The sequence below is a fragment of the Bufo bufo genome, chromosome 10, assembly GCF_905171765.1.
Source record: "Bufo bufo chromosome 10, aBufBuf1.1, whole genome shotgun sequence".
NCBI classification, from domain to species: domain Eukaryota; kingdom Metazoa; phylum Chordata; class Amphibia; order Anura; family Bufonidae; genus Bufo; species Bufo bufo.
In genome coordinates this window covers 100,853,083-100,925,171 of record NC_053398.1, presented here as the reverse complement: position 1 = coordinate 100,925,171, position 72,089 = coordinate 100,853,083, and positions in this window count along the sequence as shown.

Sequence of the window (72,089 nt, the reverse complement as noted above, 5' to 3'; positions counted from 1 at the left end):
TATTCCAAAAACGTAACCTAAATGCATTTTCCAGACACATATTTTTTAAAATATATTTTCATCATGTTTTAACATATAAAAAGGCATTTAGACATATATTTTGTAAAACATGTTTGTAAAATTGACTTGGAATGTGTATAAAAAAAGAAAAGAAATCGCTATAAAATAGATAAAGATTCTGAAAGGGACTGTCATTTTAATCTAGTTTTACCGTTTTAAAATAAATCAATAACAAAATATGTTAATAAAGTATTTTATTTTTTATAACATGTTTTTTATAACATGTTAAACACAATAATTAAGAATAAATAATTAAACTGTATTCTTTATTTATGCCAAGTGGATATATGCATGGAATTCAAAACTGGGCAGACAGTGAACAGTACATGAGTGTTAATTTTTTAGTGACTGCATGAACTGTAGGCCCATTGACAATTTACAAATTCTGATTTGGTAATGTAAATTGACAAGAACAGTAATGTACACGAAACAATCATACATCAAAGACTATGTTATATTATAATTTACACCAGATACGGGTTACAATAAAATCTTTGCTATGTGATTGATTAAGCAAATTTCCTCCGGCAGGGCGCAAATGTATGATGCCTTTTTTAACTCAAGGTTAGAGTTACAGTGAAATTTGTATTAAAGGGGTTCTCCGGCCCCGACTTGAAAAATTGCGCATCTTCTTTACATGAGGAGGGAAGGTTATTACATCAATACTTATCCTCCACAGCGCAGCCCTTCCTATGATTTTATTCACGGTCACGTGACCACTCCTGAAGCCTTTTGGAGGCTTCCGGTCCAACGCCATCTTCTTCTTCTCCAGCCTGAGCCAGGAGAAGAAACGTCATCACTGATATCACCGCCTCCTGCCGGCCTCCCTCGGTCCCGTCTCTTGCACACTACTGCGCATGCGCCGGGACCGCTGGCCATCTTCAGAGTGTACAGGCTTCTATGTGAAGCTGTACTGTCTCCTGCACAGCGCGATGTAAGCGCTGTGCAGGAGTGATAGCATAGCCATCAGCCATAGAGGCTGATGGCTATGCTGTGCATGTCACAGGGGGCACAGGATGGCACAAGAGGGGCGCTGGATGGTACAAGGGGGCACAGGATGGCACAAGATGGCACAAGAGGGGAGCTGGATGGCACAAGAGGAGTGCTGGATGGCACAAGGGGCGCTGGATGGCACAAGGGGCACTGGATGGCACAAGGGGGCACAGGATGGCATAAGGGGTGCTGGATGGCACAAGGGACATTGGATGGCACAAGGGGGCACAGTATAACACAAGGGGCGCTGGATGGCACAAGTGGCGCTGGATGGCACAAGGGGGTAATGGGTGGCAAACAAGGGAGCAAAGGATGGCACAAGGGGACACAGAATGGCACAAGAGGGGCGCTGTGGATGACACTGTTATTGGGCGATGTGGATGTCACTGTTATTGGGCGATGTGGACATCACTGTTATGGCGGTGCTGTGGATGACACTGTTATGGGGGCACTGTGGATGTCACTGTTATGGGGGCACTGTGGATGTCACTGTTATGGGGGCGCTGTGGATGTCACTGGTATGGGGGCATCTGTGGAGTTCACTGTTATGGCAGTGCTGTTGATGTCAATGTTATGGGGGCGCTGTGGATGTCAATATTATGGGGGATCTGTGGATGGCACTATTATGGGAATCTGTGGATGACACTGTTATGGGGGATCTGTGGATGGCATGGTTATGGGGGATCTGTGGATATCACTGTTATGGGGGCACTGTGGATGACACGCTATTATGGAGGATTTGTGAATGACACACTGTTATGGGGGTCTATGGATGGCACTGTTATGGGGGATCTGTGGATTACACTGTTATGGGGATCTGTGGATGTCACTGTTATGGGGGATCTGTGGATGACACTGTTATGGGGGATCTGTGGATGTGACTGTTATGGGGGATCTGTGGACGTCACTGTTATGGGGGCACCGTGAACGTCACTGTTCTGGGGGCACTGTGGAAGTCACTGTTATGGATGCTCAGTATAAGTGATAGGGCTTGTGCACAGAACCGTATCTGTTTTGCGGTCTGCAAGTCGCGGATCCACTAAATGAGGTTACTGTCCATGCATGATTCACATTTTTCTGCAGCCCCATTGAGTTCTATGGGTTTTCAATCTGCATTATGAGGACCAGAATAGGACATGTTTTATCTTTTGCAAAACTGACATATGGATGTGGAAAGCACATGGACGTCATCAGTGTGTTTTTTACATCCGTATGTCAGTTCCAGTAAAAACAGAACATGTCCTATTCTGGTCCTCAAAATGAGGACCTCAAATCCATAGAACTCAATGGGACTGCAAAAAATGTGGATCGCAAAATGGATAGTTGTTGTAAATGTGATGGTGCGGATTCCTTTTGCGGACATACACACATACATACACTTGGCTTTATATATATATATATATATATATATATATAGAGAGAGAGAGAGAGAGGAGACACAGATAGATACATAGATAGATAGAAGATATATATATATATATAGACAACGAGAGTTCAGGGCAGCACACCTAGTAGCAGATGAATGGGTGCCAGCGATGAAAACACCTTACCAAGGTGTGTAATACAAAAAAATGAAGGCACCGCAGCACATCCGTAGGTGAAAAAAATGTGGATCTTTATTCACCCTTGCGACGTTTCAGTCCACTTGCTGGGACTATTCTCAAGCTTGAGAATAGTCCCAGCAAGTGGACTGAAACGTCGCAAGGGTGAATAAAGATCCACATTTTTTTCACCTACGGATGTGCTGCAGTGCCTTCATTTTTTATATATATATATATATATATATATATATATATATTTGTAGTAGGAGCTGACCGAAGAACAGAGGAGGCATGCCTACGTACTGCCCTGAACTATCTGGCTGGAGTGTGCCCGGAGCCAGAGAAGAGGTAAGGCCTAAATATGTGGGCCACCCAAGGAGGAATAGATGAAAAAGGAGATGGGAGGGAGGGGCACAGGAACGAGCGCCCTCAACCTCCAGATCGCAGAGTATAAGTAGGAGATGTAGCTCCTCCCACAATTACAGGCTGTACACAGCCTTCACTATTTGTAGTAGGAGCTGAGCGAGGAACAGAGGAGGCATGCCTACGTACTGCCCTGAACTATCTGGCTGGAGTGTGCCAGGAGCCAGAGACGAGGTAAGGCCTAAATATGTGGGCAAAAATGAGGACGACTGGCACAGTGTAGGGTGCAACAGTTTATTGAGCCAAAGAAACCTATAAGCTAACGAACAAAAGGCTCTGGAAATTCAACCTGGGGATTAGGAATGTACCTTGCAACATGACGACCGCCAACAACCTATCTTGCGGATCACATGAGCCGGCACCTGATGTCTGGATGCTGCAGAAGCGGCCCCTATGCGGAAGGAGTGCCCGGAGATGGAACTGGGATTGTAACCCAAACCCGCCGCTAGTGTTCGAATGTCGGAGATGAAAAGGGGAGAAGAAAGGGACCTACCGTCTATCAGGAGCAACGGGCCGTCTAAGGCGGGAGACTGGAGTGAGGCTAAAAGTTCCTTGAGAACCTTGACGGGACACCAGCAATTGGACGTAGGGAAGATCTCTACCTCTGTGGGAGGACCTGCCTGGTTAGTTTTGGTAGAAGGGATGGACCGCGTGAAATGGTCACTATGCCACATGAGATGCCGCCTGAGCGGGGTTGAACGATTGACCGAGCCGCCGGTGAACTCCCCAGGCCTAAGAAACCCATAGAACCCAAGGTACATAGCCGCTTTGGTGGTGATGCTGGCCGAGTGCCCAAAAGGGAGACCGTCTAGGGCTACGGACAACTTGCGAAATAGCTCACCTGAAACTGGTTGCCTGCACACCTGAACCCCCGTGCTATCCTTCTGAATACCCCTGAGAGTGGCCTTAATGGCCTGATTAGCCAGGATGGATTTGGCTGAGGGGTCACTGAGCATCCGATGTGCTGGATACCTGCCAGATATAGCTTGATGGTATTGAATGATAGATGGCAGTGAGAATGGCAATGAGCTATAAATGATGGGCACTCTTATAACTGGTCCACAAAGTAAGCAAAGCGACACTATTTATTGATAACAGTATAGATATATACAAATAATGATTACCATACACAAATAAAATTGTATATCCTAAACAGAGCTAAACCCTAAAATAGGTATTAAAATATAATATATAAAATATCAAATAAAATATCAGTCCACTGATATAGCTAATAGATGAAAAAGTTGGAGGCCTGATGGTCCGGCCAAAAAGATTGATAGATAATGTATGGAACAAAGTCTATCCAGACTGCATAAGAACTAGCGGACTAACTGTTAATTACAGCAGTGACTGATACCGAGTGATTCTCCACAAATAAAATACAATTCAAAAATAATTATAATCCAACGTGTATAAGTGTAAATAACAAGTGCTGTCAAAAAAGTAAATCAATATTGATAGTAGAGTAGTGATAAAAAACAGTAGCATATAGTAGTGCAATTACGTGAAAATACCTGTAAAATAAATATATGACTATATATATATAACGGTGCTCAAATCATTGCAGTGTTGAATACCCGTGTAAAAATATATAAAGTGTCTCTGGAGACTCGGCAGTAATAGTAGACAGTTCGTCTCCCTGGTTGTTCTATTCCTAAAGCTCAGTCTTTCTGTAGTATTATAGCAGATCTCCTGGGAATCGGCTTTATACTTCGATATTAAATCCACACAATTCCTAGGAGTGCACTAAGTTTCACAAAGTTGCAATCCAGAAGGTATCTGGTTAAGCGAACTTTGAATTCAACGGCGGCAGTGCAGTATAGATACGGTAAGGTGATTATGCAGCAGTGGTATTTAGTTTGTTACTCACGTACAGTCCTGCTGTTCCCACCGTGGCGTCCCATGTGGTATAGATTCAGGGTAAGCTTACCTTTGGGCAGCAAGTTGAAAAGCTGCCTTACTGCTGAGTAGAAGTGCTGTGCAATCTGATCTTGCAATTTTGCAAATCCGGCTGTGAATAGGAGCGCTTGCTCTATCACGCTACAAGTTTACATTGGGTTTCCTTAATTGGAATAGGTGTTCCACCTGTCTTGATCAGCACAGGTGGTTCAATCTCACCCGTCGGTCGCTGCACTGTGTCCAAAAAGGCCGTAGTTCATTTATCCTTGAAAAGCCTTTATCCTTAGTCCAGCAAATAATATCAAACTATTATAGTTGAAAATTAGCCGGTTTTTTGTCAGGTCCAATTCCTCCACGTTAGACGCGTTTCTAAGGTTATCCTCCTTCTTCCCTATCCACTAAGGAAGAAGGAGGATAACCTTATAAAACTATGAAAGAGACAGGAAAATACAAAACCTGAGCGATTCAGGGAAATACATAAACCTGAGCGATTCAGGAAAATACATGACCTGAGTGATTCAGGGAAAATACGTAAATCCTGAGTGATTCGGGTAAATACATAAAACCTTAGCGATTCAGAGAAAACATGAAACCTGAGCGATTCAGGAAAGTACATAAAACCTGAGCGATTCAGAGAAAACATGAAACCTGAGCGATTCAGGAAAAACATAAAACCTGAGCGATTCAGGTGAATACATAAAACCTGAGCGATTCGGGAAAATACATAAAACCTGAGCGATTCAGGGAAATACATAAAACCTGAACGATTCAGGGAGACACGTAAAATCTGAGCGATTCGGGGAAATACATCAAACCTGAGCAGATTCAGGGAAATAAAACCTTGGTGAATCGTGGAAATACGTGAAAATTTGAGCTAATCAGGGAAATACATGAAACCTAAGATTGAGGAAAATACACCCTGAGATATTCAGGAGAAACACAACCTGAGTGCATCAGAAAAGACTCCCCCCCCCCCCCCCCCCCCCCCCCCGAAAAATTATATATTTTTTAATTTTTATTTTATTTTTTTGAGCGGTGGCCGAGTGACCGGGCGAGAGCGGAAAGGAAACAGGAATGAACATGGTATAGAAAGGATCGCAACCTACCCGAATCAACGGACAGCGCTGCCAACTCTCCGGCGATACTGAAGACCTAGGAATGGAGGCTTGTGATGAATGAAGGAAGGCTCTGAGCTGCGGAGGAGCGAAAAGCCGCCACTCTGAACCTGGCACCGTGGAGTGACCGGCAGGGGAGGGCTGGCAGCCTTAGTCCTGGGGGGCAAATCCAGTCAAGTGGCCCATTTTTTAGCCCCGCCCATTATTAAAAGCCCCTCCTACATTTAATAGGCCACTCCCAACACACACTGTACAGCTGACATTCTATAGTTCAGGCCTGTCTACACATCATACGAAGAGGGGAGGACCTGTCCCGGCTGCACTGCCTGCTTATATAACAAGCTACAGCCAGGAAGCTCCTCCGTTCTCCTCCCTCTCCTGATCCTGCTTAAGGCTTGTGGTTCCCCCCACCATCTGCCACCCGCCCGTGGCCTGCTGCCCCCTTTCGTCATCCTCACCCAGCTCTGAATCATCCTTCTGCAAATGGCAGGGGGAGGAGCCGGAGCATCTCCTCTCCTACATAGCACCACATACCTCTTACATCTAATGTCACCTTTGTTGTAGACGTTCTTTTTCCTCATCTTCTCCATTCAGACCAGACCGCCATGATGATTTTTCAGCCATCTCCCGTCTCTGCAGAGATTAACAAACAGACATTAGTTTCCTGCCACCCCCAATACTATACTGCAGAAACAGTACCCCTGGGAATACTACTACCACACAGATAGTGCCCCCAATACTGTACCCGCTGTGCCCCCAATACTATACTGCAGAAACAGTACCCCTGGGAATACTACTACCACACAGATAGTGCCCCCTTAAACAATTATTGGCACACAGTGCTCTAAAAAATAACTGCGCTCAGACACTAATAGTATAAAGATAATGTCCCCCAAAAATAATAGTGCTAAGCTGATACTGTGCTAGGGTGCCCCCAAAGTAACAGTGCCCCCCAAAATCCCACCAATAGAAATAATTCTCTGCCAGAGCTCACTTAGTAGTAATAATGCCCCTATGGTGCCCTAGTAATCATGTTCCTCATAGCCCCCCAGTAGTAGTAAAGCTCCCCATAATACCATAGTACTAATTCTCCCTATAATATGACAGTACATGAAATACCCCCGCTTAGTGCCCGCAGTTGAGCTAATGTCCCCATAATGTATGCCAGTATAAAATACCCCTATATAGTGCCCCAGTAAATGCACTCATACTGCTCCTCTCCCCCTTCCCCATAGTGTCCCCCATAATATGCCAGTAAAAAAATGCCCCTTAGTACCCCCAGCAGATGCCCCTATAGTGCTCCTCTCCCCCACAATGTGCCAGTAAAAAAATTCCCCTTCTTAGTGCCACCATATGCCCCAATAGTGCTCCACTCCCCCATAGTGCCCCCAAATAATGCCCCATAGTGCCGCTCTCCCTTATAGTGCCTGCCATAATGTGCCAGTAAAAAATGCCCCCTTAGTGCTACCAAATGCCATAGTGCCCCCCATAATGTTCCAATACAAAAGACCCCTTTAGAGCCCCCACTTCCCCATAGTGCCCCCAAATAATGCCCCTATAGTAACCCCAGATGCCCCATAGTGCTGCTCTCCCCTATAGTGCCCCCCCAGAATGTGCCAATAATTAAAAAAAAAGCCCCTTTAGAGCCCCCAGATACCCCCATAGTGCTCCTCTCCCCCATGGTGCCCCCCCATAATGTGCCAGCAAGAAATGCCCCCATAGTGCCAGCTCCCCCCCCCCCCATAGTACAAGCCCCCCATAGTGCCAAGCCCCCCATAGTGGCAGCCCCCCCATAGTGCCACTTCGCCCATAGTGCCAGCCCCCTTATAGTGCCAGCTCCCCCATAGTGCCAGCTCCCCCCATAGTGCCAGCTCCCCCCATAGTGCCAGCTCCTACCCCATAGTGCCAGGCTGCCAGCCCCCTTATAGTGCAAGCCCCCTTATAGTGTCAGCCCCCCCATAGTGTCAGCCCCCCCATAGTGCCAGCCCCCCCATAGTGCCAGCCCCCCCATATACTAGTGCCAGCTCCCCCTATAGTGCCCCCCCATAGTGCTAGCTCCCCCAAAGTGCCAGATTCCCCCCCATAGTGCCAAATCCCCCATAGTGCCAGAGCCCCCCCATAGTGCCAGCTCCTCCCCCATAGTGCCAGCCCCCCCATAGTGCCAGCTCCCCCATAGTGCCAGCTCCCCCTATAGTGCCAGCCCCCCATAGTTCCAGCTCCCCCATAGTTCCAGCCATCCCTATAGTGCCAGCTCCCCCTATAGTGCCCCCCCCATAGTGCTAGCTCCCCCAAAGTGCCAGATACCCCCCCCATAGTGTCAGATCCCCCCCATAGTGCCAGCCCCCCTTATAGTGCCAGATCCCCCCCATAGTGCCAGATCCCCCCCCCATAGTGCCAGCCCCCGCAAAGAAGAAAAAAAAAAACAACACTAATACTTACCTCCATCAGCAGCGATGCAGCCTCTTCTGGCCTGTGTCTCTGCTGTGTGCTGCCCGACTCAGGTGTCGCAATGATAATGACGTCATTGCTCTGCCTGAGCCGGCCTCTGATAGGCTGCAGGCATTAGTGCCTGCGGCCTATCAGAAGAACAGGGGAGGGACACGCCTCTCCCTCCCCTGCCCCACAGCACACAGCACGGCCGCAATGACATCCAGGGCCGCGCCGCCTGTGGTGATGATTGGCGGTGCAGCCCTGAAGAATGAAAAAAAAATTAAAAAAAAAAATAATAATTTTTTTTTTTTTTAAAGACGCGCGGCCCAGTGGCCGTTTATTTCGGGCGGCCTGGGGGGCAATTGCCTCCCTGCCCCCCGGCCCAGCCCGCCCCTGGTGACCGGACACGGAGGAGCCCTGCGACACAATTGAGGATGGATCGAAATTCCGGTGGCCTGAGGCCCTGCTTACATGAAAAAATAAGCTTGCGTTGGTACGAGACCCGGAGAGAGGTGCGATCCGGTGGCACTGGAATGAAGCGATGGAGAACCAGGATGTAGCCTGGGCGCCATGGCCAACTGCTGGATGACCCTGAACTGCCAGAATCAGGGCCCGAAGACGCGCTGCATGCAACAAGACCTGCGGGAAACAGGAATCTAGACATGCAGGACACGAACCGGGTAACCAGGAACCAGCCGAACCCTGCTGAAAAACCCCCGAGCGTTCCAGGCGGATACATGGAACCTGAGCGATTCAGGCAACATGGAGTCCTGAGCGAATCAGGCAATTACATACACCTTTTGTCAAGATGACGGACACCTGGGTGCGTCGGGCATTACCTTGAACCTGGGTGGACCTGGTCACTACCTACCCACTGAGAGAAAAAACAGAAGCCTGAGCGATTCAGGCCAATACCTAAACCTGAGGGATTCAGGGGAATACATAACCAGACTGTTCCAGGAAAAATATGCAACCTGGGAAACCACCGACCTGGAAGAGGCAGGAAAAAACAAAAGCCTGAGCGAATCAGGGAGAACATGGCACCTGAGCGATTCAGGGAATACATGACACCTGAGCGATTCCGGGAATACATGACACCTGAGCGATTCCGAGAATACATGACACCTGAGCGATTCGGAGAATACATGACACCTGAGCGATTCCGGGAATAGATGACACCTGAGCGATTCAGGGAAAAACGTGACACCTGAGCGATTCAGGGAAAACATGACACCTGAGCGATTCAGGGAATACATGACACTTGAGCAAATCAGGGAATACATGACACCTGAGCGATTCAGGGAATACATAACACCTTGCGATTCAGGGAATACATAACACCTGACTGAATCAGGGAATACATCAGGGAAAAACATAACCTGAGCGAATCAGGGAAATACATGATACCTGAAAATACATAAACATGAGCGATCCGGGGAACTACCTGAAACCTGAGCGAATCAGGGAACCTGGGCCTGGGTAAATGGTGGAGAACGTGAAAATTGGGCAAAGGCGGAGCCCCTGTGCGGCCTGAACAACAATATGCCGCCAGTGATGAATGCTATTTGAACCCCCTTTTTTTTTTTTTTCCGGCAGTGCAGGGGTTAAGGGCAGCAACTGACAGACAGACAACACCAGCTGCTGACCTGCAGTGGCTGGAGAACGTGAAGCATGCTGCATGAGCCACCTGTAACAGAGGTATTGGCTGTGTGCAGTTCCCAGCCCTGGTTCCCTCGGGATCCCTGGACCATCATGACCCCCGCACGATCCCCAGAGGGAGAGAGTTTCTTGCTGGTGTGGATATGTGGTTTATATGATTGCTCGCAGGACTGTCTGGCTGTGACGAATCTCTACCCTACTGTGAGTCCAGGCAGTGCCCAAGACCCTGTTGGTATCCAGGTTACTACTTTAGAAAAGTCCCGTTCTGATGCCTAGCCCAGCTAGCCTTGGTACGGTATAGTGGGTAAGGCTGCTGAACACCGCCCCCGTGACGGACGGGCCCGCCCGCCGGCCGCGACGTCTGAGCTGGCTGAGCGCCAGGGTACCTGGAGGGGAAGCCGTCTGGACACCGACCGGGACCCCGAGCGATGCCTGGAGGCCCTCCCGGTTGCAGAGCGTGTTCGGCCGAGGAACAGACGGGGCAGGGGGAGAAGCGCCTGGTGCTAGTGGGAGGCCGCTGAAGCACTTACCGCTGGCGCCGTGCTCTGCAGGAACAAAATGGAAGTCGCTGGAACCGGAAGTGGTGTCACGAATCTGCCGAGGTAAGAACCGAGCACAGGAAAGAGCGCCCTCAACCTCCAGATCGCAGAGTATAAGTAGGGGATGTAGCTCCTCCCACTATTATAGGCTGTACACAGCCTTCACTATATATATATATATATATATATATATATATATACAGTACAGACCAAAAGTTTGGACACACATTCTCATTCAAAGAGTTTTCTTTATTTTCATGACTATGAAAATTGTAGATTCACACTGAAGGCATCAAAACTATGAATTAACAAATGTGGAATTATATACATAACAAACAAGTGTGAAACAACTGAAAATATGTCATATTCTAGGTTCTTCAAAGTAGGCACCTTTTGCTTTGATTACAGCTTTGCACACTCTTGGCATTCTCTTGATGAGCTTCAAGAGGTAGTCCCCTGAAATGATTTTCACTTCACAGGTGTGCCCTGTCAGGTTTAATAAGTGGGATTTCTTGCCTTATAAATGGGGTTGGGACCATCAGTTGCGTTGAGGAGAAGTCAGGTGGATACACAGCTGATAGTCCTACTGAATAGACTGTTAGAATTTGTATTATGGCAAGAAAAAAGCAGCTAGGTAAAGAAAAACGAGTGGCCATCATTACTTTAAGAAATGAAGGTCAGTCAGTCAGCAGAAAAATTGGGAAAACGTTGAAAGTAAGGGCTATTTGACCATGAAGGAGAGTGATGGGGTGCTGCGCCAGATGACCTGGCCTCCACAGTCACCGGACCTGAACCCAATCGAGATGGTTTGGGGTGAGCTGGACCGCAGAGTGAAGGCAAAAGGGCCAACAAGTGCTAAGCATCTCTGGGAACTCCTTCAAGACTGTTGGAAGACCATTTCAGGGAACTACCTCTTGAAGCTCATCAAGAGAATGCCAAGAGTGTGCAAAGCAGTAATCAAAGCAAAAGGTGGCTACTTTGAAGAACCTAGAATATGACATATTTTCAGTTGTTTCACACTTGTTATGTATATAATTCCACATGTCTTAATTCATAGTTTTGATGCCTTCATAGTCATGAAAATAAAGAAAACTCTTTGAATGAGAAGGTGTGTCCAAACTTTTGGTCTGTACTGTATATACTTTTCAAAGGACGAGGCAGCACTTCCAGATTTCGGTGACAGGGTAAAGACCCCAAACTTTTTTCCCCAGCAACGTTTCGGCCTACTCAATGAGGCCTTTGTCAAGCTTGACAAAGGCCTCATTGAGTAGGCCGAAACGTTCCTGGGGAATAAAGTTTGGGGTCTTCACCCTGTCACTCGAAATCTGGAAGTGCTGCCTCGTCCTTTGAAAAGTACATATCGTGGAGGAGAAGCCGACCTCTGTGAGGAATTGCACCCAATGCACACTGTCTGACTGTGCTGCTGTGGTATTTGCTATTATATATATATATACACACACACACACACACACACACACACACATAGATAAATTATAGATAGATAAATAGATAGATAGATAGATAGATAGATAGATAGATGCAGTATATAAATATAAGAGAGAGAGATCAAAAATGCATCTCCCATATCACTTACATACAGTAGATATAAAATCATTTCTTTTTATACTATTTTTACTGTGTGTGGTGGGGGAGATCAGATTTCTGTGCCTTCAGACAATCTCTTATAATATAAAATCCACCCGGCTGCACAGTCCCCACAGTGCATACAAACAGCACAGACTGCAGAGTACAGCATCTCTGTGGGAGGAGCTCAGCAGCTCTGTGGGAGGAGCTCAGCTTCCAGGCAAGAGAGGGAAAACTGTCACCTTTCACTCTGTTGTCAAAATCCTCCATTCTCCTTGATAGGGTTATTGGGGAAGTCCACTCGGGTCCCTCATACCCCATCCTACCCCAAACACTCAACCAGCCCCACCCCCCTTAACTCCCCAATAAAGACACTGAGGCAGGTACTGGAATTAAATGGCCACAGCAGCCTTTTATTAACATAACATAACATTAAACACATGTACATCATGAACCCGACGAAGGAGGTCCTGAAAGCCCTAGTTACACTCTAAAACAAGTGCACCAAAAACACCCGGGTAAGTACAACTTGCCTCCAGCCGCGCCACACCAGCTCGGAGACCCCCGAGTGTTGTATCCCCTTTTAACCGCCCGCTTACCGAAACCTGGGAGTCCAGCCCCACCAATTGAGGCCCTCCCATCCACAAGACACCAAGTCATAGCCCTGCTTCCAGGACCTCCTACCGCCACCCCTGCCGTGACAAACAGATTCAATCACTCGCCACCAAGCAATACCGAAACCAAAAAAGGGAGGGTGGGTGGGAGCTTGATCCAAATAAAGATGGCGCCGGATAGCCCTTGGCGCCACCCTTATAAACCTTCCGCTCCGCCCCTCCACCTCGGCCGCTACCTCCCACCATTTTAACCCCTACCTCACCTCGCCAGTCCTCACTCAACTACCCCACGTCCCCTCGCTCCCCAAAACCTATCATGGCAGCCTCCCCTAAAGGCTGTCGCCCCCCAGTACGGCTGCACTTGATAGGGTTATTGGGGAAGTCCACTCAGGTCCCTCATACCCCATCCTACCCCAAACACTCAACCAGCCCCACCCCCCTTAACTCCCCAATAAAGACACTGAGGCAGGTACTGGAATTAAATGGCCACAGCAGCCTTTTATTAACATAACATAACATTAAACACATGTACATCATGAACCCGACGAAGGAGGTCCTGAAAGCCCTAGTTACACTCTAAAACAAGTGCACCAAAAACACCCGGGTAAGTACAACTTGCCTCCAGCCGCGCCACACCAGCTCGGAGACCCCCGAGTGTTGTATCCCCTTTTAACCGCCCGTTTACCGAAACCTGGGAGTCCAGCCCCACCAATTGAGGCCCTCCCATCCACAAGACACCAAGTCATAGCCCAGCTTCCAGGACCTCCTACCGCCACAGACGCGCAACTTGACCCAACTACCTCAAGCTTGCGCGCCCCTCCACACCACCAATGCTCATTCAATTCCACCCTGCAAACCCAGGGCCCACAAATCCACACCCACCGCATTAAGGTGAACCCCATCCGCTCTCCAATACGCCCCCTCCCCTGACTCCAGATCAAAATGCCTCACTACCACCGAACCGTTCCGGGCCACAAACTTACCTACCGCCCTATTCACCTTAATACGAGCCCTATTGATCCTTTCCACCGAACGCGCCTACCGCCAACACTTCCTCGGGACAATATCTGACCACACTACCACCAGCCCCGGGAACAAGGCCCACAACCTCAGTAAATCAAATTTAATGTCCCTTATCAACTCTCTTACCGGCTTCACCCCCAAATCGTTACCACCTGCATACACGACCAATACATTCGGGGGACGATCCAGCATAACGAAACGATGCACTTCCCTCAAAACCCCGCCCCACAGCATACCTCGATAGCCCATCCACCGGACGGCCGCAACATCCCTGCCAATACCCAACTGCCGCCCGTTAGGCCTCACGTCCGCCCGAATCGCCCCCCAGAAAACAAAGGCATGGCCGATAATCCACACCAACGCCGGCGAATGTCCTAAAATACAAAAGAAACAATCAACATCAGAGAGCAAGCCCTAACCACAACCCCTCAAACTTCCCCAAGCCTCACGTATGAGCGGAACCTATCAGATTCCCACCGCCCAATCCTCCGAATCACCTCATCACTCACACCCCTCCGCGCAGCCTCCGTGGCTGCCCCAATCCTGAAAGAGTGACCCGTGTAATACCCTGGGTCCACCCCCAGGTTCCGCAAACACCTCTTCAACACAGCCACAAACTGAAACCGGGACAAAAACGCCCCATTCTCATGCCTGAGCAAAGGGGCACCCGTTTCTCGCAACCCCGCACCATACTCCCGCAAACAAACCACCGGGCACATAGCACAGCCCGGAACCGCAAACAAACAGACACAACGACCCCGCCCTTCCTGATCTGTCTTTGACACCCTCAGCCGAATCACCACTCGATCTGGGAACACATCCACATCATCGTCCCGCAATCCTCCAGCACAGCAAACATTCCCACTCACCAGTTCCCCCAAACGAAATGCCCCAAAAAATGCCAGCGAATAAGCAGCCTTAAACAAGCGAACCTCGCTCCCTGAGCTGCAAACCAACTCCACTTGCACCCCCAGCTTCAGCAACAAGTCAAAAGACACCGGCCGACGCCGATCCTCCGACCTCCACCCCCTCCGCCAGCCCTTTAACACCTGACGCACCACAAAAGCTTTGGTACAGTCCACCAACCCCCGTACCCGAAACCCAAACGCCAGCCCCGCCATGCACTTGTTAATCCTCGCCACTGACCAACCCTCCTCCTTCTTCCACCCCAGGAACAACACTAAAGGAACCTCCCCAGCATCCACACCCATACCCAACATACCACACCACTCCCCCCAAGCAACCCATGCCGCCTCATACGCCGCCCACGTACCAGCCGACAGGGACGCCCTAAACAGCCTGCTCACCGTACCTCCAATATCTCCCACAACAACCCCGGGCACTCCATCCCGACGACGTCCGCGTCCGGCGCCAACTGCCGAAAACGATCCCACTGCGAACGAGAAAGAGCATCCGCAATACCATTAGACACACCTGGCACATGTACTGCCACTGCCCAAACATTCAATGACAAACAACTCAAAACCATATGCTGCAACAACTTTACCACCTGCGGAGATGAAGCCGACAACTGATTAATTGCCTGCACCACCCCCAAGTTGTCACAATGAAAACGCACCTTTTTATTCCTAAACTTGTCCCCCCACAACTCCAATGCCAACACAATGGGAAACAATTCCAACAACGCAACGTTCTTGACCCAACCCCTCTCCACCCACAACGAAGGCCAGCGATCCGCACACCACTGCCCGTTACAATAGACCCCAAAACCAACCCCCCCAGCCGCATCCGAAAAAAGGTCAAAATCCACACTATCCACCGCGTCCCCCAAAACCAATGTCCTCCCATTGAAATCCTCCAAAAACCGAGCCCACACCACCAAATCCCCCCTCAACTCCTTCCCCAAACGAATAAAATGATGCGGAGCAGTCACTCCCGCGGTCGCAGCCGCTAACCGCCTGCAAAATATCCGCCCCATGGGCATAATCCGACATGCAAAGTTTAATTTTCCTAGTAATGACTGCAAATCACGCAAACGAATCTTCACTAACCGGCTTGCCCCGGCCACCACTGCCCGTAAATCCACCAACTTGTCCTCCGGCAGCCTACACTCCATAGCCACCGTATCCAACATGATCCCCAAAAAACTAAGCTCCGTAGTGGGCCCCACCGTTTTACCTTCCGCCAAAGGAACCCCAAAAGACGCAAACACCGATTGCAACGTAGCAAGCAACACCGCACAAACCCGAGAATCCGCCGGACCCAAACACAAAAAATCATCCAAATAATGGATGACCGACGTGCTCCCTGCCACCTCCTTCACCACCCACTCCAAGAAACAACTAAACGTCTCAAAGTACGCTCAGGACAGGGAACAACCCATCGGCAAGCACCTGTCCACATAAAAACCCCCCTCCCAAAAACACCCCAACAAATGCAGGCTATCTGGATGCACCGGAAGCAGCCGAAACGCCGCTTCGATATCCGTTTTTGCCAGCAAGGTCCCCGGCCCCAACCTCCGAACCCACTCCACAGCCGCATCAAACGAGGTATAGACCACCGAACATAATTCGGGGTCAATGCCCTCATTGACCGACGCCCCCTTTGGGTATGACAGGTGATGAATCAACCGAAACTTGTTCGGTTCTTTCTTCGGAACCACCCCCAAAGGTGAAACCCTAAAATTAGGCAAAGGCGGCTCTGAAAATGGGCCATCCATCCTCCCCAACCCCACCTCCTTTGCCAATTTTTCCGCCACCACCCCCGGATGATCCCCCGCCGAGCGCAAATTCCGCCCCACAAAAGGGGCCGGTCCCGGATCCGACAGGATCCTAAAACCCAAACTAAAACCTTCCCACAACAACTGTGCTGCAACCCGATTCGGGTACCTATCTAGAAACGGCAACATCTCTGCCACCCGCACCGGCGTCCTGCCCTTTTCCACCATTCCCACCCCCTGCTGCCGTCCCCCCTTGAAACACCGTGACGCTCCATGTCCCCCCCCACAGTTGGTACACTCGTGCTTAAATTTGCACTTAGCACCGAACTTGCAGGTTCCCTCATTAAAGAGGAAACACAGCCCCTTTGCCATTGCTGTCGTCGCACCTGATGTTCCCGCCCCGGAACCCCCATCCCCCCGAAAGGACTGCCCCTGCCGCCCCATGCGCAGTTACCCGCATCCATAACCCTATATCCTTATGGTCCCACCTCATAGATTGGCGGACCGCTTTTCTCTGCCTAAATTGCTCATCGTACCGGAGCCACCCCATACACCCGGTACACTTCCCCAATCGCATCCATGTAGCAAAATAACGCCGAGCAACACTCCGGCGCCCTCTCCCCAATCACGCTAGCCAGTATCGCAAAAGCCTGCAACCAATTTGAGAACGTGCGCGGGATCAAGCGATACCGCCGCTTCTCATCCTCATCCTTCTTCCCCTCCTCACAACGCGCCCTATCCAGATTAAACCGTTCCAGCGGCAACACAGAGAAAATCTCAATATACTCCCCCTTCCAAATCTTCTCTTTCACCTCTTGCTTCAAATGCGCCCCCAGGAGGCCCTCAAAACAAACATAAACCTCCCCCTGCGCCGCATCATCCACCTTGCGCGTCTCCTCTTCCCCACCGGCCTGCGTCTGCACCGAAACTGCCTCACTCACCCGGCCCGCTGCCACCAGAATCCCCCCGCCAACCCCGCACGGCCCCTGAGAAGCCACCTGCCCCCCCCACGCCGGTAACGGAGACACCCCTGACCCCCCCAAACCAGCCACCCATCCCGCCAGACTCCCTAACAGCTGGCTAAGGCCCCCAATTAATTCTCCCTGACCTCCCCCAACACCTACACCCCCTTGAACCCCTACCACAGTCTGCAAAACATTCCCCATGGTCCTACCTGGCTGCCCAGGCGCTGTGAACCCCGCAGCTGTGGGTCCGGAATCCTGATGCTCCATCCTCTGCGCAGAGACGTCGTCACATGGCACCTCCACGGAACAGGAACCCCGCACCCCAGCCTCCAAGCTGCTGGGTGCGCCGGAAGATGGAGAAGCTGAGGCAAGCAGCTCCTCAGCACGACCGCTCTCCATTGGGCCCGCGTCATCACACTCAAAGTCCAAAGGCCTGGGCCTCCTGTGGCCGGACACCACATGCCCAGCCTCGCTTCTGCCACTTGCGCCGCTCCCTCGTCGCGCGGGCCTCCCCACTCCCCTGGAGGGGGGGGGACCCCGCAGGCCCTGGTCCGGATCCCACGTCGCTAGCAGGGGAAGGCAGGGGGAGGGAACCCCTGCCCTGCACATGACTCCGCCGTACTGCGGGATTCCTCCCGCGCCGGGAGGATGATGCCGGGGGTCTGCTACCTCCTCCCCGGCGCGGAGGGTCCCTGGAGGGGCTCCCAATTCGGCGCCGAGTCCGTAGCGTGTCGCTCGGGCTAAGGCGCGCCGGCGGCCGTACCCGCCGCGGCCGTTTGCCCTCCGGCGGCGCGCTGGCTGTGCCCGCCGCCTCCCCACTCAGCAGGCTAGATACCTGCGCTTCCAGCCACTCCGGGCCCCGCTCCTCCGCTACCGCCCGCAGTCTCTCCAGCATTGCCTCCATCTCAGGCGCGCACACTGCAGCACAGCTTGATCCCAGCTTGATCCAAATAAAGATGGCGCCGGATAGCCCTTGGCGCCACCCTTATAAACCTTCCGCTCCGCCCCTCCACCTCGGCCGCTACCTCCCACCATTTTAACCCCTACCTCACCTCGCCAGTCCTCACTCAACTACCCCACGTCCCCTCGCTCCCCAAAACCTATCATGGCAGCCTCCCCTAAAGGCTGTCGCCCCCCAGTACGGCTGCACTGGATCAAAGGTAACACTTTGTCTTATATTAGAATGGTAGAAGGGAGGTGAATGATTTAAGTTTTATGGAAATGTGTTTATTCCCTGCTCAGTAGTTAATTCACCTCCCTATCACAGCCAGTCACCATACAGCATGAGCTGTGCACACAGTCCTGCAAGATGGCTTCCCTCCAGTAACCATACAGCATGAGCTCTGCACACAGTCCTGCAAGATGGCTTCCCTCCAGTCACCATACAGCATGAGCTCTGCACACAGTACTGTAAGGCTTCCCTCCAGTCACCATGCAGCATGAGCTCTGCACACAGTACTGTAAGGCTTCCCTCCAGTCACCATACAGCATGAGCTCTGCACACAGTACTGTAAGGCTTCCCTCCAGTCACCATACAGCATGAGCTCTGCACTCAGTCTCCCTAATGTACAGTACAGACCAAAAGTTTGGACACACCTTCTCATTCAAAGAATGTTCTTTATTTTCATGACTATGAAAATTGTAGATTCACACTGAAGGCATCAAAACTATGAATTAACACATGTGGAATTATATACATATCAAACAAGTGTGAAACAACTGAAAATATGTCATATTCTAGGTTCTTCAAAGTAGCCACCTTTTGCTTTGATTACTGCTTTGCACACTCTTGGCATTCTCTTGATGAGCTTCAAGAGGTAGTCCCCTGAAATGGTTTTCACTTCATAGGTGTGCCCTGTCAGGTTTAATAAGTGTGATTTATTGCCTTATAAATGGGGTTGGGACCATCAGTTGCGTTGAGGAGAAGTCAGGTGGATGCACAGCTGATAGTCCTACTGAATAGACTGTTAGAATTTGTATTATGGCAAGAAAAAAGCAGCTAAGTAAAGAAAAACGAGTGGCCATCATTACTTTAAGAAATGAAGGTCAGTCAGTCAGCAGAAAAATTGGGAAAACTTTGAAAGTAAGGGCTATTTGACCATGAAGGAGAGTGATGGGGTGCTGCGCCAGATGACCTGGCCTCCACAGTCACCGGACCTGAACCCAATCGAGATGGTTTGGGGTGAGCTGGACCGCAGAGTGAAGGCAAAAGGGCCAACAAGTGCTAAGCATCTCTGGGAACTCCTTCAAGACTGTTGGAACACCATTTCAGGGGACTACCTCTTGAAGCTCATCAAGAGAATGCCAAGAGTGTGCAAAGCAGTAATCAAAGCAAAAGGTGGCTACTTTGAAGAACCTAGAATATGACATATTTCAGTTGTTTCACACTTGTTTGTTATGTATATAATTCCACATGTGTTAATTCATAGTTTTGATGCCTTCATAGTCATGAAAATAAAGAAAACTCTTTGAATGAGAAGTTGTGTCCAAACTTTTGGTCTCTACTGTATATATTATTCTCTGCCCTGCTCCCAGTTCAGTCTAGTGATTCCATCTCCCTAAGTGCTAGTATAGAGTATGATCCAGTGGTGTAATATTTATCCCTCACCCTTCTAACAGTTTAGTCAATAGCCTCATATGTATATAGTACAGACTTTATCTCTATAGAGTGAATGCATTATACTGTATGTAGAGAGGTTATGAAAGGGCAGGGGGACTGGTGTATCACACATATTGTTATAATACAAACTGGTGCCCAGGTAGGATTTAGTCACTCATCCCCTCCCAGCAGACATTTTGAAAGAAAAATAAATCTTAACTACTTACTGACCGGGGTGTTCCCCTGTCACTACCAGAGCGTTGGGACGTTCTCACAGCTCTGTTTCTCCACCCCTGTGATGATGTCACTACTAGAGCTGGGAGGAGTTCTCACTACTCTGTTTACTTTTGGTTTCTTTCACCACAGCTGTCCTTCATGTGTTTGATTTCCCTCTCTTTATATCACCCCTCCTCCTATGATAGGATGTGGATTATAGTTCTCACTTCAGTTGTAGCTCTTGCTTTAGTTTCTTCACTTGTAGCTATCAGTTCACTGGACCTGTGTTCTGCTGCAGCTAGCACTCCGGATATTGCCAGCCTGTCCTTGGATCCGTCTTCTCTGCGGCTGCAACACCTTCAGCTAAGTGTGCAGACATTGTTGTGTTCCTGTTTATTTTCTGACTGGATCTGAGGTGGCCATGGTTCCCTCCATATACTGAGTAGGGCACTGGTGGCCGTGCCCCTTCCACTATTGTAGGGGTTACAGGGGTCATTAGTCTTAGGCACGTGGGCATGCCTCGTTCCGCCATTTGGATCCGGGCATGTGCTTTAGCAGAATAGGGAGAGCGTTGAGGGTCGGACAGGGGTCACCCTTTATCCTCCCTAGTTCTGGGTCCAGTCAGTAGCTCTGTACTGTGTATTACTATTGTTGCTCACATACACCCGTGACATCCCCTTTCTTGTCCCTGTCATTTTTCAGTATTCAGCACTGCAGTGCTTTTACATTTATTCAGTCATATAACGCTTAAGGTCTCATGCACATGACCGTTCCGTGCAATTTGTGGTCCCCAATGCACTGGAACATCCGTGTGGCTGCCACAGACGGATCCTGCCTCAGTCAACTTGAATGGGTCCGCGATCCGTCCGTTCCACAAAAAAGTAGTGTATGCACAACTTTTTTGCGGTGCGGAGGCATGGCCAGAAACACCACGAAAGCGCTCTGTAGTGCTTCCGTGGTGTTCCGCTCCGTCCTTCTGCACTGCATCTCCCGGATCATAGATTCATTGAAGTGAATGGGTCTGTGATCCGTGATGCGGGCTGCACACAGCCGGTACCCATGTATTGTGGACCCACCGTATGCAGGCAGCAATATGGCCACGGGGGCACACAATTGTGTGCATGTAGCCTTACTGAAATTAATTTGATTCATTTTTTGGGGACAGATAGAGCTTTCTTTTGGTGGTATTTAATCACCACACATTGGCACACTAGACGCATATTTAAGTTTTTATATGCAGGGATGGGAGAATTAATTTTTTGGGGTGTGTTTTTACTTAAAGGGATTTTCCCATCTCAGACAATGGGGGTATATTGCTAGGATATGCCCCCATTGTCTGATAGGAGCGGGACCCACCGCTGGGACCCACACCTATATCAAGAACGGAGCCCTGAAAGTGAAGGAGGGCACACTGTGCATGCGCAGCCACCCTCCTCTCATTTCTATGGGGCCGCCGAAAATAGCCGAGCACTGGCTTGGCTATTTCCATCGGCCTCATAGAAATGAATGGGAGCATGGGCTGCGCATGCGCAGTACGTTCCTATTCACTTGTATGGGAGAGGCGGGGAGAAGCACTAGGTGGTGGACGGACCCCGGGAAATCTGGGGTCCTCCAGCCACAGCATTCCCTGCTCCTTTCTCGATATAGGTGTGGGTCCCAGAGGTGGGACCCGCACCTATCAGATAATGGGGGCATATCCTAGCGATATGCCTCCATTGTCTGAGATGAGAATACCCTTTTTTTTTTTTTATATGAACCTAATTGTTTTGAAACTTTTTTTTAACAAGCCCCCTATGTGATAGCCAATATACACCGACAGGTCCTCTTTATGGAGACAAGGTTCTTTAAGACACCTATGTAACCTTGGGACCCCCAAAGAAGCTGATGAAGCTGAGATCTGCTCCATCCGCTTCTTCTCTGGCTATAACAGCCATGATGATCATAGCTAAAGGAGGAATTGATATAATACACATTGCTTCCCTCTTCAGGGAGAGAAGAGTGATCCACAGTAGGGGAATGTTGATCCCTCCTCCGTTCTCTGTATAGAAAGTCGTTGTGCTGGTAACTGATAGTGAAGGGGGGCCATGGCAGCAGAGGGTTGGCACACCCTACATTGTAATACAGGCGATTGGCTGGCTGTAGAGCTGGCCAAACCCTTCTATGTAACTAGGGGCATAGCTAATGGCTCATGGGCCCTGGTGCAAGAGTTCAGCTTGCCCCCCCCCCCCCTTTCCCTCTGTGTTTTGTGGCAAGGGGTATGGCCTAGCCTTTCTGCTGCCTAAGGTAAAAATTAAAACACCCCCCATGCCAAATTCGCAACCTAACCCATTCCCTTTAGTCCTACTGTTAAAGGAGTTGTCCTGCTTTTAATACTGATTACCTATCCTCAGGATAGGTCATCAATATCAGATCGGCGGGGGTCTGAAGAGAGGGTAGCGCTCATATAAGAGCTGTTTTCTCTGTTTACCTACTCAGGTAAACACAGCAGAGAAGGCAGCGCTCGTACAGAAAAAAAAGCGGACAACCCCTTTAAAGACATACGTGGAAAACGTTACATACAGCGCTACAGAATATACAGATTAATACAGCCCCACATACAGTTGCAAGAAAAAGTATGTGAACCCTTTGGAATCATATGGAAAGTAGGAAACTAAGATGTGTTTGTTAAAGGGATTCTGTCACCCCGTTTTAGCCAATAGAGCTGCGGACATGCACGGCTAGATCACTGCTAGCATGTCCGCAATATACCTGTCCCATATCTCTGAGTGCTTTTATTGAGTGTAAAAAATAATTTTATATATATGCAAATCAGCCTGGTAAGGTGCCCAAGGGGCTGTACTAACCGTTCTGGAACCCAGCCACACCCCCTGAGAAGGAACCCAGCATCACCTGTATCATGGAATCTCCTCTTTGCTCACAAAGTCAGATCGCCGTAATCTCGCGATGCGCAGCTCCTTCCCTGAGGCTGATGCCAGAACAGGGAAGGAACACTATGCCGGCACTGCGCATGCGCGAGCAAGAAGGAGATTCGGCGGACACAGGAGGTGTTGGGCTCCTTCACAGGGGGGAGTGGCTAGGCTCCAGAACAGTTAGTACAGGCCCTTGGGCTCCTTACCAGGATGATTTACATATACACTCACCTAAAGAATTATTAGGAACACCTGTTCTATTTCTCATTAATGCAATTATCTAGTCAACCAATCACATGGCAGTTGCTTCAATACATTTAGGGGTGTGCTCCTGGTCAAGACAATCTCCTGAACTCCAAACTGAATGTCAGAATGGGAAAGAAAGGTGATTTAAGCAATTTTGAGCGTGGCATGGTTGTTGGTGCCAGACGGGCCGGTCTAAATATTTCACAATCTGCTCAGTTACTGGGATTTTCACGCACAACCATTTCTAGGGTTTATAAAGAATGGTGTGAAAAGGGAAAAACATCCAGTATGCGGCAGTCCTGTGGGCGAAAATGCCTTGTGGATGCTAGAGGTCAGAGGAGAATGGGCCGACTGATTCAAGCTGATAGAAGAGCAACGTTGACTGAAATAACCACTCGTTACAACCGAGGTATGCAGCAAAGCATTTGTGAAGCCACAACACGCACAACCTTGAGGCGGATAGGCTACAACAGCAGAAGACCCCACCGGGTACCACTCATCTCCACTACAAATAGGAAAAAGAGGCTACAATTTGCACGAGCTCACCAAAATTGGACTGTTGAAAAATGTTGCCTGGTCTGATGAGTCTCGATTTCTGTTGACACATTCAAATGGTAGAGTCCGAATTTGGCGTAAACAGAATGAGAACATGTATCCATCCTCTGATGGCTACTTCCAGCAGGATAATGCACCATGTCACAAAGCTCGAATCATTTCAAATTGGTTTCTTGAACATGACAATGAGTTCACTGTACTAAAATGGCCCCCACAGTCACCAGATCTCAACCCAATAGAGCATCTTTGGGATGTGGTGGAACGGGAGCTTCGTGCCCTGGATGTGCATCCCTCAAATCTCCATCAACTGCAAGATGCTATCCTATCAATATGGGCCAACATTTCTAAAGAATGCTATCAGCACCTTGTTGAATCAATGCCACGTAGAATTAAGGCAGTTCTGAAGGCAAAAGGGGGTCCAACACCGTATTAGTATGGTGTTCCTAATAATTCTTTAGGTGAGTGTATATAAAATCATTTTTTACACTCAATAAAAGCACACAGCCCTATAGGACAGGTATATTGCGGACATGCTAGTGGCGATCTAGCCGTGCATGTCCGCAGCTCTATAGGGTAAAACGAGGTGACAGAATCCCTTTAACAAACACATCTTAGTTTCCTACTTTTCCATCATCCTTCCACCTTCTCAACACCCCAACCTGCCTCCCCTCAATACTGTGCCACCCAATACTATCGTGCAGAAACAGTCCCCATGAAAATTTTGTGTGCCAGTACAAAAACAAACTCCTGTACCTTTCAGATCAGACCCCCATATAAAAACCCAGATGTGACACCCCTCCATCTCAGATCAGACCTCCTTTAGACCTCTATGTTAGACCCCATATCAGACCCCAGTTTTAGACCTCAGATAAGACCCTGCCCCAATATCAGACCTCAGATAAGACCTCCAAACCCCATATCAGACCTCAGACCAGACCTCCAGACCCCATATCAGACCTCAGACCAGACCCCATTAGCCCTCAGACCAGACCCCATTAGCCCTCAGACCAGACCTTCAGACCCCCAATTTGACCTCCAGACCCCCATAGCAGACCTCCAAACCCCCCCATAATGCCCCCTTATGTGCCTCCACATAGTATAATGCCCCCTTATGTGCCTCCACCTTGTATCATGCCCCCTTGTGTGTCTTCACAAAGTATAATGCCCCCTTATGTGCCTCCACATAGCAGACCTCAGATGAGACTTAAAAATAAAGAAATTAACTTACCTCTCCTGCTCTGCGGCCACTCTCCAGGTCCAGCGGTCTCCCGGCTGTCTTCTCTTCTCAGGGTCCTGAGAAGAGCAAGCAGGAGGAGGGGTAAGTACTGGACAGCGCTCACAGAACTTCTCTCTCCCTCCTCCTGCAGACTAGTTAGCGCTTCAATAATGAAAGCGCTAACTAGTATTCCCTTTATACAATGCATTGCATCTTATAAAGGGAAATATACAGCACCACTGGCAAGGGGGGCCCTCTGGCTTAGGGGCCAGGGGTACCCCTATAGTTGCGCCAGTGTATGTAACAGTCAGTACCGGCTGTTTAAATGCCCGGCGGAATTCTGCTTGCGCGCCTGCAGAAAGGAATTGACATAGAATCGGCAGATGGCAATCGGTTAGCATAGCATCAAAGGAATATAGGAGTTGGCACTGTGAGCACAGCACTCACTGATCACAGAGAGCAGCAAGGAGAACAGACATTCTCTGCTCTGCCCGCCGCTCTCCATCCTGAAATGTTTGCCATGCTCCCGGGTCCTCCAGATGAGCATGGACCTGGCTGCTGCTTGCTGAACATTTAACCCTGCTAGTCCGCAGCAGGGCTAAATATACAAAAAGACAACCTAATGTTGAATGATAGAAATTCAACACCCTTGATCTGGAGACCCTGCACAGCCCACTAAGATCCCACAGAGCCCTCCTGAGTCCTAGCCTCCTGGGATATCAGGCAAGCATCCTGGAACACATAGTATGTAGTTTCATATTACTCTGCATTAATGTATAATCCATTGCTGGGATTTGTAGTCCCTCTACAGCTTGGAGTCAGTGGCGAACTACTAGTGGTGCAACATTTGCAGCTAGGACTGGGCCCTGGTGCTCCATCACTGTTCTAAAATCATTAGTCTGCATTGTTTAAACAAAGTATAAAAAGTATTAGTAATTGGCATCGTAAAGTACAGTACAGACCAAAAGTTTGGACACATAGATTGGGTTGCTGACAGTGCCTCCAGTTCCTTCACATTGTCTCCCACCCAGTCTCCTGTTGAAAGATCAGAGTTGGCACCTGCAGCCGATGTCCATCAGTCTTTCACCTCACCCCCTTGCAAATCAGCCAAGCAGTCTGAGCCCCAAGTCATGCAGCAGTCTCTTCTGCTTTTTGATGACTCTGCTAGCAGGGTTTCCCAGGGCCATCCACATAGCCCTGCCCCAGAAGTGGAAGAGATTGAGTGCACCGAAGCCCAACCACTTATTTCAAGATGAGTACATGGGAGGACCACCGCAGCACATCTTGGATGATGACGAAACACAGGTGCCAAATGCTGTGGCTTTCTGCAGTGTGCAGACCGACAAGGAGGGCAGGGGTTAAGACAGGGGTGGAAGATGATGTGGAGGACGATGAGGTCCTCAACCCTACATGAAATCAAGGTCATGCGAGTGACCTGTGTAGTTCAGAGGAAGAGGCGGTGGTCGCACAGAGCCACCAGCACAGCAGAAGAGGGAGCAGTGTGCAAAAGCGGAGCTGCCATACCCTAGACAGTATGCCTGCTACTGCCCACCGCAGCAAGGAACCGAGCACACCAAAGCCAGCTCCAAGGAGTTCCCTGGCATGGCATTTCTTCAGACAATGTGCTGACGACAAGACACAAGTGGTTTGCACGCTGTGCAATCAGAGCCTGAAGTGTGGCATAAACGTTCTCAACCTGAGCACAACCTGCATGACCAGGCATCTAAGTGCAAAGCACAAGCTGCAGTGGAGTAGACACCTCAAAAACCAAGAAAGGTCTCTAGCTCCTCCTGATTCCTCTTCTGCTGCAGTCTCGGCCTCTTCATCCACCTCTGGAGTGACAGTGCCACCTGCCTCCCCGCAAACAGAGGATCTGCCAGCAACACCACCAACTGGGTCACCAAGCCTCTCCACAATGTCCCACGGAAGCGTTCAGCTCTCCATCTCCCAAACACTGGAGCGGAAGAGGAAGTACCCCCTACCCACCTGTGATCCCTAGCCCTGAATGCCAGCATTTCAAAATTACTGTCCTTTAAAATGCTGTCATTCCATCTGGTGGAGACGGAAAGTTTTAAAAGCCTTATGGCTGTGGCTGTCTCACAGTACGTCGGGCCCAGCCGCCACTATTTTTCCAGGCGTGCCATCCCTTCCCTGCACAACCAAGTGGGGGACAAAATCAGGTGTGCACTGCGCAATGCCATCTGTGGCAACGTCCACCTAACTACGGATACGTGGACCAGTAAGCACGGTACAGCACACTTGGTAAATGCAGGGGCGGCTGGGCCTGAGGCGGATAGCAGTTTGGTGTATGTCCTTCCACCACCGAGGATTGAAGGGTGCTTCAGTTTGCCTCCTGTAGCTTCCTCCTCCTACTCCGCTTCCTCATCCTCTACCGCCTCCTCATCCGGTCAGCGTAACACCTTCACCACCAACTTCAGCACAGCCAAGGGTAAACGACAGAAGGCGGTTTTAAAACTTATCTGTTTGGGGGACAAACCCCACACCGTGCAGGAGCTGTGGACGGGCCTTGAACAACAGACCAATGAGTGGTTGGTGCCAGTGAGCCTCAAGCCCGCCCTGGTGGTGTGCGATAATGGGCAAAATCTCATAGAAGCTCTGGGACTAGCCGGTTTGACGCACATCCATTGCCTGGCGCATGTGCGGAATTTGGTGGTGCAGAGCTTCCTTAAAAATTACCCCGATATGTCAGAGCTGCTCCATAAAGTGCGGGCCGTCTGTGTGCGCTTTCGGCGTTCTCACCCTGCTGCTGCTCGCCTGTCAGCGCTGCAGCGTAACTTCGGCCTTCCCGCTCACCGCCTCATATGCGACATGCCTACAAGGTGGAACTCCACCTTGCACATGCTGGCCAGACTGTGCGAGCAGCAGCAGGTGATAGTGGAGTTTCAGCTGCAGCATGCACAGGTGAGTCGCTCTGTGGAACAGCACCACTTCACCACCAATGACTGGGCCTCCATGCGAGACCTGTGTTCCTTGTTGCGCTGTTTCGAGTACTCCACCAACATGGCCAGTGCCGATAACGCCGTTCTCAGCATTACTATCCCACTTCTATGCCTCCTTAAAAAAACGTTCCTGCACCCACAAACAGTACACAATTGTCCAGCCAGGGCATAGTTCTGGAGGATGACGAGGTGGAGGATGAGGACGCTGGTAGACGTGCTGCTGGTGGAATTCCCACCTGACAGTGGGGGCACTTTGGAAGCACAAGGCGAAGGCAGAGGAGGAGGAAGAGGTCACCAACGCAGCTGGGGCACCACCAGCACCTCAGAAGGCAGGGTTAGCATGGCCGAAATGTGGAAAAGCTTTGTCAGCACGCCACAACAACCAGCACCACCAGCTGATATGGAACGTCTTAGCAGGAGGCAGCATTTCCGCAACATGGTGGAGCAGTATGTGTGCACACGCCTACATGTACTGAATGACGGGTCTGCCCCCTTCAACTTTTGGGTCTCCAAATTGGGCACATGGCCTGAGCTTGCCCTTTACGCCTTGGAGGTGCTGGCCTGCCCTACAGCCAGTGTATTGTCTGAATGTGTGTTTAGCACGGCAGGGGGCGTTATCACAGACAAGAGCAGCCGTCTGTCCACAGCCAATGTGGACAAGCTCACGTTTATTAAAATTAACCAGGCATGGATCCCACAGGACTTGTCCGTACCTTGTGCAGAATAGACATGTATACCGGCCTTACCCAGCCATTGTTATACTACAGCGCAATTGCTCATTGTTGTATTTTGGATATTTCCCACTCTTTTGGAGTGTACCCTAATAAAAAAATAAAAATAAAAAAAAAATTTAAACCAAAAACCAGTGTTGACTACCTCGTCCTCCTCCACCGCCGCTACGTCCACCGTCTCCTCAAACTCCTAATCCATATGGACCTCACCTCATAAATCAAGTTTATTTTTTTTTATCTGTACGTATGTTATTTTATGTAATTTCACAAATTTGTCTGTTACATATTCGGGTCAAATTCACCAATTTTTGGGTGTGATATACCCCTGCTCTACCTAGTAGACAGGTAAAAACATTTCACTAATTTGTCTGTTACATTTTCGGGTGAAATTCACCAATTTTTGGGTGTGATATACCCCTGCTATAACTAGTAGACAGGTAAAAACATTTCACTAATTTGTCTGTTACATTCTTGGGTGACATTTGACCATTTTTGTCGTGATTAAAACCCTGGTCTGCATAGGTGACAGGGACATAAATTTCAAAAAATCATCTGTTACATTGTCAGGTGACATGACGAGGGTATTGGTCATCCATGTTCGCCTCGACCATTACTTTCATTCCCACCTTACTCACCTCTAACCACCATTACACTTTCCCCCCCAGAGCCCTAATCCCAATAAAACTCGGACAACCAATTGGAAATGTAATGGCCACAGCAGCCGTTTATTAAATAACATTTACAACCATAACATAACATAATACAGTATAAAACCCCAATGGGGGGAGGTCCTTGAAGCCCCAAAACATCGAGCTGTCAAACCAGGGTGAGCCATTCTTGCCTACAGCCGTACCGCCCAGCTCAAAGGCACCATCGAATGACCCCCCCTCGATTCACCACAACCGCTCGGTCCACCTGGGAGTCCAGCCCCCACCGTGGGGCCCCCCCAATTGTCCTCAGATTCCACTGTGCCCAACTCCAAGGACCCCCCCCCACCGCCACCAACGACCGGACTTGACCACCTCAACTCCGGGCGTTCCTCCACAACCTCAGGGCCACCTCAATGCCTTCCTGCAACGCCAAACTCCACATATCCAACCCCACCGCATTCAAATGCACTCCGTCCGATCTCCAAAAAGCCCCCGTTCCCGCCTCCAAATCCCTATGCCTGACTACCACCGCCCCGTTCCTAGCCATAAAACGCCCAACTGCCCTGTTCACCTTTATCCTCGCCTTATTCACCGCATCCACAGACCTAGCCTCCCTCCACACCTGCCGGGGGACAATATCCGACCATATGGTCACCATATCCGGAAATAACGACCACAACCATAAGAAATCCCACTTGATCTCCTTAATCAACTCCCGGATAGGCTTCGCCGCCAAATCATTGCCCCCCGCATGTACCACCAACACCTCCGGTGCCCTATCCATCCTCACGAACCTATGAATTTCAGTCAGCACCCCTTTCCAAACCATACCCCGCCTCCCAATCCACCTTACCACCGCAGACTCCCTGTCAAATCCTAGCTGTTGACCGTCCGGCCGAACCGCTGCCCGGACGGCCCCCCAGAAGACATAGGAATGCCCCACAATCCACACCAGAGCGGGCGCTGTATCTGCAACGAGAGAACAAAAAGAACAATACCGCAGCTTTGCACAAACACAATAAACCTAACACCAACCAACCCTCCACACTTTACAAGCGATCCAAACGCACATAAGATTTAAACCTCGCCGATTCCCAACGGCCAATCCTTTTAATAACGTCTTCACCCACACCCCATCTAGCCGCTTCTGTCGCTGCCCCGATTCTAAAGAAGTGGCTAGAATACCCCACCTTATCCACCCCCACCCGGCTCAAACACCTCGAAAAAATAGCAGAAAACTGAAAGCGAGACAAAAAGGTGCCATCCATATGAACCAACAATGGGGACCCGTCCCCCCCCCCTTAACCCATAATCCCGCAAACATTGAACCGGGCACATGTCACAATCCTCCACCCGGAAAAGCACCACCTTCTTCCCTTTACCCAACGTATCCGTCTTTGACCGCCGAATAATAAACTCTACCCTATCATCAAACAGCTCAACATCCCTCCTCAAAAGTCCCCCAACCCGACTCACCGACGGACAAACCAACTCCCCCACCCGCATAGCCCCAAAAAAGGCCAGCGAGAAAGCCAACCGAAACAACCTTGTTTCTCCCTCTGACCGACAAACCGTCCGCAACTGCCCCCCCAACTTAAGCAACAACCCAAACGAGACTGGCCTCCTCCCGTCCACCCCAGCACCCATCCTCCTCCAACCTTTTAATGCCTGCACCACCAAAAATGACTTTGTCACATCCACCATCCGCCGAGCCTTAAAACCAAAAGCCAACCCGGCCATGTAACTGTTTATCTTGCTAACCGACCAACCCTGCTCCCTACCGTGACCCAAAAACATTAGCAAAACCAACTCCGGCTCCTCAATCCCTCCTCCCAAAGCGGCACACCAGTCCTCCCACACCCTCCAAGCCCTCATATACGCATCCCACGTACCCGGAGCTAATGACGCCCGAATAAGCCCCATCAATGCTCCTCCAGCAGCTCCCACAGGCAACCCGGACACTCCAATCCAATCACCTCCGCCTCCGGAGCCAACTGCCGAAAATGATTCCACTGCGAACGAGAAAGGGCGTCAGCAATACAATTGTCAACCCCCATGCACCCCTACAACCCAAGCATTAAGTGACAAGCACTCTAACACTAACCGCTGCAGCAGCCGCACCACCAATGGCGACGATGCCGACAGCCCATTTATCGCTTGAACCACCCCCATGTTGTCGCAGTGAAAACGAACCTTTTTATCCCGGAACCGCTCTCCCCACAACACAACCGCCAGCACAATAGGGAAAAACTCTAACAAAGCCAGATTCTTCACCCAGCCCCGTTCCACCCAAACAGCTGGCCACACTCCAGCGCACCATTGACCTCCACAAAAAGCCCCAAAACCTGAACCCCCCGCCGCATCCGTGAATAATTCAAAATCAAACGCCTCAACAACTTCCCCCATGAACAGCGAGCGACCGTTGTACTGGTCCAGAAAAGAACTCCAAACCTGTAAGTCCGCCCGCAGCTCCCTACCCAACCGAATATAATGATGCGGAGCCACCACCCCCCCAGTTGCCTGCGCCAACTGCCTACAGAACACTCGCCCCATGGGCATTATCCGGCAAGCGAAATTAAGCTTCCCCAACAGCGACTGAAGCTCCCTCAACTGCAACTTTTTTGCCCGAATCGCCCTAGCCACCAAGCCTTTCAGATCTACCAGCTTATCGCCCGGCAACCGACACTCCATCCTCACCGAGTCAATCACTATGCCAAGGAAACTCAATTCTGACACCGGCCCCACTGTCTTACCCTCCGCCACCGTGACCCCAAACCTCTCAAAAACCGAACTCAACGTTGCCAACAATAATGCGCAAACCGGCGACCCCGGGGGGCCTATACACAAAAAATCATCCAGGTAATGAATCAGCGATTCACAACCCGACGAGTCCACCACTGCCCACTCCAAAAACGAGCTGAAAGTTTCAAAGTAAGCGCACGACAATGAACACCCCATGGGTAAACACCGATCCACAAAGAACCCCCCATCCCAAAAACATCCCAACAAATGCTGACAATCAGGATGAACCGGCAACAACCGAAACGCCGCCTCAATATCCGTCTTTGCCATCAACGCTCCCGCCCCAAAACGCCTCACCCAACCAACCGCCGCGTCAAACGATGTATATACTACAGAACAAACCGCCGGGTCAATACCATCATTGACCGAGGAGCCCCTCGGGAACGACAGGTGATGAATCAAGCAAAACTTATTCGCCTCTTTCTTAGGTACAACCCCCAGCGGTGACACCCGCAAATTGTAAACCGGTGGCTCTAAAAACGGACCCGCCATCCGCCCCAGCATCACCTCCTTCCCCAACTTCTCCCCCACCACTTCTGGATGCTCCCTAGCAGACCGCAAATTCTTCCTGAGCAACACCGCCTCACCCGGAACAAACGGAATTCGAAAACCTTCCGCAAAACCCAAAACCAACAAACCCGCCGCCTCCCTATTGGGGTACCTATCTAAGTACGGTTGCATCCTTTCCAGCCGAACCGGCGTCACCCCCTTTTCCAAAACCATCCCCCCCTCTCTGCTTGCCTCCCTTAAAACACCGCGCTGCCCCGTGATTCCCTCCACAGCCTGAGCATTCGTGCTTAAATTTACATTTAGGCATGAACCTACAGGTGCCTTCATTGAAGGCAAAACACAGTCCCCTCGCTGAGGCAACCGCTGTATTGCCCGACCCCCCACTACTACCTTCCCCACGAAAGGGCTGCCCCGAACGCACTGGGGCCGTAACCTTCAGCCATAAAGCAATATCCTTATGGTCCCACCGCATCTCAGGGCGAACCGCCTTCCTCTGCCTGAACTGTTCGTCATACCGCAACCACGCCACTCCCCCATACACCCGATACGCCTCCCCGATAGAGTCCAAATAACAAAACAACCCCGAACAAGCCTCCGGAGTCTTCTCCCCAATCACACTCGCCAATATCGCGAACGCCTGCAACCAGTTTGCAAACGTCCTCGGTATTAACCTATACCGGCGCTTCTCCTCCTCCTCCCGCTTACCATCTTCCCTTCGCACCCTATCCAGATTGAAGCGTTCCAAAGGAAGCAGGGAAAATATCTCCACATATTCCCCCTTCCAAATCCTCTCCCTCACCTCCGACTTCAAATGCGCCCCCAACGGACCCTCAAAGCAAACATAAACCTCCCCTTTTGCTTTATCATCAACCCGCACAGAATCCTCGTCCCCCTCCGTTCCCGCCTGCGTCTGTACCGACACCCCCACACCTGGCAACCCCCGCTGCGGCTCCACCGACGACCCTGCGCTCGCAGCCAAACCTTGCACGCCCCAGGCCTGCAACGGTGTCCCCCCACTCAACCCCCAACTAGCAACCAACCCCGCCAGAACCCCCAACAATTGCCCCAGGCCCTTACTCAACTGGGAAACACCCCCCACCCCAGCCCCCACACCCTGCACTACCTGCGCAAGTGGACCCCATGCAATCTCTCCTGGCTGCCTGGGCGCTGTGTTCCCATCAGCTGCAAGTCCTGACTCCTGAAGATCCCTCCTCTGCGTCACGCTGTCGCCGTCTCTCTGTCCCCTGGACCCGCTGGGACCAGGGACGTCATCTCCCGGATAGACCATGCCGCTGGAACCTTCATCCTCACCCTGCCTCCTGGCAGGGCAGGAACGCGCGTTGCAACAGGATCCCTCCACGGTCCAGACCTCCTCACATCTCCTGGGCTCGGTCGGCTCCTGTCCCCTGGCTCTATGCAAACCAGGGACGCCGGGGTTAACGATGTCATCATAACTGCTCCTGGGGGCGGAGCCTCTCGAGCTGTCTGCAACCTGGGGCCTGCTGCTACCACCGGATCCACATGCAGCAGCCCCGCGCTGAATGCCTGACCTCCCACGCCGAGGGGCCGCCCCTGTGCCAGGAGTTACAGGGGCGCCCGCAGTACCCGGTCCCACGCCGCCCACAAGGCTCCGCCTACAGTGAGGATTCCTCCCACGCCGGGGCCTAGTAGAAGCTGGTGTCGGCGGCACCCGACGTGGAGGGTCCCGAGAGGGGCTCCTAATACGGCGCTGAGCCCTAGGGGGGGAAGTAGATGGGGAAAGGCCGCGGCCGTAATACCGGTGAGTGAGGCAAGACAGGCACCTCACTCGGCCCCCCCAGCAGCAGTTGGATCTGCTCCTGGACCCACGCTGGGCCTCTCACCTCAGCCGCTGCCCGCAACTCGCCGATCATGGCCTCCAGACGCTCCATCTCTCAGGTGATGTACCAGCTTTTCTCTCTACCTAAAATGGCCCCTAGCCTTCTTCTTCCCTGCCTATTTAACCCCTCGACTCCACCCCCTCACACCCCTAACCTATCCTAACCTATTCTCCCTGCCAAAGCCCCCTCCCTCTCCCCTAGCCCGACCACTCCCCCCCCCAGCTCACTGAAACCAAACCCCCGTCATGGGGGCCTCCCCTAAAGGGGGCTCCGCCCCCCCTCAGTCCGGCCACTGCTTTTTACCAATTTTGCCGTATACGAACCCCTGCTCTGCATAGGTGACAGGGAATTCAATTTCAAAAATTCTTCTATAATTGACACGCGCCACCTCCTTTACTTGTAAGCTTCGGCTTCAATAATTTGTCCCACTTTTCCTCTCGATCAACCCTGGATGTGGTATCTCCGGCGTGGAACCATGATTCGCCGATAACCGTGATCAACATGGTAAGCTCAGAAAAGAACATCGAGTTGATAGAGAAGATAACCAAATGGATCGTGGACGTCACGGGGATGTGCGATCGCTGATCAGGCAGAATTATTTAGAGTCAACAAAGCGGCAGCAGGGCCTCTCCTGTCTAACGTTTCCAAATCCAAAATGCCCCAGTGACATTCCCTATATTTTTTTTATTAATCATTCCAATAACAGGGCATCTTAAGAGTTCTGTATTGTTATTTATCATCACTACCTCCCCGAGTCGGGAGTGGGTAATTGCCGGGCGCCCCCTCCATTCCTTCGATTCTTTTCCGTTTTAATAGCTTCTCCCACATTTCCACTTGATCACAATTAAATTTCATTCATGATCTCCCTTGGATGTGCTATCCCTTTCTCACACTCCCTCTCCGGCGTGGAACCCTGATTCGCCGCTAACCGTGATCAACATGGTAGGTGCAGAAAAGAACATCGAAAGTTGATAGAGCAGATATCCAATTGGATCGTGAACATCACGGGGACGTGCGACATGGTGGGGCAGTATGTGTGCACACGCCTACACATACTGACTGATGGGTCTGCCCCCTTCAACTTCTGGGTTTCCAAATTGGGCACATGGCCTGAGCTTGCCCTTTACATCTTGGAGGTGCTAGCCTGCCCTGCAGCCAGTGTATTGTCTGAACGTTTGTTAAGCACGGCTGGAGGGGGTTATCACAGGTTATATTTCCCAATGTTTTGGGGTGTACCCTAATTTATAAAAAAAAAAATATATAACAAATTTAAACCAAAAAACTGTGTAGGCTACCTCCTCCTCCACCGCTGCTTCCACCTACACTGCAACATCCACTGCCTCCTCAACCTCCTACTCCACATGAACCTCGTCCTCCTAGATCAAGATTATTATTTTCTATTTTTACGTATTTTATGTTATTTAAAGTCATTTCCCTATCCACATTTGTTTGCAGAGCACTTGCAATGCTCTTAACCACATTTTGCTGGCATTTTCAGCCCTCTAGCCCTTTCCATTACATTTTTAGAGCCATTTTAGTGCTCAAAAGTTCGGGGTCAAGTTCAGGTCCCGAACGCGAACTTTTTTGTGAAGTTCGGCCGAATCCGTTGAACCCGAACTTCCAGGTGTCCGCTCAACTCTACTCTTTATGCCAAGGCCTAAATGCAATGATAAGTAGTAAAAGGAAAGTAGTAGTAAAGGAGACGTGTCTTTTCTTATTATGATGCGATGCTCTGCGCTGACGTGCGATGCTCTGTGCAGATTTGCGATGCTCTGTGCAGACTAGCAATGCTTGTGATTGCCTTGCTTGGATACGCTGCTTGCGATATTCTGTGCTGACTTGCTATTCTTTGTGCTGACTTGCAATGCGCTGCTGCAGACCTTGAGCCTAGTGGCGCGAAACTAGCTGACTGCAGTACGTGGTCTCTCCGTGGATAGCTCTGGACTTTGGCCTCCCACCATGAGTTTCTTTCTCTCTCTAGGGATCGCAGAAGGGTTGGCGCTATTTCTCTGACTATATAGCCTATGCCGTTCTGCCACTTCAAGTGTCGGCTGCAGTTTGACTAATGCACACGTTCTATGGCCTCTATGGTAGCTCCACTGAGGTGTCTTTGCTTGCTCACTCAGGGAACAGTTGCCGCGGGGCAGTATATGCTGGCGCTCCGCTGCTCTAATGTGCTCCCTACTGTGCAAGTTGAGGAGCGCTATAACTTCGCCCTCTGAGGGTAATAGTTCCACTGTGGCAGGCACAGCACTATGAAGTGCCTTTTTGCGCTGTGGCATTAGAATAATTCTGATATCTCTGACTTTTAGGTTAACCAGACTGTCTGTTATTCTGTAATTCCTCTAGCGCCATTCTATGGAAACAGTAGATTCAAAGAGCACATCAAATGCTTGAAATAACTTCTATATTAACTTAAACTTTTCTTCATATACTGTATAACACTGCCGCCTCCGCAGCAGATAGTCCATGTACAAAACACGTGTTGAATAAAGTATCATAAAATGGTGGCATGCATAAGATGGTGGTTCAACTGTTCAATCTTTTCATTCAACATAAAATGGTGGATACATTTCTCTCTTGAGTATCTGCACTCTCACTTTAACCACCTCAGCCCCCCTAGCTTAAACACCCTTAATGACCAGACCACTTTTTACAATTATGCACTACACTACTTTCACGGTTTATTGCTCGGTCATACAACTTACCACCCAAATGAATTTTACCTCCTTTTCTTCTCACTAATAGAGCTTTCATTTGGTGGTATTTCATTGCTGCTGACATTTTTACTTTTTTTGTTATTAATCGAAATTTACCGAAGTTTTTGCAAAAAAATGACATTTTTCACTTTCAGTTGTAAAATGTAAAAAAAAATACATTTCTATATAAATTTTTCTCTAAATTTATTGTTCTACATGTCTTTGATAAAAAAAAAATGTTTGGGTAAAAAAAAAAAAATGGTTTGGGTAAAATTTATAGCGTTTACAAACTATGGTACAAAAATGTGAATTTCCGCTTTTTGAAGCAGCTCTGACTTTCTGAGCACCTGTCATGTTTCCTGAGGTTCTACAATGCCCAGACAGTAAAAACACCCCACAAATGACCCCATTTCGTAAAGTAGACATACTAAGGTATTCGCTGATGGGCATAGTGAGTTCACAGAACTTTTTATTTTTTGTCACAAGTTAGTGGAAAATGATGATTTTTTTTTTTTTTCTTACAAAGTCTCATATTCCACTAACTTGTGACAAAAAATAAAAACTTCCATGAACTCACTATGCCCATCACGAAATACCTTGGGGTGTCTTCTTTCCAAAATGGGGTCACTTGTGGGGTAGTTATACTTCCCTGGAATTTTACGGGCCCTAATGCGTGAGAAGTGGTTTGAAATCAAAATGTGTAAAAAATGCCCTGGGAAATCCGAAAGGTGCTCTTTGGAATGTGGGCCACTTTGCCCACCTAGGCTGCAAAAAAGTGTCACACATGTGGTATCGCCGTACTCAGGAGAAGTTGGGCAATGTGTTTTGGGGTGTATTTTTACACATGCCCATGCTGGGTGAGATAAATATCTCTGTCAAATGACAACTTTGTATAAAAAAAATGGGAAAAGTTGTCTTTTAGAGAGATATTTCTCTCACCCAGCATGGGTATATGTAAAAAGACACCCCAAAACACATTGCCCACCTTCTCCTGAGTACGGCGATACCACATGTGTGACACTTTTTTGCAGCCTAGGTGGGCAAAGGGGCCCACATTCCAAAGAGCACCTTTAGGATTTCACAGGGCATTTTTTACACATTTTGATTTCAAACTACTTCTCACGCATTAGGGCCCCTAAAATGCCAGGGCAGTATAACTACCCCACAAGTGACCCCATTTTGGAAAGAAGACACCCCAAGGTATTTCGTGATGGGCATAGTGAGTTCATGGAAGTTTTTATTTTTTGTCACAAGTTAGTGGAATATGAGACTTTGTAAGAAAAAAAAAAATCTGACATCCAGTGTACTTTTTCCGTAGACGGTGTCCAGTGCGGAGAGTGAAATTAGCTGCGCCACATCTCCTGCGCAAAGTGTGCGCATGCAAAAAATATCTATGACATACAGTGTACTTTTTCCGTAGACAGTGTTCGCTGCGGACAGTGACATTAGCTGCGCCACATCTTCTGTGTAAAGTGTACGCATCCAAAAAATATCTGACATACAGTGTACTTTTTCCGTAGACGGTGTCTGCTGCGGACATTGACATTAGCTGCGCCACATCTCCTGTGTAAAGTGTACGCATCCAAAAAATATCTGACATACAGTGTACTTTTTCCGTAGACGGTGTCCGCTGCGGACAGTGACATTAGCTGCACCACATCTCCAGTGTAAAGTGTACACATCCAAAAAATATGACATCCAGTGTACTTTTTCCGTAGACTGTGTCTGCTGCAGACAGTGACATTAGCTGCGCTACATCTCCAGTGTAAAGTGTACGCATCCAAAAAAATATCTGACACCCAGTGTACTTTTTCCGTTGACGGTGTCCGCTGCGGACAGTGACATTAGCTGCGCCATATGTCCAGTGTAAAGTGTATGCATCCCAAAAATATCTGACATCCAGTGTACTTTTTCCGTAGACAGTGTCCGCTGCAGACAGTGACATTAGCTGCGCCATATCTCCAGTGTAAAGTGTGTGCATCCAAAAAATATCTGACATCCAGTGTACTTTTTCCGTAGACAGTGTCTGCTGTGGACAGTGACATTAGCTGCGCCACATCTCCGGTGTAAAGTGTGGGCATTCAAAAAATATCTGTGACATACAGTGTACTTTTTCCGTTGACGGTGTTCGCTGCGGACAGTGACATTAGCTGCGCCATATGTCCAGTGTAAAGTGTACGCATCCAAAAAATATCTGACATCCAGTGTACTTTTTCCGTAGACGGTGTCCGCTGTGGACAGTGACATTAGCTGCGCCATATCTCCAATGTAACATGTGTGCTTCAAAAATGTATCTGTGACATACAGTGTACTGTTTCCGTAGACAGTGTCTGCTGCAGACAGTGACATTAGCTGCGCTATATCTCCAGTGTAACGTGTGCGCTTCAAAAATGTATCTGTGACATACAGTGTACTGTTTCCATAGACAGTGTCTGCTGCGGACAGTGACATTACCAGTGCCACATCTGCATTGTAACGTGAGCGCTTCTAAAATATATCTGTGACATACAGTGTACTTTTTCCGTAGACGGTGTCCGCTGCGGACAGTGACATTATCTGCGCCACATCTCCTGTGTAAAGTGTGCGCATCCAAAAAATATCTGTGATATACAGAGTACTTTTTCAATAGACAGTGTCCGCTTCTGACAATGACATTACCAGAGGCACATCTCCAGTGTAACGTGTGCCGTTAAAAAATTTATCTGTGACATACAGTGTACTTTTTTGCGTAGACGCTGCGTACAGTGACATTCCCGGTGGTACCTCTCCTGTATAATGTTTCCTCATCCCAAATACCTGTGACATTCCCTGTCATTTTTCATTAGCCGCTGGTGACAGCATTGATATTATCTGCAGGATATCTCCTGTGTGACGTTTCCACATCCCAAATTCCACATCCCAAATACCATTGAGGTGGTGGACTCTTATAAGTACCTGGGTGTTCACCTGAACAACAAAACTGGACTGGAGCCATAACACTGATGTTCTTTTCAAAAAGGGTCAGAGCAGACTCTATCTGTTGAGGTGACTGAGGTCCTTTGGAGTGCAGGGGACGCTCCTAAAGACCTTCTTTGACTCAGTGGTGGCGTCAGCCATATTCTATGGTGTGGTTTGTTGGGGGAGCAGCTTATCTGTGGCTGAGAGACAGAGATTAGATAAGCTCATTAAGAAGGCCAGCTCTGTCCTAGGTTGTCCCCTTGATCCAGTGCAGGAGGTAGGTGAGAGAAGAACTCTAGCAAAATTAACATCATTGTTAGACAATGTCCCCCCCCCCCCTGCTTGAAGCTGTTGTGGTGCTGGAGAGCTCCTAGGTGCACGAAGGAACGTTATCGGAGGTCCTTCCTCCCAGCAGTGGTTAGGATTTATAACCACCACTGTACCATATTTATAACCACCAGAAACCCAGTAGTGAATTTTTACAGTAAATTCTGTGTTATGTTTTTCTTGTATTTTTCTCTTTAATTTCTAATTACTCTTATTTTGATCCTGTTGTGAATGTGATTGCTGCTGTTATGCCAAAATTTCCCGGCTGAGGGACAATAAAGGGATTTTCTTCTTATTCTTTTTAAATTTATTTGCGCATACACTTCCAAATCCTACACTACTATACGTGTGACAGACTTTCAATCATATATAACATTTAATATGAAGAAGGAGAGAAGTAAGGGAAGGGGGCAGTGGCCGGGATGCTGATGGTGCACGCAGAGGCAATGGCCCTTTGCACTGTGAAACTGTGCCTGCTGCCATAGCACAAGAAAAACAATCATCCACGATACCTAGCTTCATGTCCCAGTTTGCAGGGCGGCGCAGGACACCACTCTTGAAGTCAGACGAGTGCGACCAGATAATGCTTCCAGTCGGTTAAGCACCACCCTGTCTTCCAAGTCCAGTCTCAGTAGCCAAGAGTCTGCTCAACCCAATCCTCACCCTGATCCTCCTTCCTCCTACCATGGAGAGTCTGGGCATACAAGTTATCCCACACTCGGATATTCCGAGGAGCTCTTTTCAACGCCATTCCTTAATTTGGCCCTCTCGCCAAGCACGCTTGAAGAGGGACAGATCTTGTGCCCTGATTACCAAACTTTTGAACATCCACAATCACAAGAAGATGACGGTGGGGAACGACAATTACTGTTTAACCACCTCAGCCCCCCTAGCTTAAACCCCCTTAATGACCAGACCACTTTTTACAATTCTGCACTACACTACTTTCACGGTTTATTGCTCGGTCATACAACTTACCACCCAAATAAATTTTACCTCCTTTTCTTCTCACTAATAGAGCTTTCATTTGGTGGTATTTCATTGCTGCTGACATTTTAACTTTTTTTGATATTTTCAAATAAAACTACATTTCTATATATGAAAGAAGTAGGAGTGGTGATTTGAGTTAAAACTTAACTTTTAATTATTTAGGGTAGAATATGTCCCTACATGTGATGCTTCGATACAAGGAGAGTGTATGATAGCACAAGGGATACAAAATATATACTTGGTGCACGGCGGCACTTTTACATTCACAGTAAATAAGTGCACGGCGGCACCCAGAGTAACCGGTGGTCTTACCCTTTCAGCCACGGACCTCTGGTCTTAGGTGATGTCCAGCGCAAGCAGGTATGCTGTGGAAAAAAGAGAGCGAATGGGGGGCCGGAGGGGATGAGATTGGGTTGAAAGGTGCCTAGACAGCCCTAAGATATAAGTACTATCACGGCCCTAGCGTCCTATTTACGGAGCACCCGTTCTGATAAGAACGACCCCGTCCGGAACCTGGCCCTTTCGCTACTTGGCCCTATTGTGCCCTAGTGTAGCTAGTCCCTACACGCATGTTTCGTTTTTCGGAACTCATCAGGGGAATTTAGGCACACACAGGGGGGCAATATGATATGGTGACGTATCGTGTTGATATCTTTAGTTAGTCAACACATACATCACTATAGTTATGATAATGACACAATTGATACTTCAAAGTGGCAGCCTACTATCGGGGCTCCACTCCTGTATCAGGGCTGGGTACTTGCCTAATGATGTAGAGACAAGATGGAAGGGGTCGCTTGATGATGGCCCGATCCCTCGTGTGGAGCTCAGCGGCGTGTCCAGAGGCTGTGATGAAGCCTGCTCCCAGGGAATCGCCCGCTCCTATTTGAACATCTTGTGGTCTCAGAACGAGGCCTGAAGCGCAGCGCGATGACGTCAGCGGGGCCGCCGACGCGCTCGCGCATGCGCTGTCAGTGCTGTGGGAAGGCACTGTTCTGCCTCAGAAGGAGGCTTGGAGCGCAGCGCGGTGACGTCAGCGGGGCAGCCGATGCAACCGCGCATGCGCATATTCACACCGAAGATAGTCAGCGTGATGTTTAGTATAATGACGTAATCCAATGGGGAGGCGTCTTAACATAGGGCTGAGGGTTGTGTCGTTAGCCCGGGACATATATTGACCCACAGCCATTGTTTACTTTGTTGCCTAGTAACCGGGACTTAGTGTGGCAAACATATTAATGACACCGTCTATAGCAAATGCGGTGTGTATTAATGTGACATTTCATGCAGTAGGATAAAAGTAGGAGTATACTAGTCGGTACTGGACAAACACGGATGCATAGGGAGCAACCCATAATGCATAGGAACTTTTGTCTGAAAGAATGCACTTATGAGAAGTTAGAATCCAGTAGTGGATTTAAGTGGAGCGTCTCACAACAAAGTTTATTCTGTATGATAAATCTCATGTGTATTAAGTTCCATCTTTTCCTGACAGAGGCCCTCCCTACATCCAGTTTGTATTGTCACGGGCATGAGGGGTGCCATATTGGGAATACACTTCTAATTCCCGTACTTATGTAAATAACATAAGTACTATTTGTCATTTGATGGATAGGTACAGTCTGGTTGAGAGGATGAATGCCAGAGGGTGTGTTGTTGTGTTACATCTATCTCTTGAGATTCGCTATTGTGATAGCTGTGTAGTTCTTCTGTCTATTAAAGGCAGAGGGTCCCAATAATGTTGGGATATATGAGTAACTTGGCTCGTCAGATGAAGCAGCCAAAACAAAGTTGCTCGTTTAGGCCTTGGGGGGCTGTCGTACGTAGCGTGTGGATCCAGCATGCTTCATGTTGTAGAAGCATGCGGTCCCAGTCCCCTCCTCGTAGGGGGGGGTGACTACCTCGATACCCATGGCTGTAATACTCCGTGGGTTGCCCTGGTGGTATTCGTGTATATGGCGTGCTACGGCCGTATCTTTTCTATTGGCGATGTCCCCCAGGTGCTCGCCAATTCGTCTCCGCAGTTCTCGCTTTGTTTTACCTATATATTCCAAGGGACATTCGCAGGTGATTTTGTAGATGACCCCCCTGGTACGGCAGTTTATAAGGTCCTTAATTTTGAAGGATTTTTGGAGATTAACACTGACAAATTCTTTGCCTGTTTGTATTGTACTGCAGGCTATACATCCACTGCACCTGAAACACCCTTGTGGTTTTCTGTCTAGCCAGGTTCCTTTTCCAGTTGGTTTATGGTGGCTGTGTACCAATAGGTCTCTAAGGCTGTTACCCCTCCTGAAAGTAATTTGAGGGTAATCAAAGATCTTTTCTTTGATGTCTGGGTCCATCATCAGTACGGGCCAGTGTTTTTGCAAAATGTTTCTTACGTCTCTGGCCGCCTCATCAAAGGTACCGATTACCCTGATCCTTTGTGCAGTATCTGGGGCTTTCTTTCTAGGTACCAGAAGTTCGGTTCGTGATGATGTTAAAGCTTGTTGATATGCTGCCCTCAGAACTGAGTCTGGGTATCCTCTGGAGAGGAATCTAGTCCTTAGAATCCCAGCTTGTTTTACAAACTCCGTTTTATTCGAGCAGTTGCGTCTTATACGCAAATACTGTCCCCTCGGTATTCCCTTCTTGAGAGGTAGGGGGTGGCTGCTGCTCCAATGTAATACGGAGTTTGTTGCTGTTGGTTTCCGATATATTGTGGTAGCCAGCTCGTCTGATACATTTCTCTGGATCAGTATATCAAGGAACGGTAGGCTATTCTCGTTTGTCTCATGTGTGAAATGTAGTCCCAGCTTGTTCACATTTAGTTTACCGACAAACGTGTTGAACGCTGGTATGGATGCGTTCCAGATGATGAATATGTCATCAATGTACCGGGCCCACAGTGCGATGGGCCCGGTCCATGATGACATCGCCTCGCTGAACACGTTGTTGGTCTCCCACCAGCCCAGGAGCAGATTTGCGTAGGATGGTGCAGAAGAGCAACCCATCGTGGTGCCCCTGAGCTGGTGGTACCATTTACCATCAAAGACAAAAAAATTATGTGTCAAGATAAAATGAAGGAGTTTAAGGACAAACTGATTATGTTCTCTGAACTGTTGGCCTCTCATACTGAGGTAGTATTCCACTGCTCTGAGGCCTGCCTCATGAGGTATGGATGAGTACAGGGCCTCTACGTCTATGCTGGCTAAGATGGATTGCTGATCTAATGTGATGCCATCTATTCTTTTGAGCAGGTCCATACTATCTCGTGTGTACGAGGGTAGGGAGATGACAAAGGGTAAGAGGATCTGGTCGACATATTTGCCTATGTTTTGACATATACTCCCAACCCCCGATACTATTGGTCGTCCTTTTAAGGGATTTGTCCCTTTGTGTATCTTTGGGAGACCATAAAAAGTTGCAGTCACGGGGAATTTGGGGTATAGAAAATCCAGTTCAGTCTCTGAGATGATCTTATTCATTTTCGCCTCTGTTAGGATGTCCCTTAGCTCTGATAGGAAGGAAGCTGTTGGGTTGCATGTTAGTGTGCCGTAGGTCTGTTTTTCTTTCAGAAGTTGTAGGCACATCTTGCAGTAGTCCTCTGTATCCATGATAATGATATTGCCCCCTTTGTCCGAGGGTTTGATGGTAATTGTTTCATCCTTTTGTAAGTTGGAGAGGATTTTCTGTTCTCTGTTTAAGAGATTGCCTGATTTTCCAGAGGCTGCTAGTTTGCCCAGGTCTGTGGTTACTAGTTGTAGGAATATGTCTAGGCATGAGATGTCTCCTACCGGGGGCATTTTATTACTTTTTGCCCTTAGGGAGGTAAAGGGTCCTTTCCCTTCGTCCTGATTGTTAGTGTCAGGCTGTTTAGTAGCCTCACATCTTCCATCATGTCTGCTGGGATTCCCAGTTCACGACACTGGTGCTTGTCTCCTGATTTGAAACATTTATGCCACCTTAGTTTTCGGATGAACAGGTTTAAATCCTTTATCCATGAGAATTCATTAAAGCGTTGTGTGGGGACAAATGAAAGTCCCTTACTCAGGACGGCCATTTCTAAGGGGGATAGCGGTCTCTTGGACAGGTTAATTATTTCGGGCCCTGTTGCTCCCGTTGTCTGGAGCGGTTCCTCAGGGGGTAGGAGATTCCTTGATCTAAAAAATTAGATGGAGCCCCTCCGAATTGTCCTCTTCCTCTATTCCCCCTACCTCTTCCTTTTCTGTAGGAGTTTCTTGATTTATTTCTGTTTGGTTGTTCCCGTTCGTTATCTGAGATGTCCGTTTCTGTGGTGGAGAGGTCAGAGATTGTTTCTTTTTCTATTGGTTTCTCCCGGAGGACACAGTAGGCCTTATTCTCTTTAAATTCCGCCAGATCGTGATTCAATTGCCGATGTTTCCTATCTCGTAGGAAAAACTGGAATTTTTCGATCGATGTCTGTAAAAGTTTTTCGGCGTTACTGAATTCAGGATCTTGCGAGGACGTTTTTGTTATTTCGATTTGGGCTTTTAGTTTTTCACCAAAGCTTTCCAGCTGGATTTTTTCCTCCTCTAGCAATAGGTTCATAAATTGTAGTGAACTTGCTGTTGCTAGTTGTTCCCATCTCCCATTGAAGCCAGCGCTCCTCTGCTTAGGTACTGGGACAATGGGAATTCTTAGGCCTCTGGGTACAATTCCGTTTTTGATATAGTTATCCAGGCTTTGTACCTCCCACCAACTAGAGATGTGTTTGCGGTATAGTTTATTAAGCTCCTTGAAGGCGGATTTGAACGATGGCGTAAATTTTTTCTGAGTGTATGTTTTGTTTGAGAACACTTCCTTGGCTTCTGCAAGCCATGCATCCGTGTCTATCCCCCCCGCCAGAAACCCTGCCATGCCACATGTATTGTTCTACATGTCTTTGATAAAAAAAAAATGCAATAAGTGTATATTTATTGGTTTGGGTAAAAAATTATTTACGCACTTTGACTTTCTGAGCACCTGTCATGTTTCCTGAGGTTCTACAATGCCCAGACATTAGAAACACCCCACAAATGACCTAATTTCGGAAAAGTAGACACCCTAAGGTATTCGCTGATGGGCATAGTGAGTTCATAGAAGTTTTCATTTTTTTGTCACAAGTTAGCAGAAATGGAATTTTTTTTTTTTCTCTCACAAAGTCTCATATTCCACTAATTTGTGACAAAATTATTTTTTTTACATGAACTCACCATACCCCTCACGGAATACCTTGGGGTGTCTTCTTTCTAAAATGGGGTCACTTGTGGGGTATTTATACTGCCCTGGCATTTTAGGGGCCCTAAAGCGTGAGAAGTAGTTTGGAATCCAAATGCGTTAAAATGCCCTGTGAAATCCTAAAGGTACTCATTGGAATTTGGGCCCCTTTGGCTGCAAAAAAGTGTAACTCATGTGGTATCGCCGTACTCAGGAGAAGTAGGGCAATGTGTTTTGGGGTGTATTTTTACATATACCCATACTGTGTGTGAGAAATATCTCTGTAAATGACAACTTTTTACATTTTTTATACAAAGTTGTCAATTTACAGAGATATTTCTCTCACCCAGCATGGGTATATGTAAAAATGCACCCCAAACCACATTGCCATACTTCTCCTGAGTACGGCGATACTACATGTGTGACACTTTTTTGCAGCCTAGGTGCGCAAAGGGGCCCAAATTCCAATAAGTACCTTATAGGAGGGCATTTTTAGGCATTTGGATTCCAGACTTCTTCTCACGCTTTAGGGCCCCTAAAATGCTAGGGCAGTATAAATACCCCACATGTGACCCCATTTTGGAAAGAAGACACCCCAAGGTATTCCGTGAGGGGCATGACGAGTTCATCGAAGTTTTTTTTTTTGCACAAGTTAGCGGAAATTGATTTATTTATTTTTTTTCTCACAAAGTCTCCCTTTCCGCTAACTTGTGACAAAAAGTTCAATCTTTCATGGACTCAATATGCCCCTCAGCGAATACCTTGGGGTGTCTTCTTTCCAAAATGGGGTCATTTGTGGGGTGTTTGTACTGCCCTGGAATTTGAGGGTCACCGCAATCATTACATGTATGGCCAGCATTAGGAGTTTCTGCTATTCTCGTTATATTGAGCATACGGGTAATGAGATTTTTTTTTTTCGTTCAGCCTCTGGGCTGAAAGAAAAAATGAATGACACAGATTTCTTCATTCGCATCGATCAATGTGGATGAAAAAATCTCTGCCAAAAAATGTGCAAAAAAAAAAAAGAGGGGAAAGGCGTCTGCCATGACATAGGAGCTCCGCCCAACATCCAAACCCACTCAGCCCGTATGCCCTGGCAAAAACCGATTTCTCCATTCACATCAATCGATGTGGATGAATAAATCATTGCCGGAATTTATTATTATTTTTTTTTATATATAAAGTGTTTGCCAAAGCATATGAACACCGCCCCTCAGCTCATAAGCCTCAGCAAACGTATCTTTTTTACTGCAGAGGAGAAATCTTGTCTTGCAGCGCCGCATACACCGACTTTTGTGTAATCTGACAGCAGCGCAATGCTTCTGTCAGAATGCACATCAGTGCTGCAGCTCAAAACTGATATTTTTATCGCCGCAGCGCTTGTGTAGTGATTGTGCAGTGATAAAAAAAAATATAATAATTTGTCACTGCGGCGGGGCGGGCATGGGTGAACGCATGTGTGGGCGACCGATCAGGCCTGATCAGGCAAACACTGCGTTTTGGGTGGAGGGCGAGCTAAGGTGACACTAATACTATTATAGATCTGACTGTGATCAGTTCTGATTACTTACAGATACTATAAAGTACCAATGCTGATTAGCAATACGCTAATCAGCGAATCAGTGACTGCAGTGCGGTGGGCTGGGCGCTAACTGAAGCTAACTACCTACCAAAGGGGCCTAAACTAACCTAAACCTAACAGTCAATACTGGTGAAAAAAAAAAAGTGACAGTTTACACTGATCACTTTTTTCCCTTTCACTAGTGATTAACAGGGGTGATCAAGGGGTTAATTGGGGTGATGAGGTGGTGATCTGGGGCTAAATATGTAGTGCTTGGTGTACTCACTGTGATCTGTGCTCTCTGCTGGGACCAACCAACGAAAAGGACCCAGCAGAGAGCACAGAAGCCATTTAACACATATTTATAAATATAATGTGTTATATGGTGGTTCGTTATTTTAAAAGTCACCAACCTGCCAGCGCTGATCATTGGCTGGCAGGCTGGTGACCAACTCCTTGTGCGCCTTTTGCCGACCCGCACTGCGCATGTGCGGGCCGCATATGCGCGTCATCTCGCATCTCGTGAGATGACGCATATATGCGTCCAGGAGGAATAACCCGGCCGCCCGCAGGACGCATCCCTGCGTTAGGCGGTCGGGAGGTGGTTAATGAGGTGGATCATGATGAGACACAGTTGCCAATAGCTCAACGGCAATTAATGTCTCAAGAGGTTGAGGAAGAGGATGAGACACAGTTATCAATCACTGAGGTAGTGGTTAGGTCAACAAGTCAGGAGGATGAGCAGAGTGAGGAAGTGGAAAAGGAGGTGGTGGACGAAGTCACTGACCCAACCTGGGAAGTTGGAAAGCCGAGTGAGGAGAGCAGTACAGAGGGGGAGGGATCTGCTGCACAGCAACAGGCTGGAAGAGGCAATCGGGTGGCAAAAGGGAGAGGGTGGGCCACACCAAACAGGCCCGCAACTGTTTCCCGGAGAACCCCCTTGCGGCAATCTCTCTTGCCAAGGTGTAGGTGTTCCACAGTCTGGTGCTTTTTTTAAGAAAGTGCGGACGACAAAAGAATTGTAATTTGCAACCTGTGCCATACAAAAATGAGCAGGGGCGTGAACACTAGCAACCTCACCACCACCAGCCTGATCCGCCACTTGGCATCAAAGCACCGTAATAGGTGGGCCGAACGCCTGGGTCCACAATCTGTGTCTGTGGGTCACAGCACTGCCTCCTCTTCCCCTGTGTTACCTGCTGGCCAATCCCTTGTCAAAAGAGCAGGCTCAGATGCCTCCTGCCCTGCACCTGGACCTTTTTCAAGCACCATCAGCGACCACATCCACTTCCGTGTCCCAGCGCAGCATACAAATGTCCTTACCCCAGGCATTTGAACGCAAGCGCAAATACCCAACCACCCAAAGGCCATAGCACTAAATGCGCAGCTTTCCAAATTACTGGCCCTGGAAATGTTGCCATTTAGGCTTGTGAACACTGAGGCCTTCCGCAGCCTCATGTCGGTGGCCATCCGTGTTACGCAGTCCCCAGCCGCCACTAGGTGTGCCGTGCCCACCTTACACCAACAGTTACTGGGAAGGTCCACTTAACCACGGACACATGGACAAGTGCATTCGGCCAAGGACGCTACATTTCCCTGACGGCACACTGGGAGAATGTTCTGGAAGCCGGGATCGAGTCATACCCTGGGATGGCACAGGTGCTACCGACGCCAAGGATTGCGGGCCGTATTCCATCAGGGTTTCCGCCACCACTCCCCCCCCCCTTCCTCCCCCTGTATTTAACACATTGGTCGCCAGTGCGGTCGGCCCCCCCTCCCTCCTTTGTATTTAACATATTGGTGGCCAGTGCGGCCGCCCCCCCCTCCCTTGCATTTAACACATTGGTGGCCAGTGCGGCCGGCCCCCCCTCCCTCCGTCCCTTGTATTTAACACATTGGTGTTTTACAGGATCAGCTCACCAGCAGGCCCTCGCATATAATGTTTTACAGGGTCAGCTCACCAACAGGCCCTCGCCTGCAATGTTTTATAGGGTCAGCTCACCAGCAGGCCCTCGCATAAAAATTTTTAGAGGGTCAGCTCACCAGCAGGCCCTCGCATATAATGTTTTAGAGGGTCAGCTCAGCAGCAGGCCCTCGCATATAATGTTTCACAAGGACATATCACCAGCAGCCCCTCGCATATAATTTTTTTAAGGGTCAGCTCACCAGCAGGCCTTTACCTACAATCTTTTACAGGGTCAGCTCATCTGAAGGCCCTCGCATATAATGTTTAACAGGGTCAGCTCACCTGCAGGCCCTTGCATATAATTTTTTAGAGGGTCAGCTTACCAGCAGGCCCTCACCTACAAGTCCAGTCTCACTATCCAAGAGTCTAGTCAACAAAATCCTCACCGCCGGGGGTCGTGTAACTAGTTATCACGGAGGAGTCTCGTTCGTTATCGGAATTAACCAGACAAATCGCTCCACCAACTCAGAACGTCCATGCACCACCACCCACAGAATCCAGAAAGAGCTATCAATCTGTCAATCATTTCCGTGTCCGGGTCGGGGGAGGTTTCCCGTGTTGAGTCAAATTAAGCCGCAGGCTCCACTCCTGGTGGTGCCCTTTCGTCAATTCCTTTAAGTTTCAGCTATGCAACCATACTACCCCCGGAACCCAAAGACTTAGGTTTCCCAGAAGCTGCTCGGCAGGTCATGGGAATAACGCCGGATAGGCGGTCGTCATTGTTTATGGTCGGAACTACGATGGTATCTGATCGTCTTCCAACCTCCGACTTTCGTTTTTGATTAATGAAAACATTCTTGGCAAATGCTTTCACTTTGGTTGGTCTTGCGGCGGTCCAAGAATTTCACCTCTAGTGGCGCCATCCCTCTTAATCATGGCCCCAGTTCCGAAAACCTACAAAATAGAACTGGAGTCCTATTCCATTATTCCTAGCTGAAGTATTCAGGCGACCCAGCCTGCTTTGAACACTGGAAATTTTTTCAATGGTCAGCTAAGCAGCAGGCACTCTCCCATAATTTTTTAAATGGTCAGCTCAGCAGCAGGCCCTCAACCATAATGTTTTAGAGGGTCAGCTCAGCAGCAGGCCCTCGCATTGGGCCTACTTGCTGGAAAGTGGTAGCCGTAGCTGTTTCTCAGGCTCCCTCTCTGGAATCAAACCCTGATTCCCCGTTACCCATGGTCACCATGGTTCGCGCTGAAAATAACATCAAATGTTGATAGGGCAGATATCCGAATGGGGATGTGCGATCAGGCCCAGGTTATCTAGAGTCACCATAGCGGTAGCAGGCCCTCGCCCATAATGTTTTAGATGGTCAGATCAGCAGGCCCTTGCTCCAAATGTTTTTGAGGGTCACCAGCAGGCCATCAATCTTAATTTTTCAAGGCTGTGTATGATGTCTTCTTTTATCTGTAACAATGGATGTATTGTAGTGCCAGTTCCTTGTAATTTTTGGCAGCCTTTTCACTTATTGCATAGGCTTTATGAGTGTAGGAGTCCCACTTCCTGAACAATTGTACCACAGGGTGAATGAGTGCCTCTTCCTTGTAATTTTGGAAGCACTTGCACTTTATATACAGGTAAATATATAGGAAAGAATGTTTCCTAACAATTTTTCCTCTAAAATAAATTTTTTCTTCGGTTTTGTGCGTATTATTGTCAGTATGTAAAAGTGGCGTACTACTCGGACAACATCGTTCCCAGCAGCGACCTGGGAGTCCAAGATGCATCCAGACATTCTCCCCATGCTGTTCCAGAACCATTTCAGAAGTGTCTCCATCAATTTCTGACCTTTTCCTATGAACCAGGCACCCTCCCCTCTTTAGAGCAGGGGGTGCCTGGTTTAATGCTTAGGTTCTCCCATTGACTTCCGTTGTGCTCGGGTGCTCGGTAGAGCGCCCAAATATCCTGATATGTTCGGCCCTAGCCCACGAGCACTCGAGCACTATGGTGCTAGATCAACACTAGCTATTTGTCAATAGGTCTCGTAAGTTCTGTGATCTCTTCCATGTAATTTGTGGGTAAGATGATAGAGACATAAAAAGGTCTCTATCCGTTTGGAGTACAGCCCAATGTTTATGAAGAGTATTCTGAATGGTACACCATTCATTATTAAAAGGGGTAATAAATCTTACCGCAGAATCGTCTGTCTTCCTCTTTCTTTTATTCATCAAAACTGCATCTTTGATGATTTTCTCACTCTCTCATATCCCTCCTTTATTGTTTTCCAATGGTAACCTCTTTCCAAAAACCGTTTCGTCACGTGAGAAGATTGTTGTTCAAGATTCTCAGATCAAATACGTCTCATTCTCAAGAATTGACCCACAGGGATCGCCTGTATCACCTTTGGATAATAGAACGATGTAGCGTGTAAGAGAGAGTTCACAGCTGTAGTCTTCCTATAAACATCAGTCGCTATAACCCCATTAGATCTCTACCTATCTATATATCTCGACCAAAGGAGCACAGCATCATATCCAGGAGTATTTTGAACTATTTCTCTCTTCCACAGCCCCAGGACATATTTGCATATGAGGGCGCACAAGATTTCCCCACTCCAGTTCCCTGGAGCTGCAGGTAAATCCAGTCTTTAAACAGAAAATAGTTGTGTGTTAACATATGTTCCAGTAATACTAAAATCAACTCAATTCTCTCGCTGTCAAGATCTGTCATTGACAGAAAAAATCTTGACGCTTGCACTCCCTGGTCGTGGCATATAGACGTGTATACTGATTCGACATAACATGTAACTAGATATGTCCCTTCCCCAAAATGAATATCATTCAAACGCCTCAACATATCCGTTATGTCCTTCACAAATGAAGGAAGAGTTTCAACACACTTCTGAAGGAAAAAAGTCAATGAATCTCCAAATGTTTGTACATAATCCACCAATCCCGAGATGATAGGACGTCCCGGAGGATTGGTGGAATTTTTATGAATTTTAGGCAGAAGATATAATGTGGGTCTGACTGGACAGTCAACAGTCAGTCCCTACATCATCTTCAAATTGATGATGTTATGATCAAAACTCTCCTGTAGTATCAAAACCAATTCTAGTTTGAACCAATCCGTAAGTGTTATTTAGCTGTCTAAAGGCTTCGCTTTCATACATCTGCACTGGCCAGACTACAACATTGCCCCCCTTGTCTGCAGGTTTTATAACAACATCTTTCAAATTATTTAATTCCATTAGTGCTTGTCTCTGTAACCCAATCAAGTTGTCTCCTTTTTTATTAGGGACTATCTTTTTAAGATCCTGTTTCACTAACTTGACAAAAATATCCACTGCAGGACATAATGTCTTCGGGGGAAACCATTGTGATCTCCGGTGCAGATGTACGGGATATCTCCCACAATCCAAATCCTGTTGTAAAGCCAATAGTGCCTCTAAATCTTGTTGTAAGGCTTGTTGTTCAATAGGGGATGATAAAGGAGATGTCTCTTGTCCTTTATTGAAGTGCTTCTTAAGTATTATTTTGCGTGAGAATAATTCAAGATCTTTAATAAGTTTATATTCGTGTTCTTTCTTTTCTGAGCAGGGGTACGAAGATTGTAGTTTTGTTTGTCTGAAGCTGGGCCTCGTCTACATTCCAGGCGTCCACCTAAAAAATAGGCTCTACATTCTTCCTCTGATGTGAGGGAGGTAATTGATTGAGAGCGTGATCTTGTGTTACTTCTTTGCCACTTAAATACCTTATTTTGTTAGCAATCACTAAGGTCTCTCTGAAATTTACTGGATTTAGTCGCTTGTATATCTTTTTCCCACATCGTTAAATCCTCCTCTAAGGTCTTATCAAAATTCTCAATTTCCTCCTTTGTTAATAATTGTTGTATCTTTTCTTTTACATTTTCAATATCCTTTTCCACACTCTCCAAGGCCTTTCGATCTGCTCCAAATAATAACTCAATTTTGTGAGCATTTGGTAAGTTTCCTCCCACTTACCCATAAACAAGGAATCTTCCACTTCCAATGTGGGAAAGATTTGAATCCGCAAACCACTTGGTACAATATTTTTTGTAAATAATTTTCAAGTGCAGCTTTGTTCCACCACAGTTTGGTACATCTTCTCAAAGAATCTTTAATTTTTTGCTTCATTTCCTTGATGTCCCTTTTTTCTGTATCGGGTGACATTTTCTCTCCAAAAACTGATCCCAATTGTGTTAACCAGTTCTTATTTCTTTTCCTGAAATCCATATATGAAGAATTTTCTGAAAAAATATATAAATTATAAAAACCTACAACAACCTCATACTATCAAGCACTGCCCCTAGATCAAAACAGCAACCAAATCCTAAGAAAAAAAAGATCAAGTAGGAATTCTGACGTAGCATAGGCAAACACCTAGGAGACATTTGGAATAAAACAAATACGCCAGTTGCTCGTCATGTGAAGTCATGTCATGACAGGTACTCTGGGGTTCTTAGGTTTCAGGGCATTAAGCAGGTGAGTTGACCACCCTGCAGAGGAGATTTTGACAGGCTAGTGCTCCAAAATGAAGCGCAGTGGATTTTCCTCCTGCGGAACACACATCTCCAGAGTCTTAACGATCAGATCCGTTTTACATGCTTCATATAGTTTCCATGCTATGTTGGGCACTCACCCTACATAATGACCGGGTTAGGGTGTTGTAGGTGTGGATGCCACATAGGAAGGCCTGAAACATAGTACTGGCTCCTTCTTTTACAATGTGCACCTAGGTGGCGCTATGCAGGCTGCTAGGTTTACAAAGCCTAGTCGGGCCCACCAGTATGCTTTCATTATGTATCCACCCCACTATGGTATTTGGTTGGCACTGCTTAGAATGACCGTGGTGGGGTGGTACCTTGGAGATTGTTGCCATATTTGTAACGCCTGCCAGTTGGCACATTAATTATGGGCCCCCTTTGACAGCTCAGCGGACCCAATCATATGTCCTTCCTGAGGGCTCATCATGCCCTACATTAGTAGCTTACAACCTTTACATATATATATGCATATAGTGTCATTTATAATGTAGCATCTCCTGATGCCTGACAATATGCTGCTGGGCATCTTCCTTTCTTGTATCCACTGTATGTTTCCTCCAGTGATGTCGTTTTTTATCTCCTGCACCAATTTTTTTTAATCATGTATGTATTCAATTGTGATTTTTTGTAATAAAGGATTTAGTATAGTATAAGCGGTCTGGCATTTTCTATGTAGGTTGTGTATCTTCCTTTCTTATTTGCCATGCTGTCCATATTGAGATGATGTCTGGCTTTCCTACAGAGGGATTTAGCCGCTTGGGTTTCCCTATTACATCCGATTCCTGACATGTGCTACCTCCTAGACAGACTCCTTATCTCTGCTCTCTGACCTGCTAAACACTCATTATAGCTCAGTTCTTATCTTAATGATAAGAATGTGGCCTAAATAAGTGTTTATGACCTCTTAATAGTTTAGAGATAAGGTTTATTACATGACCGGCACAAAATGAAAATGAAAGCACCAGTCATACAGCTAGTAAAACAACTAACCCTTTGAGACAGAACGGCTCAATATTTTTAATAAAGGCCAATTGAAAAAATAATTTTTACCCAAAAATGAGTAAGGCTACATTTACACTGGCGTTTCTGGATCCGCTTGTGAGATCCGTTTCAGGGCTCTCACAAGCGACTCAAAACGGATCAGTTCAGCCCCAATGCATTCTGAATGAATAAGGATCAGTTTGGCTCCGTTGCACCTCCATTCCGCTCTTGAAGCGGACACCAAAACGCTGCTTCCAGCGCTTTGGTGTCCACCTGACGATGCGGAGCCAAACGGATCTGTCCTGACTTACAATGTTAGTCAATAGGGACGGATCCGTTTTCACTGACACAATATGGTGTAATTGAAAACGTATCCGTTACCAATTGACTTTTTTTTAAAGAATAATGCAAACGGATCCGTTCTGAATGGATACAAGCGTTTGCATTATCGGTGCAGATCCGTCTGTGCAGATACAAGACGGATCCGCACCGAACGCAGGTGTGAAAGTAGCCTAAAATGCAATCATTAAAAAATGGCCTCCGGCATCACGTCAATACTCTGCTCACTTTCAGATTGCATTTATACGTCTGCTTTATACCATGCTTTTCATGCGCTACCCATACTCAGAGCTGCGCCCATACCATGTTTTTTAGGTACCACTCACATCCAAAGCTCCATTCACCCATTTGTTGTTACATCATGTGTTGTACTCTGCTCCCACTCAAAGCTGCCTTCTCCTGTTCATTGCTACGTCATAGTTTTACTCAATCTCACCGGAGCAGTCTGCACCCACCGCTCTGGTACCTCTCTCCTGACAAACATAACTGCGTTCTTTTCAGGCTTACGTTCCTTTCCTCGGTGGTCTGTTACATTCCATAGGCCTACTTTTCTGTTCACCTCAGGGAGAAAAACAGTTATTTTTATTTTTTATATATATATATTTTTTGGTCTTCTTTAATCCTGGTTCATAATCACTCAGACTGGTCTCCTTTTACTTCTGGTTCGTATTCACTCAGATTGGTCTCCTGCCCCAGTTCACCAAACAGTTCCTCAGCGGAGGTCAGTGGGCCAATAGGAGTAAGTTTCCTGCCATGTTTTCACAAGCTGTTCATTTGTTTGTCACGATAAGAGACTTCTCTTAGCTAACTTGCAATGCCTCAGGCTCTTGTTTTTCTCCCATCTCTGTTTCAATTTCATGTTTACGTTTCATGGTTCGCGGTGGTTAGTGTTTTATGTATGCACGTGCTTCGGATTACTAATGTCTATATTTTCAACGCCTGTTGGCAGTTATGTTCCTTAGGCCACCTTCTAGCCAATCCAATCATTCAAGTCGCTGCATATCCCATCAGGTCCGGCTTACGTTTTAATTACTTATCGTCACCGCAATGTCATCCCTCTGGCTTCGGGCGCCTCTGGCTTCGGGGGCCCTATGACTGATCCGGTCTCATGTTTTGTTTGTTAGGGGTACGACATGGTTGTAGGCTGGTTAGTGTCCCAGGTTTGCTGTTGGAGGGGGTCATGGTTATGCGAGTCCCCAAGGCATTCTGGTGCTGCATAAGTGGTTTATAATTTTTTTTTTACAAAAAACATAAGAAGCTCGCACGAGTGGCTCTTCGCTTATAGGACCTCACGATTGGCACCGACACTTGTAGTTCGCATGGCCATCTGATAAGAGACTCGCACGCATGGCTCCCGCCATAAGGGACTCGCACGCATGGCTCCCGCCATAAGGGACTCGCTGGAGTTGCTCTTGGCTTAGAGGATTTCACAATTATCATTGACATTGGTAGGTCATACGGCCATCTGATACTATTTTCCATGGCACACCTTTCAGAAGTTTTCTTTTGTTCATTTATATTTTACAGATTAGTACTTGCGGTTCTTTTCAGCCTCATTCCATTAAGAAGCTTTACCCCATGTCTTTGTTTTTCTAGGTTATCGAGTCCCGGTTAATTACTAAACCCGTCGGGTTAAGCCCCAATCTTTTCCCCAGCTGTCCTTAATTCTAAGGTTCACATTTCGGCGGCTGCCCGGCCCCATGGGCCCCTGGTGGTTGCTTCGGTCCCATGGCTTCAGGGGTCCGACCAATGGTTGTCTGTCCACCTGTGCAGCTATGCTTTTGGTTTTGAATGACTCACATCTTTACCTGCTTGACAGCTTATGTTATTTAGGTTTCATTTTAGTTAATGTCCGTTATTATCTCCATTTTCTGTCACGTTTCCCGTCGTCTTTTCAGGTCATGCAGTTGAATTCATGTTGGGGGTCACCTTCCACGTCGGTCAGGTCTCGTTCCTAATGATATTTCGCCTTGCATGTTATTCAGGCCACGTAGTTTATCTTAGGTATCGCCTGCCACATCGGTCAGGATCATGGTTTAATTTCACCTGCACCTTATTTAGGTCACTTATTATAGTTATAATAAAAATAAATAAAAAAATCGGCTCGATGAGAGCTTCGGCCCCATGGCTTCGGGGGCCCGATGACAGCTTCGGCACATGGCTTTGGGGGCCAGTTGACAGCTTCGGCCCCATGGCTTCGGGGGCCCGATGACAGCTTCGGCCCCATGCCTTCGGGGGCCCGATGACAGCTTCGTCCCCATGGCTTCGGGGGCCTGATGACAGCTTCGTCCCCATGGCTTGGGGGGCCCAATGACTGTTTTCAGTCCTGCTGGGCTGATTGCCTGGTTGGTTGTCCATCTGTGCATCTGGGCTGATTTGGCCCGTATGTATCACATACATACCTGCTTCCCTAATTTCCTAATAATCCATGTTGATTGCTCACTTTATGTTTTGACCGCAAACTGGTCCGGTTCGCCCTACAGCATCATTGTCATGTCTTACGCAGATATTACGCAGATATTTTCGTTTTTCATGATCCATTTCACAACGTATTCCCGGTCCTCCATTCTGCTTTGGGGCAGTATCCGCAATATTGAGCATCATGTCTCTGGCCTTGTCATCCACAAGATGGGTTGTAGGTCTCTTTCTGGTCTTGCCTCATACACCCCGAATTTTCGCTCTAGATACCTGACGCCTTGCAGTTGGCTTGGGGATTAGTTTGCACATGCCATTCGAGTTCCTTTTCTACCTTACTTGGCTTGGTTTTTGCCCACTGATAGGCCTACCCACAATCATGGCTTAGTGCACACAACAAGCCATTTAGTCAGGTCAGCTAAGACACGCCTAGCTGGGTTAGGTTGTTCCCGTTGTTTCTCTCCATAGGGTTCTTCGGATATCTCTTGGCCGTAGCCATGACCGGTGAGATAGGAACCGGTAATTTTGTGTGTCAGCAGCAGCTAGTGCTCGCTGACACTGTTTTTTAGAGTGTCTGTAAAGCCGATCTGGGCCAGTTCTTATTGGGAGCAGCCAAAGACCAGGGTGGGTGGCTGTTTCCCACGTTCCAGGCCAGGTTTTGGGCTGGGATTTAAAAGCACAGCCAGCAGCTTAGCTGGGTGTGGAATGATCCTCCAGGTGATAGTGGAGCTGTGGAAGCTCTGTGTTTGGGAGCTGAGGAGTTCCGCCATGCAGCAAGGCTGAGAGCCGCATGAGATCCGCCTGCTGGGAGTCAGGCGCCCTAAAGCCTGCTGTGGACTGCCAGGTGACATGTTTTGTTCTGTGGATTCTTGCTTTGTGAATTAACACCAGGACCCTGCCAAGTATTGTTTTTCTTTTCTGCCTTTTTGTTTGAATAAACACTGAACTTTTGCTTTTCAACCGTGGTCTTGCCTTTGTATTGCGTCCGCTTACCCTGCCTACCAGAGCAAATCCCTACAATATATAGTATTGAGACATCTACCTCTTTATTTTTGCCCTGTGACATTAAAAGGTTTTTTTATTTTTATTTTATGCACTTGTAAAGCGCTGACATATTCCGCAGCACTTTACAGAGATTAGATCCTATGATTCATGCAAAAATTTTATTCAGACATCATATAACATATGAAAATCTCTAACAAAGCTACAGTAGAACCAGCCCTGTACCTTACATGGATCCAGAGATCTCCACATTTTATAGTCCAGTTGCTCTACTAGATATATTTCAAGCTAGCAGCTGGATGTTAGTTGTCACCCTTTCTCGGGGGGCAAGGGGAAGTGTCCTTTCTCTGGGGTTGTATCCTTTCTGTTGCAGCTTTCTCCCTGTAACTGTCACAGATTCTAACTGTAGATATAACTGCTGGCAGTTGAAGGAGGGAACTGGGCATGTGTGACCACCTACCTCAGCAAGGTAGACAGAGAAATAAGAAAAATAACAAACATCAGGTGGTGCTATACAGATATATTTTTTCCTGAATACCTCATTGGCTATACTACATTTTTATTTACATGTGCAGAACCCCAAAACTGGTTATTTGCAAACTGTTTTTTTTTACGTAATGTTATGTTATTTAATGCATTATACAGTCCAGTATAGTTTTGTATGGATCTGTTGTGGTTAACTATCATGACACTGCCCCTGCAGGAGCCCCTAGCTCATTCCAGTGTTAGCAGAGGAAGTGAGAGAAGCTACATATATTCACTCCCCAGAGAACTAGGCCTGGTTTTCAGAGAATCATCATCTCTAAACAAGAAAAAAGAGAGAACCAAGAATGTCCAGAATCTGGATGGTCGAGTACTGGAGTCAGTCGTTAAGTTATTTGCTATTTAACGCTGAAAGAGACTTTACTGCAGTGAGAGGAACCTTAACAAAACACCCTTTATACTTGGACATGGTCTGGCCAGCCGTACCCTAATCCTGCACCCCTCAGTTGGGAATCAGAGCCACTATTTCAAGAATATTGCCAGCATAATATTCTGCAGGAAGAGATATTGGGAAGATAGAGAAGAAAAAGTACTACATTCCCCATCCTGGCCTTTATCCATACATTACTATCTGGGAAGATCTGCACTGAGAATTCTTTTGAAGTGTGTTTTGATGTACTATACCTTCCATTCTGCACTTTAGTAAAGAGAGACATTTATCTTTTACAACTGGCCTGATTAACTATTTAATGACCACAGCACCTACACACCCTGTCTTGTACCCGTACAACACTCATAACACCAAGGGCGCCCCAACTACAGTACCATTAAACAGGAGCCTCAACATCAGGGCATACATGGAGGAAAGAAAGGCTGTGCCCTCCTATGACTGCTCTGGCCCTAGGGAGCATCAGTGTGAGGATTACTATTGTAAGTAATTATTGCAGCCAAAGCCACTATCACTCCTATACTTCGCTCCTCTAGGGCTTGCGACACATGCAGTTACAAAAGTATTCAGATTCAGGTGTTGGTTTGAAAAATGTTGAATATTTTTCATGGGACAACCCTCTACTAAGCCCTACACCCTCAGTCATTCTTCAGCCAAAATGGAACTGATCAGCAAGAAATGATCCTGTGTTCTCTGCAGTACTTCTACAAGATTCCTTGTACCAAGAACTTACTCAAAATCCTACAGCCAAATAAATAGTATAGGACAATTTATCTCCTGTTTTCTTGTATCAAGTCCTAGTTTTAGTGATCCTCTAAAGGGGTTTTCTGAGACTTTTGTACTGATGACGTATCCTTCATCAGGTCCTCAGTATGTGATCAGCGGGGGTCCAGCACTTGGAACACCTGCCAATCAGCTGTTCGGGGCGACACCAGTGCTCACAGTAGTAAATGGGGCTGAGCTGCAATACCAAGTATAGCCACTGTACAATGTATGGCGCTGTGCTTGGTGAGCTGAGTGAAGGCTGTGGCATTACTGTAAGCACCGTTGCCTTCTCAAACAGTTGACTAGCAGGGGTGCCGGGAGCTGGATCCACACCGATTCGTTACTGATGTCCTACCCTATGGATAGGTCATCAATATAAAAGTCTTGAAAATCCCCTTTAAGAGACATACAACTTTTTAAATAAATTAGGTGCACTTTTTGCTAAATATCCTCTCTAATTCAAGTGATGTGATGTGAAGTACACCATAATTTATAAATGTAGCCCTGTGCACTTTGCATACCGGACTATTTTTTAATCTACAGGGAAGTGAAGCACAAAAACATAACCATAAAGAACTACACAAGATTAGTGGGTTTTATGTCGCTGTGTAAATTGTCAAACAGTCAAAGACTTGTTCCGAAAATGTGCTTATGGGCAGGTTGACTTAACACGTAATGTGTATCAAGAACGTATACATAGGAGTTATGCCAAGTGAGTAGAAAAACCAAGGGTATCAAATTCAGAATAAGTGATGATCGCCTGGATTAATTGTAATGACTGTAAAAATAAAGGAGTGTTACATAATAATAACAGAAAGAGAAAGGGGAGATCATATTGATCATTCACAAGAATCTTACTGTTCCCTACAAGACAGGTGTTGTCTTGTAAATTATGCTGAGGCCTCATGCACGCAACCATATGCCAATCCTTGAAAAATGGATAGCTTCATTGTACATTCTGTTATTATTTTCTCATCCCCATCTATAGAAAGGGCTGTTCTCTTCCACCAAAAATGAATAAGAATAGGATCACTGGTCAGATTCTTGGATTAGGTATGCACATCCACGAAAAAAGGTATGTGTGCATGACCCCATTGAATTGTATGGAACAGTGATACACAAGCAACATACTTGTTGATGAGAGATATGATTGTATGATGATTTATCCCACATTTAAAGCATGGCGCTGCACAAGGTTAATATGGGGAAATCCTCTGCGTCTCGAGGAAGGAACGTTCCTACACAAACATAGAAGAGGATTCTTTACGGTAAGAGCAGTGAGACTATGGAGCTCTCTGCCTGAGGAGGTGGTGATGGGGAGTTAACTAAAACAGTTCAAGAGGGGCCTGGATGTATTTCTGGAGTGTAATAATATTACAGGTTATAGTTACTAGATTTCTGGAAAAGGGTCGTTGATCCGGGGAGTTATTCTGATTGCCAGATTTTTTTTGTGCTTCTACCTCATGAGGCATTGTTCTGAATGAACTTTTGAGGATAATAGGCTGAACTGGATGCATGGATGATTTTACAGCCTTACAGACTATATTACTATGTTATCTTGTTATGATTTTCCATTACTATGAAATTATTGCTTAGATTATAGATAAGATTATATACAGTGAGCGGGGCCCGTGTAGTAGAATACAGTCACGGCATGGGCCCCGCTGTCATTATTAAACCAGATGTGACCCCCACCCCCTGTATTGGGGGTCATTCACACTACAGGGACACTGTTATGGAGGGGATCTGTGGATGACACATAGCATAAGATGCTATATATGTGTCATCCACAGATCACCCCCATAACAGTGTCATCCACAGATCCCCATAACAGTGTCATCCAGAGACCCCAATAAGAGCCATCCAGAGATCCCCATAACAGTGTCACCCACAGATCCCCCATAACAGTGTCACGCACAGATCCCCCATAACAGTGTCACCCACAGATCCCCCATAACAGTGTCACCCACAGATCCCCCATAACAGTGTCACCCACAGATCCCCCATAAGTGTCCTCAACAGATCCCCCATAAGTGTCCTCAACAGATCCCCCATAATAGTGTCATCCACAGACCACCATTAGTTCAAAACCCACCAAAAGCAAACCTTTTGTTTCAAAATATTTCTTTTCTTATTTTCCTCCTCAAAAACCTAGGTGCGTCTTATGCGCCGGTGCGTCTTATAGGGCGAAAAATACGGCAATTATCTTTCCTCTGTCTTGTGGACAGTAGGTGGCAGCCTCATACAATGATGCTGTCTCCTGCTGGTATTGAGGTAGGACCTGGTCCAAAAGGACTTGCTAACTAGCCAAGAGCGGTCACTTAATTAGCTCTACAGTTTGGGTTATAAAAATGGTATAATGGAGTTAATAATATAATCATTCTTGGCCATTGTTCAGCTGCATGATAGCAGTTAGTTTCACCCTAACGCTGGGTTCACACCTGAGCGTACTCTGTATGCGTTTTTTACAGGCGCCTTTATCGGGCGTTTACATACGCTCGAACAAACAAGCAAACGCCCATTGTCGCGCGTTCCCGCTAAGTCTATGTGCGCGAACGCGCGACAATACGCCCCAAAGAAGCTCCTGTACTTCTTGGGACGTAAGGCGTTTTACAGCGCGTTCGTCCGCGCTGCAAAACGCTCATGTGAGAACCATGCCCATAGGGAATCATTGGTTTTTGCCTGTTGAGCGTTTTACAGCGCGTAGGAACGCACTGTAAAACGCTCAGGTGTGAACCCAGCCTAAGAAATTTGATTTATGCTCCATGACATGATATACTGTCTTATGCCTAGTGCATGACCTAGGGTTTGTCTCTTTCATTTAGTTTAAATCCCTATGTCATGCGCTGCCCCCTAAGGTGCTGGTTATAGCTTAGTATATACATTTTGCCCAAAGTGTTTATAATATGTGTATGTGTCTGATCGCTAGAGATTCGACTGGAGCCCCAATTAGAATGGAGTGGTGGTCACATTTGTGACCATCGCTCCATTCACTACAATGAGACTGCCGAGTACAGCATTGGGCGCCTTACATAACATTAATGGAGCTCTTACTCCCTAAGTGCTTATCCTAACAGCCACAAAGCAATACTATCCTAATACAAGTCCCCTATAAGGGCACGTCCACATGGTCAGGTTTCCTGATGCAGTTTTGAAAGCCAAAACCATGAATTCAAAATAGAGTAGATGTTGCATCTGCCCTTTATACTTTCTTTCCTTTATGATTCACTCCTGATTTGGGCTTTCAAAAGTGCATCAAGAAACCTGACCCTGACCTTGTGGCCGTTTTCAGTCTTCTACTTTTAAAAGCACTCGATCAAGAAAAGTTGAAATAGCCCCTATAAATTGGAGCTGGTAAGGTAAAGTGAATGAAACAAACACAATTCCAAGAAGTAAGAGCATCTAGGGCTTAAAGAGGACCTTTCACCTGGAAAAACATTGTGAACTAAGTATGCTGACATGGAGAGCGGCGCCCGGGGATCTCAACGCACTTACTATTATCCCTGGGCGCCGCTCCGTTCTCCCGTTATAGGCTCCGGTATCTTTACTCACTAAGTTATAGTAGGCGGAGTCTGCCCTTATCCTGTGGGCGTCTCCTTCTCTTAGGCTGCAGCGCTGGCCAATCGCAGCGCACAGCTCACAGCCTGGGAGAAAAAAAACCTCCCAGGCTGTGAGCTGTGTGCTGCGATTGGCCAGCGCTACAGCCTAGGAGAAGGAGACGCCCACAGGACAAGGGCAGACTCCGCCTACTATAACTTAGTGAGTAAAGATACCGGAGGGCATAACGGGAGAACGGAGCGGCGCCCGGGGATAATAGTAAGTGCAGTGAGATCCCCGGGGGCGCCGCTTTATATGTCAGCATACTTAGTTCACAATGTTTTTCCAGGTGAAAGGTCCTCTTTAATTTCAAATGAGCATGTCTTTACTGCCATCATGCAATGTCTCTGCCATGCTCATTAGTCAAAGTCAATCACAGCGGAAGGGGCACAGTACTCAGCTGAGCACTTTTGCCCTTTCATTTCAACAATCGGTGGGGGTCTCTGCACCAGGGGACCCCACCTATTAAAAATGTCACTATGACATGTCAGTAGTTTTATGATCTTACAGTTACTCTTTAACCACTTAAGGACCACAGGTTTATACCCCCCTAGTGACCAGGCCCTTTCTTACAAATCGGCACTTCACAACTTTAACGGTTTATTGCTCGGTCATGCAACTTACCACCCAAATGAATTTTACCTCCTTTTCTTCTCACAAATACAGATTTCTTTTGGTGGTATTTGATTGCTGCTGACATTTTTCGTTTTTCTGATATTAATCAAAATAGACCGCAATTTTCTCAAAAAAGTGTATTTTTAAGTTTTTCTGGTAAAATTGTTCAAATATAATTACTTTTCTATACAAGTTTGTGTGAGAATTTATTGTGCTACATGTCTTTGATAAATTCTTTTTCCAATAAGTGTATATTTATTGGTTTGCGCAAAAGTTATAGCGTTTACAAACTATGGTACAAAAATGTGAATTTCCGCATTTTGAAGCAGCTCTGACTTTCTGAGCACCTGTCATGTTTCTTGAGGTGCTAGAATGCCAGGATAGTATAAATAACCCCCAAATGACCCCATTTTATAAAGAAGACACCCCAAAGTATTCGCGGAGGGGCATGGTGAGTTCAATTTTTTTTCACAAGTTAGCAGAAAATGACACTTTCTGAGGAAAAAAGAATAATAATAAAGTTTCCATTTCTGCTAACTTCTGGCAAAAAATAAATAAATCTCCCACGGACTCACTATGCCCCTCAGTGAATACCTTGGGGTGTCTACTTTCCGAAATGGGGTCATTTGTGGGGTGTGTTTACTGTTCTGGCATTTTGGGCGGGGCTAAATTGTGAGCAACCCTGTAAAGCCTAAAGGTACTCGTTGGACTTTCGGCCCCTTTACGCACCTAGGCTGCAAAAAAGTGTCACACATGTGGTATCACCGTACTCAGGAGAGGTAGGGCAATGTGTTTTGGGGTGTATTTTTACATATACCCATGCTGGGTGAGAGAAATATCTCTGTAAATTGACAACTTTGTATAAAAAAAATTAAAAAGTTGTCATTTCCAGAGATATTTCTCACACACAGCATGGGTATATGTAAAAATACACCCCAAAACACATTGCCCTACTTCTTCTGAGTACGGCGATACCACATGTGTTACACTTTTTTGCAGCCTAGGTGCGCAAATGGGCCCAAATTCCAATGAGTACCTTTAGGATTTCACAGGGCATTTTTACGCATTTGGATTCCAAACTACGTCTCACGCTTTAGGGCCCCTAAAATGCCAGGGCAGTATAAATACCCCACAAGTGACCCCATTTTGGAAAGAAGACACACCAAGGTATTCCGTGAGGGGCATGGCGAGTTCATAGAAGATTTTTTTTTTTAGCACAAGTTAGCGGAAATAGATTTTTTATTTTATTTTTTCTTACAAAGTTTCATATTCCACTAACTTGTGACAAAAAAGAAAATTTTACTAAATTTTAAATGAACTCACCATACTCCTCACGGAATACCTTGGGGTGTCTTCTTTCTAAAATGGGGTCACTTGTGGGGTATTTATACTGCGTTTTTTGTAGAGCCTAAGGTGACCCTAATGTACTGATATAGATCTGACTGCGATCAGTCTTGATCACTTACAAATACTATATAGTACTAGTGCTGATTAGCGACAGCGATGACGCTAATCAGCGACTAATCAGTGACTGCGGTGCGGTGGGCGCTAACTACCTAACATGTAGCTAAGTAACTGGCGGTGATAAGGGACCCTTAGGCCCCATTCACACGTCCGCAATTCTGTTCAGCATTTTGCGGAACGAAATTGTGGACCCATTCATTTCTATGGGGACAGACTTTGTCCCGCTCGGATCCGGAATTGTGGATCTGCACTTCCGGGTCCGCACTTCCATTCCCCAATTGCGGACAAGAAAAGGCATTTTCTATATAGTTCTGGCAATGTGCGGATCTGCAAAATGCGGAAAGCACATTGCCGGTGTCCGTGTTTTGCGGATCCGCGGATCCGCAAAACACATACGGACATCTAATCACCCCCCTGTAAGGCTCCATTCAGACGTCCGTATGTGTTTCGCGGATCCGCAAAACACAAACGGATGTCTGAATGGAGTCTTACAGGGGGGTTATCAATGACAGGGGGTGATCAGGGAGTCTATATGGGGTGATCAGGGGTTAATAAGGGGTTAATAAGTGACAGGGGGGGTGTAGTGTAGTGTGGTGATTGGTGCTATTTTCAGAGCTGCCTGTGTCCTCTGGTGGTCGATCCAAGCAAAAGGGACCACCAGAGGACCAGGTAGCAGGTATATCAGACGCTGTTAACAAAACAGCGTCTGATATACCTTTCTAATGTTAAAAAAATAGCATCTCAGGAAATCTCGGGTCTCACGAGATGACGCCTTTCGGCGTTAGTGTGACCTGAGAGAGCCGCCGCCATCATGCCTTTCGGCGTTAGTGTGACGTCAAGCGGTTAAAACCTCCAAATATAAGATGCAGAATTCAAATTCTGAAGAAAAAAAAAAGAAAAAAGTCCGCTAGGAAATTACATGCAGGCCAGATCTTCATGGAATAAGAATAGAAGGAACAGGAGCTTTGGGTTAATTCGAATTTAAATGAATCATATTTCAGATAGAAATAAAGGGAAATATGCTACTTTTCTCAGAATAGTTTGAAAGCATGCTATTTTACACATTTGGGAACGTTCTCCCAATAGACAAGGGAGCTGAAATAGAAATATTAGCCATTAGTGAGTGACGTACTGTATTTTGAGTTGTAAAGGGGTTGTGCAAGAATGGATTTAGGCAATCGCTCCCCCCCCCCCACTCACACGCTTGGCCAGACCTGTAAAGGGAAGCTTATTTACCTACTTCCCGGCGCTGGGTCCCCTTTCCTTCTGCTCCTGGCTTGCGATGCTCCCCTGGGCTCCCTCGCTGAAAACATCTGGTTTGATGCCTCCTGCAGCCAATCAATACCTGGGGAGGTGACTGTCTCCCGTTATGTCATAACAAATAGCCTCATGATGTAAGTGGAGCCGGTCGCCGCCACCGTTATAGACTGCCAATGATTAGACAATGTCAGAGTATGTAGGGACACCCCCCCCCAACTGGAAACACCCGGGTGTCAAAATATTCCTAGAGAAATAAGAGAGGAGTTTTAATAAAAGATACTGCAGAATTATTTCACAGGGAATAATTTATCACACCTCTGGAGAGCTGACAAGTCTTCTTACAAAAGTTCCAAAAATAAAATAATATACACATACTCTGTATCACTATGAAAGTAACAACCTGTACTATAAATGTATAGTATCATGCCCGATGATTAGTGTATATAGTAAAATAAATATATAAATGAATAAAATAAGCAAAAACTGCAGCATAAATGTTTTTTTTCAGCGTTTCTGCCTAAATAAAGATTAATATAAATACAATACTAATGTATATATGCCAAACAGTGTTACCTACATAAAGTACAACTAGTCAACTAAGAATCAAAGCCTCATACAGCTCAGTTGAACAAAAAATGTAATGTTAGAGCCACTTGAATGCAAATAGGAAAAATACAATGTTCTGGTCCTCAATCCCATAATTGGTCTAGTCATCACAGAGTTAACCAGCTTATTTTACGAGATGAGTGGAGGATCTACTGTAGGTTGCAATCGGTTTTGTGCTGGCTAGGCTAAGGTGCAAAGTATTAGGAATTTCCCCATTCCTCATCTATAACCACTAAAAGGAGCTGTGGTCTTTCCTGGGTCGGATTCCCATGTCATGGCCTTCAGAATAGTCAATGCAGTGAAGAACTTGTAGTCTTAGCCAGGGTTATGCTAATGGTATAGCCGTCACATGCAACAAGCCAGAGGATGATACTGAACTGTAGTCAGAAGACAGGCCAGGATCAATGCCAGAAGAAAAAACACAGAAACCAGGTGGGAAAAAAAACTAAGAATGAGACAGGAACAGGGACAATAGCCATGCAAGGATATACCGGACTTTGTCCTAAATGTTGCTGCTTGATGTAAATCAAAGTTCATCCAATAAATGGAAGAAAGGTTTTAGTGTAGTTTACTTGGATATTCTTCATGGACAATCAGACTTTATCAGCAATTTTTGGTGCTGCTACTTATCAGGAACCTCTTTGGCTTTAGTAGTAGCATCCAGATTCTTGCAGATCTCCATCAAAATGTCTTAGACCTCCTAATCCTCAGGATAGACTAATATGAGACCAGACAATCCCTTTAAAGGCCATCTGTCAACAGATTTGTACCTATGAAACCGGCTGACCTGTGGCATGTACGCTTGGCAGCTGACAGCATCTGTGATGATCCCATTGCAACGGCCGGACACCCTATGGGCGTTGGGTGCGAGTGCTACTAGTTATGATGTGCCGAGTGGGGGTAGTAGAATTTACAGTTAAGTTGTCCCCTGGACCAGTGTGCAGTGGATGGGAAGACAGCACTAAATCCTCCGGCGCACCCTCTATTACAGGGAACACCAGCCAGATGGAAGTTGAGGTGCCCTTGATGGTATAGGTGTTTAAGGTGCTTTGGTGGCTGGGCCCCTGGGTTCGTGATGCCAGCACCGTAAGGTGCAAATGTTGAGTGTAGTAGTAGTAGTAGAAATGATTGATGAGGAGTCTGTTGTAATCAAACAGTTAAACATTTACTAAATCAATTGTCTTCAGGTAGTCAGTACAGATACAGTTCATTAGTATGGCATGAGTGATGACTCAGAAATAGGTTCAGTAGTATTCCTTTTATCAGGTTTAGGCAATTCTCACAGGGGTAGCATCACGGGTATAAAGATAGAGCGGAGGTGCACCCCCTGAGCTGCCACCCGGTCCCCTGTCCCTGCCTACTTGCACCACCCGCCCTAGGTGATGGGGCACAACTGGGTGACAGTACCTGACCTGAGTAAGTGCAAGCAGAGAGATAGAGACAGCAGGGAGGTAGCACTCGAGCGGACAGAGAGGTGGAACAAGCAAGGTACCACCAAAAACGGAAGGGCGATGCGGGTCAACTAGCCAGGGTCAGTCCAGGAGGTCACGTCAGTATGAGGGAGGAGACAGAGACAAAATCCAAAAGCAAGCCGAGGTCAAAATCTGAGAGGTAGCGTCAAGGTTCAGGGAGCAGGCAGAAGAGGTGTCAGGAAGCAGATCAAGGGTCAAATCCAAAGGTAAGCTAAATAGTAATACACAGCCTAAGGGACGAAAATCACAGGCAACCTGTAGCCAGCCGATTGCCTGTATTTATAGTGGGGAGTGAGGGGCATGTGACATGGCCAGCGGCACATGACCGACAGACAGACAAGTCGAGCACCGAGTGATCAGCTCGGCGCTCAAGGCAGACCTAGGAGCAAGGAGCCTCCCAGATAGCAAAAGCCGCCCTGGGAACGAGGCTGAACATAGATCCTCGCTCCCGAAGCTAAGCAGCAGGTCTGCGGCTGATGGGAGACCGAGTGCGCATTCGGCGCCCCGTTACAGCAATTGTCAGCTAGGGAGTTCTTTTAATGCTTTAGGTTTACAGGCAAAGAATAATTAGATTTACTTTGAGTCCACTTTCCATAGCACTCAGGTACTAAATATACTGTTTTCTACTTATCTTGAGATATCCAATAAGGGCGTTTCTCCCTCGTGGCAGGCAAACTCTGTGCGACATTATTTGCAGGATGCTCTCCTGAAGTATTCAGGTTCACTATATACCGAAAGGCTTCTAGTGAATAATGACAACTTGGCGCCTTGGTCATCCGGCTGTGTCCAGGAACTTTGGAAAGTTACTCTTGGTCACTTGTGCTTGTGAAGTCCATAGGCCAGACTCAGCTCTAACCTTCACTAGGCTTCCTTTATATTTAGACGTAGACTTACTGTCCAGTGCTAAGCTACTGTAACTACTCTTAGTTTCTCCTCTCCAGGATTGATCAGGTCCCGGAGAAATTGCAGCTACATAGTGGATAAGGTCTGTTTCTCTCCTCCATACACTTGCTTTCCTCTCTCACTACAATACACTACACTGCCCTGCTCTAGACACACCCCAAGCTATATAAATGAGTGGTGCCAGCACCACCTAGGGGCAAATGGGTGCAATGACAATGCCAGCCTGATAATAGGAAATACCATACATTGCAAATACACAGATATTTAAAGTGTCCCTTTTTACACACATATGTGGGACGCTGCACCATGTTCATATGTGCCCGGATTGCTGAGAAAAATGATGTTTTATTATATACAAATGAGCCTCTAGGAGAAATAGGTTACCATTACTCCTAGAGGCTCTGCTTTCTCTGCAATTGCTGCTCTCTCTCCACTTTGATTAATAGGGCCAGGCGTGATGCATTACATTGCCTGGTCCTGTCAATCAAAGTGCAGAGTGCATGGCAGGTGCAGGGAGAGCAGAGCTTCTGAGTGTAATGCAACAACCCTGTTGCTCTTAGAGGCTCATTTGCATATATTAAAACATATTTTTTTTCTCTGCAATGCGGGCACATAGGAACATGTAACAGGCAAAGCGTACATGCAAAAGGCAGTTTCATAGGTACAAAACTGCTGACAGATGCCCTTTAAACTTAGGTGGCCATAGGGTTCAAAATGCAATATGAATGGGGAAATTATTTCCATTTCCAATTCCGGAGATGCAGAATGGAGT